At 33.9% G+C, this 51,070-nt stretch overlaps 4 protein-coding genes across 5 annotated transcripts; all 4 read left to right on the top strand.

Annotated features, from left to right (window-relative positions):
• The first annotated feature begins 7,753 nt into the window (after positions 1–7,753).
• On the top strand, positions 7,754–13,642 carry LOC135156641 (E3 ubiquitin-protein ligase TRIM45-like). Its single transcript, XM_064109493.1, has 2 exons — positions 7,754–8,482; positions 12,161–13,642. The coding sequence occupies exons 1-2, from the start codon at positions 7,847–7,849 to the stop codon at positions 13,421–13,423; spliced, it is 1,899 nt and encodes a 632-aa protein (XP_063965563.1). The 5' UTR covers positions 7,754–7,846; the 3' UTR covers positions 13,424–13,642.
• A 2,974-nt stretch (positions 13,643–16,616) lies between these two features.
• On the top strand, positions 16,617–16,964 carry LOC135156593 (prostatic spermine-binding protein-like). Its single transcript, XM_064109158.1, has one exon. The coding sequence runs from the start codon at positions 16,617–16,619 to the stop codon at positions 16,962–16,964; it is 348 nt and encodes a 115-aa protein (XP_063965228.1).
• Positions 16,965–21,605: 4,641 nt separating this feature from the next.
• LOC129276130 (tripartite motif-containing protein 2-like) lies at positions 21,606–29,151 on the top strand. Of its 2 annotated transcripts, none has more exons than XM_064109522.1 (2): positions 21,606–22,376; positions 26,672–29,151. In XM_064109522.1, exons 1-2 carry the CDS (start codon positions 21,750–21,752, stop codon positions 27,935–27,937), a joined length of 1,893 nt encoding a protein of 630 aa, XP_063965592.1. In that variant the 5' UTR covers positions 21,606–21,749; the 3' UTR covers positions 27,938–29,151. The 2 variants fall into 2 exon arrangements, with proteins under 2 accessions (XP_063965592.1, XP_063965593.1); XM_064109523.1 differs by having other exon boundaries at positions 21,606–22,208.
• A 5,889-nt stretch (positions 29,152–35,040) lies between these two features.
• LOC135156688 (RING finger protein 207-like) lies at positions 35,041–42,598 on the top strand. The gene is made up of 2 exons (XM_064109665.1): positions 35,041–35,772; positions 38,659–42,598. Exons 1-2 carry the CDS (start codon positions 35,137–35,139, stop codon positions 39,916–39,918), a joined length of 1,896 nt encoding a protein of 631 aa, XP_063965735.1. The 5' UTR covers positions 35,041–35,136; the 3' UTR covers positions 39,919–42,598.
• The last annotated feature ends 8,472 nt before the right edge of the window (positions 42,599–51,070 follow it).

Raw genomic sequence — 51,070 nt, forward strand, 5'->3', positions numbered from 1 at the left:
TAACATACACTGTAAAACGCTGTTTAAAATCTTAAGCACGTTATGTAAGCCCATCACTGTAACAACTATTGTTTAAACTTTTTAAAGAAATTGTTTAAAAAGTTTAAACAATTACAAAAAACGTTTAAACAACTTGTTGTTAGAGTGACAGACTTAAACAATGTGTTTTTTTTACTGCTAAGTGACTGTGTAAAATTTGTACATTTTGATTATGTTCACTCTCTGTTGTTTCATGTTGTGGTTGGGTTGTTAGGTGGTTTTACTTGACTCGAACATCAGAGAGTAGTTAGATATTTTTTACAGGTAGGAAGGGTACTTTATTACTCAGCATGAGTGCGCCCTCTAACTGAATATACATTATAGGTTATCAGTTGAACAAATCACATAAACGGGATACTGTTACATGTGTCACATGGGCTGTTATTCTGATAGCGATGGTCAGGCAAAATGAATTTTAATGATTTAATCGATACATAGTATACATATATATATATTCCATATTCTAATAGTTATCGTAGAATGTACATATCCATTACCATATTTTTAAAAAATGTTATTTATCAGTTAATGACTATTCAAGAGATGAGTCATAAATGTTTGGCTCAGCGAATTTTTCTATTAGTTTTGGAATTTGATCATAAGCCTATATGAGATATGATAAGCTGTATATATGTGCCGTAATTGTTGGCATAGCGAACTTTTCTATTAGTTTCTGAATTTGATCATAAGCCTATATGAGATATGATAAGCTGTATATATATGATCAATTGTTGGCATAACGAACTTTTCTATTAGTTTCTGAATTTGATCATAAGCATATATGAGATATGATAAGCTGTATATATATGAGCAATTGTTGGCATATCGAACTTTTCTATTAGTTTCTGAATTTGATCATAAGTCTATATGAGATATGATAAGCTATAAATCTATGTAGAGTATATTCTGTTGTCTCCTATGAGGAAGATCAAAATAAAAAATCACTTTGCTTAACATAAAATTTGTACATTTTTATTTCATGTTCACACTATGTCACATTATGTGTTTTTTTTTCTTCAATATGATCATGATGATATCAAAATATCAGTCACGCTGTATTATTCACTTTAAATTGAAACTTTATTTACCAAAATCTTCATTAAAAAAACATACAAATCAAGAAATATGGATATTTCAAATAAAATACATTTTAACATAAAAAAGAATATTTGAGAAAAGTCGATGGATCACAGAAAGTGACATAGAACTTAAAATTAATGATCATGAAATTAACACAAAACAACACAATAAAAATAAATGCAGACTGGAAATACAGAACAAACAAACATAATATGAATATTATAATTGATTCTATATCAGTATACCATTAGTATTATAATGTCTGCATTAAGTGGATTTTAAAATAAATGTCTTTTAAGGCTTTGTACATTTTTGCACTGTTTGATATTTTGAGGAGCTTATTCCAAATAATGGGACCCCTACATGTATATAAAAATATATTGTTTGAGAAAGAATAATGACCACATATTGCACGAGTATCAGCTAAATTTCTAGTATTATGTTTATCTATGTTGGTTTGAAAAAAATATCAAAATTATTAGGCAAAAGGTTGTTACAATAGGAATGCATAAAAACAGATAATTGAACATTATGAAGTAAGGAAATTGGGAGAATATGTAATCTTGAGATAAATATTTTAAAACTTAATATATGCTCAACTCTATGATGCCCTCCTCTCCTGTAATGTCTGAAGATTTGCTTAATTTGTGTATATATATGCCAAAAAGTCACATTTCAGAAAAGGTGTCAAATTTATATTTCTAAGTATAAATAAGGTTTTTTTTTTGTCTCGGCTGCATAGCAGAGCGAGACTTATATTGGCGCCGCTTTTCCGACGGCGACGGCGGCGTCGTCAACATTGAAATCTTAACCAAGGTTAAGTTTTGTAAATGCCATCATTACTTAAAAAGTATATGGACCTAGTTCATGAAACTTGGACATATAGGGGTAATTAAGTGTTACTGAATATCCTGCCCGAGTTTCAAGTCACATGATTAAGGTCAAATGTCATATAGAGTCAATAAACTAGACCATGTTGGGGGAATCAATATCGAAGTCTTAACCAAGGTTAATTTTCTGAAATGTTGTCAAACTTCAAAAGTATATGGACCTAGTTCTTAGACGTAAGGGTAATGATGTATCACTGAATATCCTTCGGAGTTTTTTTTTAAATTATTTGTTTTGAATTGAATCTATGTGTTTCATTAAATTCTGAATGTCATAAATTTGAATCAAGTCTGTTCAAACTTTGATTTCGAACTAGAAAGTATGTAAAAAGATGAGGGGGAGAGGGGGGGGGGGGGTGGGTATAAACAGAGGTGAGAAGGAGATGGAAAGTAAGTATATACACAGCTGTATGTAAGTATTTATGACTAATTTTCGTTGTGAGTCTGGCATGTCTATGGAATCATTAAACACAATAATGCTAAAAATAGATACAACATTAAGTATAGTACGCCTCTAGCAGTGTCTCGCCTACATTATGCCATTCAATATAGCACAGTGGTGACTTTGAAAACGACTATCGAATAATTATTCACAAAAACACATTTCATATGACAATAAAATGATATGTTCAGTTGTACTTTATTTACCATTACCCTTAATTAACTTGGTTTACCTTTTAATATATGATGACATTTCAAAATAAAATTTTAAATATTGATAATCCCGCTCTGCTATGCAGGCGAGGCACCCCCCCCCCAACAATATAAAAAAATGTTTGTCCCTTAGTTGACTAACCACTCATTAATTTTACGAGAGACATAATTGGACCTTTTTTATCTATACCTAAATAAAGCTAAATCGTTCAGCTGTCCTGGTCAGATTATGACAATAAATTCAACAAGAATTTCGTGCAAACTTATATATATCTAAAATAATAATAATAATAAATAATAATAATAACAACAATAATAATAATAATATTATTATTATTATTAATAGTTATAATAATAATAGTAATAAATAATAATAATGATATGTGTTTTACGTCCTAAATCTCCTTAACTGAAACCATGCCTCTAAGCAATTAAGAACTGAAGTAACTCTTAAAAGGAAAAGTTTTACGGCTTCAATTTTTCAGAATTGAGCGCATGTCAATCTCCGTGGTTTAATAAATCAATTCGATCTAAATCCAAACCTTTTTTTCTTTTATGATGTATGGTACACAGCAAAAACTGTGGTGTTAATTAGTGTACATAGAGGACCACACCAGTTATTTTACACCGTTGTTAAATTGGTGGTGTTAGTTTTACACCTATAGGTGTTATTACAACACCTATGGTTGTTACATTTACACTCTTTGGTGTTATGTTCAATCTCTAGGGTGTTATTTTAAAACCTCAGGGTGTGGTCCTCTATTAACACCAATTGGTGTCAGTTTTAACACCAGAGTTTTTACAGTGTATGATAAAGGTATTTGTACCATTGCCGATTTGTTTAATCCACCCCTCCCTGGTCACAAACTTTTTGAAGAATTTGTATTAGATTTTGACATCCCCTCTTCAGATAGAAGGAAATTTAATTTTTTAATGAAAAATATTCCAGAAGAATGGATGGTGAATTTTGATGTTGATATTGTTGGCGTTCACGACACCATTGTTGTAAACCTATTAAATTACAAAAAAATTCCTAAGAATGTGTACAAAGTACTTCTTGGCTCTTATACTCCAGCCAAGAGATATGCTTTTTGGAGCAACAATTTATTGCTCCCTGTTAACATCAACTGGCAAAAGGTTCATTTGAATAATTTCTTCTGTTCTCTTGATACTAAATTAAGATCCTTTTACTTTAAAATTGTTCACAAAGCCATTGCTTTAAATAAATTTCTTTTCCAGATCAAACGAAAAGACTCTCCCTATTGCTCCATGTGTGGAAAAGAAGAGGAAACACTAATTAATTTGTTCTACGAATGTGAAAAAGTAACATCTCTTTGGCACGCTCTTGAGATTGTTTTCACACAGAAAACAGGTTCCCGTATTTCTATAACTAATTATGACAAAATGTTTGGTATATGTAGTGATAAATTTGTTTCATATTTGTTTTTACTATTGAAGTATCATATTTAGTCTTGCAAATTTAGAAACGAGCTCCCAAACTTTGTCATGTATAAATCTTTTGTTAAGAAACAAAAAGAGTTAGAATATTTGGCAGCAAAAAAAAACAATAAGTTACCTACTCACTTTAAGGAATAGCGTTTTGATATCTAGGTGTTTTATAATTCAGAGCATTGAGTGCCATTTTATATGTGTAACTCTGAAACTCTTTTTTATTTTATGTATACATGTTATTTGCTCTCCATGTTTGTACTTTTCTTGCCAATTTTTTTTTGGTTAATTTCTGTCCTCTTGATACTTGTGCTGTATTATGGCTGACCTCTGTAACCTAATACAACCATTTTAACTGACACTTTGTTTACTATTCTACCGCCACTGTTAACATGTGCGATGTGCCCGGAATGAAAATCGGTCCAATTCTTCTTGGCTTTTCTCACGCTCAGCTTTTATTTTGACCACGTGCAATTCTCCGGCTGGAATTGGGGGGGGGGGGGGGGGGACGACGATGGTCTTTGAGTGTGGAGTTTCTTACAGTACGTGATGGAAGGGGGGGGGGGGGTGCGAGTGTCAGTGTGAGGATGTTGTCTTAGATTCTAGGCGAGGCGAGCCGAGGGGGAACGTGTGAGAGAGTTAGAGGGCGGCTGGTCGTCTCCTCCCTTACTTCTGCCCTTTCTAGCCTGAGTAGGTTTCTGTTTTAATGCTTTGCATCATGGACTTTCTTAATTATTTTTTTTAATAACTTTGCCAAAGTTTGTTTCTGATTGGTTTCCATTCTAGCACTGGCGTAAATCCCGGGGGATGGGGGGATATACCCCCCCCCCACTTGTCGAGGAGGGGGGATGGCCTGTACAAACATCCCCCCACTTTTTACGAAAGAAATGAAAAAAAATCACAAGAGATAATAATAATAATAATGAACAGCGCTTATTACATTAGTTTCTAAGCGCTTAACATTTATATCATTAACGTAATACATGTATAAGGATTATGAAGAGCATGATAAATTATATTACATTACAATTGCATAATATTACATTAAATTACATTATATTAGATTACATTGCATTATCAGTAATTAAAGAGATAATTGTTTTATTGGTGAAAATTCTTCCTAAAATACCGCTTAACAAATATAACAATATTATTGAATCATAAAATGGAAATAAAGAGCCAGTTCACCATTTCCAAACGAAATACTTATGTCCTTATTATAACATTGAAGAGAAACCCCCGTTTCTTCCAATTCATCAATGTTTGGGTCTTTGGGAAGGGATTAAGATGGAATGTTAAAAATCTTTGAATGTAATCTCTAGTAAAACCATTAAACCATCATGGGGTAAAAAAGATAATAATATTGGAGGGGTATTTGCCATATGGACATACAGTGGCGTAACTACGGGGGGCATGGGGGGCACATCCCCCCCCCCCATCGGCTGACCAAAAAAAAAACGGGGAAAGGGAAAAAGGAGAAAAGAGGGAGAAAGGAAGAGAAACGTAGTGGGGAAGAAGAAAATATTATTCATTATAATGTTATATTATATTATAATTATGTTATGTTACATTACATAAGAAACATATTTATCATAACTTTATGAAACATAATTTGCCCAGGGCCTACGTCTTCATTGTTCCTGGTGCTCGCATTGTCTGTTTAACGTGATATATAATCCTGTTGTACTAAAACATCCCGTTTTCAAGTCAATATAAACCAAATATATTTCCTAGCACTTGAGTTATCATTGTTTTATGTAGTGACATATGCTTCTTTTTCACGACTCAAAAAGTGATTGCCCCATGTTAAGGTCTTCGTATATATGAAACATTTCCTGTCCGTGATTACGTTCGCATTGGTGGATTGGTGGATTGGTGAGATATGTCTGCTTTCATAAATTCCTAAAATCAGTCCTTAAAATGTCCCTTCTGATCTGAATGTCAAAAATTTTCAGCTCGCGCTTCGCGCTCGCATCATTTGGTTAATGAAATACGTATGGTCTTACTTAATTCTTACAAAAAAACCTTAGAATGCCCCACTTCAGGTCTGAATTATCTAAATTTTCAGCTCGCGCTTCGCGCTCACATTGTTTAGCGAGACAGGTACCTATCATGATTACACAAATTTGATTATAATGTCCCTTTTTAGGTGTGAATATAAAAAATTGCTCGCATTATTCGCGCTCGCATTATTTGATCAGTGTGATACATATCAGTTTAATGACATTATCCTTAAAATGTCTCTATTAGGTCAGTATAACTGGCAACTGAGCGCGCTCACTAGCGCACTCACTCAGTGATTCAAAATTTTTTGCTGGTGCCCCCCCCCCCCCCCCCAGTGCCGTGACCCACGGTACGCCACTGTGGACATATCAATGGCAATTCCTTGCATATCTAAAAACATGATTGCAAAAAAAAATGCCAAAATATTTCAGTCATCCCCCCACCCATCAACACGGATTTACGCCAGTGCATTCTAGGGGTTCTTGCTCATGTAAAAATATGATATTGTTTTAATGAAATGATATACATGTACTCCGCTTTCTCCTTGTTGTTTTGTTTTCCCCGATCACTCCAATCTTTTGTATATATTGTGATTTATCTTTGATTTTTTTAATGTAACTTTTATAGTGGAATTTGATGTAAATGATTTGTATGTTGATGATTTATCAATAAAAACATAAATAAAAAAAAGAAAAAGAAAAGAAAAAAAAGAGTTGAGAACTAGATTACCCTCTTTAAATGGGGGTGCTATAGGGAACTGGAATTTAACAATTAACTGACGCATGAAAGGAGGATGTAAGGAACGAGGAGGAGGTGACTGGTTGGTGAATGAAAAAGAGTGAAAATGATATAAACATTTCAAAAGATCTTCTTTTCCAGGTATTATCGCGTGACAAATTTTCCAAATCATACCCTTCATTGAAATATTGTTTGATTTTAACTAAATATTAAAGCGCCCAGAGTCCATATTTATGATCCAACCATGTCCTTCACAGTCAGTAAAAAAAATAAGTTTTTTTAATACAACGCTGTTTACTATAAGAACCCTTAATTACTTGCTAAACGTTTTAAGGAAACATGCTTGATTTAGCAATATCGTTTAAGACTTTAATCACCGTCCAAACAACTACTGTATATACAAGTTGATATAGCAAAACAGCGTGGTATATATAAAGGTTTTTAACAGCTTTTTGACTGTGTTGCTTCAGTCAAACAATTCCAAGGCCAGCACAGATCGATAAATCTCGAATATTTGGATAACCAATTGAAAATAGGAATATCTACATTCTGACTAATCAAACTTTGTAATTGATAAAACTGACAGGAGTTTGTAGTGGAAGAACTGCCATCAGGTAGTCACATGGAACCAGCATTAGACTATCAGTATAATTATTATACCCTGTTCTATTTATAGGAAGTTTCTACTGCACAATGGTGTGTTTTTACCATTGTTTGTAACCAAAAAGTGATACGAGGCTTTTAGATCATTGTTGTATATAAGCCGAATGAAAACATCTCCCTCTTTCGATGGAATTATGCATACATAACGCTGTCAAGTTCAAAGGTAGGTGGGAATACCCAGTTCTTTTAATAGAAAGTTCCTACTTCAATTCACAATAATGTGCTTTTACCATTGTAGCACTACGAGTAATTTGTATCGAAATGCACAGTTGGCTTCGATGTAATGTGATAGTTCTTGTGGTTGGATTTCAATTAGATCTCTTTATTTAGCGATGGCTGAGAAGTGTGGATCAGAGAAAGCATCAAGCTCTTCACCGAACCTGATATGTCCATTATGTCTTGATATATTTGTCGAGGCGACAATCTTAACATCATGTGGACACACATTTTGTAGGCGATGCCTCAAGAAATACGATCTAACCCACCAGGACCTTGATCACATGGTCTGTCCTCTCTGCAGGGAGATCACCAAGTTGTCCGCCAACCGTGTCGATGATCTCCGCCTCAATGTCTCCATCAACGGATGCGTAGACGATTACCACGCCAAGTGTGGAGGGATGAATGCTGTCCTTGAGATGTGCCAGAAATGCACCGCTTGCAAGTCTCTGAAAGACGCTGTATCATTCTGCAGAACATGTAATTGTTTTATGTGTGATGAGTGCTTACATTGCCATCAACATCTTACCACGTTGTTTGACGGTCATGAGATCGTATCAATGGATGATGTCATCGAAGAAAAGGTCAGCATTGGTCATTTATTCGAGAAGTGTTCCATCCACAAACAAGAAAACAAAGATATGTTTTGTGAGGATTGTAAGGTCCATGTCTGTCAAAAGTGCGCACTCGTTGATCATCAAAATCACAAAATCAAGAACCAGGTTGACTTTGAGCAGGAGTTGCGACGGAAGGTAAATTTATTCATAATCATCACAGCAAAAACTGTTTAAAAATCCGTATCGCTGTTTACTATTTGATTTTGAACCTTACAGTAGTTGTTTAGAAGTTTAAACAACCTTGCTTATTTTTTTTTTGAGAATCAAATATAAATAAATCCATAATTTATTGTTCGAAATAGACATGAAATGAAGTACTCCGAAAATTTGCTTTGCCCAATTGATCGTGGGCCCGGCGGCCGCTGTGCAGCGCCAGATCGACGAGGCTCTATCCCTTTAATTGTTGAACGCTAAACAGGGTAGCAGCAAATCCCATCTTTTTACGTCTTTTGGTCTGACGCGGCCGGGGTTTGAACCCCCGACCTCCCGGTTGTGAGACGGACGCTCTACCAACTGAGCCAACACATCAAATTCAAATATCAAATTTAAACTTTGCTTATTAATATTTTTTAAACACTTGCGTATTCTATTTAAACAACTACTTGTAGGGTTGAACACCATTGTATAGAACAATAAACAGCATTTTATACACACATTTTATACAGGGCTATTTTCTATTGAAAGTTAGATTGAGAATTAAATGTTCAAACTCAAACTTTGCGGTTTTAGAGATTAAATTATTTAAATTAGTACTGTAAGGTTCAACAGCGTTGCATATAAATTTCAAACAGCATTTTTACTGCGTATAAAAGGTAGATTTAGTATGGTTATACACTGATATCAAATATTGAGGGTGATCTTTGATATCGAAAATAATAAAGAGCAATTATAGTTTTTGATAATGATTATGATTGTGAGGACGATGATAATGAAAATAATTGGACTACTACTACTACTACTACTACTACTACTACAACTACTACTACTACTACTCCTAGTACTACTACTAGTAGTAGTAGTACTACTACTACTACAACTACTACTACTACTTCTACTACTACTACTACTACTACTTCTACTACTACTACTACTACTACTACTACTACTGCTACTGCTACTACTACTACTACTACTACTACTACTACTACTACTACTACTACCAGTACTACTACTACTACTAGTAGTAGTAGTACTACTACTACTACTACTACTACTACTACTACTACTACTACTACTACTACTATTACTACTGATACTACTACTACTACTACTACTACTACTACTACTACTTCTACTACTACTACTACTACTACTACTACTACTACTACTACTACTACTACTACTACTACTTCTACTACTACTACTACTACTACTACTACTACTACTACTACTACTACTATTATTACTACTACTACTACTACTTCTACTACTACTACTACTACTACTACTACTACTTTTACTACTACTACTACTACTATTACTACTACTACTACTATTGCTGCTGCTACTACTACTACTACTACTACTACTTCTACTTCTACCACTACTACTACTACTACTACTACTTCTACTACTACTACCACCAGGGGCGGATCCAGCCTCTGCCAATAGGGGGGGGGGGCCCGAATTTTTTTTCACCCATATTTTCCCCGATAGGTCGCTCTAAGTTGATTGTTTCTTTGAAGGGGTTGTCCTAGTGGCTTAATGAGCCAAAAAAATTGAGGGGGCTTGAAATGGCGTATCTCGTAAAATTGATATAAGAAGTTACGAGCGAGCAAAATTTTTTGGCATTTTCATTACAAAAATTCAAGTTCTTGATAGATTTGAACATAATATTTGGAAAATAATGATGTTTCACCCTTTTCCCTTTCCTTTTCTCTTTTTTTCGTGATCGTGATCGTGATCGTGATTGTGATTTTTTTTTTTTTTTTTTTTTTTTTTGGGGGGGGCAAAACGCCCATGTCCCATAACAGTAATTTCTTAGCTTTATTCTTATGTAATAATTTCATAAGCCCTATTAAAATAATGTGAGCGCGAAGTGCGAGTTAACAATTTTGAAATTTCATGTATTTTGTCCTGAAAATTCAATTGAACATTCTGAGCAGTGTTTGTAAACTTGAAGAAGATGCGTATGTAACTAGATAAATATTGCGAGCCATTTTTAGCCATATCCATATTTCAATGATTACATTATGCGAGCGCGAGCTGAAATTTGTTGACGTTCCGGCATAAAAAATTAAGGTTCTATGTATTTTTTGTAATCATGAATGGTATAAGTATTATAACCAAACAATCGATGCGAGCGCGAAGAACGAGAGGAAAGAAAAATTAGATTTTAAACTTAAAAACGTGACACTCTCTTCATGTTTTGTAAATCATGAAAAAATGGGTATAACATGATATCTTCCTACATTAATAATGCGAGTGCAAAGGGTGAGCAGAAAATTTTTGATATTCTGATCTGACACTGGATATATAGGCTCATAATGATTGAAATAGAGAACAAGCTGCGTATCTGAATAAACATGCTTGCGCGTGTTTCAGATTTCGACCGAGAATCTGGGCATTCTAAATACCCTTTTTCATCATGAAAATCAATAAAGCGAGTGCGAACCTCGAGCTTAAAGTATTTGATATTCCAATCTGAAAAAAGGTCAATTTAAGCTCTGTATTTCAAGCACTTTGTAGGAAAAATATGAGGTGGATATGAATCACAGTTAAAAAAAGCTCTGATATGTTTCATTATTATTACTTTGAGTTTTGACATAGGACAGGGACATTCTAAGAACATTATGTCATCATATTTTTGATAAACTGTCATGGGGATTTTTAGTAGTTTGTTATAGAATTAATATTGAGATATACAAATCAAATCACCAATCAACATGCGAGCGTGCAGCGCTAGCTATTACGTTTTGACAATTTGACCTGAATAGGGATATTTGAAAACTTTATGGAATGCAGGAAAATAATAGGTACCTGACAAATCAAATTTTGCGAGCGCGCAGCGCGAGCAGAAAATGTTAATATTCAGAAGATAAAACAAATTCTTACAGAGCACTTTTAAAAAAATCAATTTGTAAATGTTACAAAATAATGAAAGTTTGAATATCCGAGCTGAAATATGTTTTGTATATTGACTACAAAATTTGATATTTAAGCTCCATATTGAGCAAGATATATAAATCACCTAAAAGGCAATGCGAGCGCGAAGCACGAGCGAAAAATTTATACTGTACAGTGGCATGAAATATTTTTTCCCCTCATCTTATTTTATTCACTCGCCTTCCTCCTTTTATGTTCTCCCTTCTTTTTTCTTTATTCTTTTCCCTTCTTTTTCCTTTTTTTCTTTCTTTCCCCCTTATTTCTTTTTTTTTTGCTCCGCCAATAGGGGGGGGGGGGCGGGCCCCCCGGCCCCCCTAGATCCGTCTATACCACCACTAATTACTACTAATAATACTATTTTTAATAAAAACTATAATAATGATAATCATTAATATGATAATAATGGATGCTGTTGATTACACAATGATAATGATTATCATTTGTAATACCATCATCAATATTATAACTGTTGCATCTAATCCAGTTGTTCTTTAGTCTTTATGTGAATTACAGTGATGCTTACTATCGTTATTGTTTCAATGTGAAATGCAATTTATGGATATATGTGGTCTCCTTTCAAGCTTATTCAGAATATTGTCTGTTATTCTGTGTGATTTACTTTCGTTTCGTATATAATTTGTTGTTTTATCCTTTAATGATCCAAATCTAACTCGCTGTGTTTACTTATCACACTTTCAATTCATATAGGTGACAGGACTTGCCCAACGCTGCGCTGACAAGAAAGCAGAGCTAGAGAAGAACATTCAGAACATAGAAATACAACGTCATGAGGTACACACTGCAGTGCAAACACTACTAGATGATGTCAGACAAGCCTACAGCATCAAGGCCAAGGAGCTGGAAGAAAATCTTCGAAGTCTTACCGACCAAATAAATGCCTTAGAACGTAGTTTTGATGACGACCTCGACGTCTTGAAGTCAAAAGATCGACAGAGGATCAAGAGTATTTGTAGCTCAATTACTTTGGTAGATAATGACAGACTGGGTCATCTTGAGACAGACACTCTATCTGCTCATATCTTGCTCTGTGAGGAGCTGGATGCCATGCTGAAGGAGGTTTCCCGTCACACTTCTGCGGAAGCTATTAAGAAGAAAGCACAGGAGAAGAGGTTCAAACCAGCGGACTGTACTCGTCTTGACCTCGGGAGTATCTCAGGATCAGATCCCAAGATGGAAGTCATTCAGTGTGTTGATCTACGGGAAGGGGTGCAAGGTATGGCCCGGTACTCGCAAAGCACTGTCGCTATCGGGTATGGGGGGAGTGCACAAGGTATTGATATCATTGATTCAAATGGTGGTAAGCAGCAGTATAGTAACACACCCTTAAGTGACATGAAATGTTGTGATCTGGTCTTGCAACGGGACGGGAGGTTATGCGTGTCTACTGGTAAAACAGAAGCCCACATCTATTCTCCCCTTGGCTCCAGGAAAGCTACAATCCACGTGAGAGGCAATGGATATTATCTCGGAGTTAACAGGAGTCCAACAGATGAAATCATCATTACTAACTATGGAAAACAAGTCTATATGTATGACCCGACGGGATCCACTCTTAAACACACTGTTCAAACAAAGCACAGTGCGTATCAGGCATCTACCACCAGGACGGGTTTGATTGTCACCAGTTCATGTTTTGACGATCCAAGCGTGGTGACGGTCTATGACAGGGATGGGAATGCTGGTGAGTCTCTACAAGCTCCAGAGGATGTCCACCTGTATGCTGCCGTGGATGAGCAGGACAGGGTGTATGTAGCGAGTGTTGATAAGAAGAATAGTAGCGTAGTGATCAGACTCTATGATCTTGATGGTCTGAACATGAGGGAAAGAGTTGAGTTCAATGCACTAGATATGACATTGGATAGTTATTGGTGTTACTTGGTTTCCCTCTCCCCAGACATGCTCGCCTTTGCTTGTAACAAGAAGTTATATTTCATCAAAGTATCACTGTAATCCACGTTATATCACACCATGTAGTATGGAAACTGACGTGCTTTCACCCTGCTACAAATCTACTTTAACAGGTTTCGATATTCAATACTTCATGTATATTACTTACGATATGAAACCTTTTCCTAATGACAAAGTCAGTTAATGTGATACAGATACAATAAAAATTTAATTCGTAGAAAAAAAAAGTATGTTTCGCAGCCAGAAGCTGGATAAAATATGAAAATTTTAGTATTTAATACGACAATATACAAGTGATACAAGTGATAAATAAAATGAATCAATTAATGAAGTGTAAAAATTATACGTTACTTTGCACCAATTTTACGAGTTTTGAATATACCATTTAGTCTGCAACAAACAGGCCTACCGTGCTTATTATTGTAATTATCATTTACTAACTTAAAGATAAAAATATAACTAAGTGTTTATTGAAAATATAATAAAGCAATTAGCAAATGTAATTTCAAATAAATCAAGATAATTACTATCATACTTACTAATGAAAATATTTACAGCGCATTAGGGGAATAAACGGAAAATAAGCAGAAAGACTACACTCTACACAGTATTAGACCATTTTGCTTTCACATCATGCGAAAGTTTCGTATACCACCATACTCATGCCTATTCACTATTTGTATATTATTCAGTTGAATTAACTTTGGTGATGGAATGATAAGATGACTTCTTTCGGACCTTCTAGACGTTTCTTGCATTTTGTTTTTGATAATTATGTGATCTTCTCCAAGAGGGAAAGATATGCCAACCGCTGATAACCAGTTATTAAAAAAACCCAAATATTTCCTGGTAAAAATGTCTCTTTTTGTTTAAGAGTAGTCTTGAAAATATACGGTTTTGATTTTCTTTGTTTTAGAATGTTTACGAGACATGTGAAAAAATATTTCTTATTCTTCTTTTGTCATAAATCCCTTTGAAAGGGAATGGAAGCATTGTAATGGTAATTCGTATAAATTAGTGAACAGGTGGAGATGTGAATATATAATCTATATTCATTTTCCAATATATGCGTGTATAAATATCTCAATTATTATATACTTAATATTGCATATATGAATGTATTGTATGCGGTGTAAAGTATAATTACAAATCTTGAATTATCGTTATATTAAGGTGTAGAGGCTTTCTAAGAATTATTTAGAGAAAATTCATACAGATAGATTTCTCTCTCTACATTCAAGCATGTAACAACGATCACTTCAGATCCCAGAATTTGACACCCATCAAAACTGCTAAATTTGAGCAGTTTTAAAAGAATATTTATGCAATCCTTATCCCGCATTTTCACCTAACAAATTGGTGTAAAAAATAACAAAACAAAACCTTATTTCGAAATTCAAAATAGAAGTTTAATCAAGTAAAAATAGATAATTGTATATATGGAAAATAAAAATAACAACTAGCTTTTTTAGTACAAGCCCCAAACGACGAAATTCTGCGATTGCGATTTTAGGATCATGAAAACAGCCTTAAATAAACGTTCTGAATAGAACCTTTTTACGCAATAATTCTAGAGACCAAGGTATCACCTTTAACGTATTAAGGGGGCCAACTCCAGGTCGATCTGTGGTTATTTTTTTTAAATAACATTTCACTGTACTTAGAATTTAATGTATAAATGATTTTTTTTCTTGTGTAAATATCACGATTTATATTTTAGAAATGCATGCCATTGAATTACTGCCCTCTCAGAGGTTAGTCTATGAGATTCTTTTGTTTATAAAATGTTATAGTTATGACTTATGTTTTAAACGACTCTGTTTATCCTTGGGGAAAGAGTATTTTGATTTGAATTGATTACAACATTTATAGTTTTATAATGTCGGTATAAGGTTTTTTATCATTTTATAATATATGTTTCCTGATGCCATGAATGCATCAATATTAGTGACTATGCGTAGCTATGAGATGACTTTATTTTGAATGCATAACCAGTGACATCAGGGCCCCGTAACACAAATTTGAAAGAACAATTCTGATTGGTTCCTATTCAGTCTAGTGAGCAAAATACGCATGCAACGATGATCTTGATAGGCTATTTCATTTAGCGATTAATCGCTAACCATTATCTCACCTAGTTAGTTCAACATGAAAATAGAGCAAATGTGCTTCATGTTTTGAAATGCACTTCTGGGGCCTGGCCTGTTACACGAACCGTAACAACCATCTTAGATGAATATCTCTACGATTGATTGAATTGACTACAATGTACGATTAATCATGAATACCAAGCCTGCGATCAATCGCTAACCTTTGTGTTACGGGACCCTGTTAGACTTATGGAAATCGTATAGGTATAGATTAGTACGAACTTTATAATATAAAAATATCTTATCTCTTAATATGCTGACTGTAGAATAAATATATTGTTTATTTAAATCAACTGAGAATCACCATTACAGAAAAAAGGGGCCTAAAGCTGCAAATCATTTTACTACATTACATTATTCATAGGCTACATTTTGATATTCGATTGTTTTATTCTCTTATGCCTATATGTATTAGAAAGCATTTAGCAAACCCAAAATAGAAAAAATATAAACAAATGGATATCCGATTATTTTATGAGATATTTAAATGGTGAAGATAGAAAACGAGGGAATATTATTCCGAGAGGACAATCTAGAGTTTGCTATCTAAAAACGACCAATGTATATTTGATTAGAATTGAAGTATATCGAGCAAGTCAAGCATATAGCTATTATTCCCTTTGAATTGAATCTATGGATTTCTTTTTTCATTAAATCTTAAATATAATAAAATTGAATCAAGTCTTTTCAAACTTTGAACTTGTTGAATACTAACTACATAGAGTGCTTGCCAAAGAGTGAAGGAGGGGGGGGGGGTATTCGGTGTGTGAGAGAGAGGGGGGGGGCGAGAAGAGAGTGGAATATGAAGATGATTTACTTAAAAACCAAGAACTGCTTATCACTAATTTCGGTTGAAAAAAAATACATGTATAGTCGACACTATCATATTCTGGTAGAATAGTTTTAATAGATAATCACTGAGACATCAACACGAATTCTGAGAGTTTCTAGTAATAAGAAAAAGGGTTGAGGTAGGGGGGGGGGGTGTCATCTCGAATACATTTGTGTTAAATTTGCTAGTGACGGCTTACGGTACATGGGTATGTGATATAAGCGTCATAGCGACGAATGTGATGGTAATTATTATGATAGATGATGATGATGATGATGATTGTGATGAAGATTATTCAAATGATGGTAGCCGTGGCGGTAGTGATGGTGACGATGATGAATATTATGATGATGATGATGAAGGTAATGTTGGTCCTTGTGGTATTAATGGTGATAATTTTAATAATGATGGTGGTGAAGATGATAGCGATGATGATGTAACGATGATGATAGTATTAATGATGATGATGGTGGTGATGACGACGACGACGATGATAGTGGCACGTGGTGATGAAGATGGTGGTAAAGATGATGATGACGACGATGACGATGATGATGATAGTGGAAATGATGAGGTGATGATGATAGTTATAACGGAATAACCATCGTTAATACACATGGTGATGATAAGCAGATATAGATTTGAAGGAGGATAATTGAGATAAAAATTGTTTTTTGACGCACGCGATAATCAGAATGGAAATAAAATAAGATTATAATGTTTTCCTTGATCTATACATATATTCAAAAGAGCACATTTATCTCGAATGACCTGACATGTACGGGAAATTAAAATGGAAGAGATAAATATTCAAGATAAGGAAGAACTTTAGGTGGACATTTTGATTTAGAAATTATTATTAAAATGGGCCATGTACAAACACCCAGAGGGAGAAAGGAAATAAGTAGAATGGGAGAGAGAGAGAGGGGGGGGGGGGGTGAAAGAAAGGGATAAAAGGGAGAAAGAATTAAAGAAAAAAAGATAAGAAATCAGAAAAATAAAGGAGCAAAGATTAAAAGAAGTGTAGGAAAGAAACAACAAAACGATAATATCGGTTTTTCGAAATAATTATCAAGAAAGAAAGACTGGTTTCAAAACTGTGTATGATGGCGCTATTCAAACTTCTTGAACGGCGACATTACTTCGGGTACACTTAATACAAGGTCGTTTATGGTTGAGAGTGCGATATCTGTTCTTGATGATAATTTTTTTTTCATTATCGAATTGTAATAAGATAATTGAAAATAAATCATAATTACTCGGATACTGATAGGGCCTACTATAGCAAAAAATTTAGTAAAAATTATATTCATCTCTTGACCATGTTAATGAGAATCTTTGTCATCTATTCACTGACAGACCAGCGCTTCTCAACCGATGGGCCGCGAGAAACTTAAGATGGAGGGGGAAAAATAGGGGAAAACTATAGTAGGGCCTATATTTCACAGACGAGTCCGAACATATGCCCGATCATGGAGGTAGAAAACTACTTCCATGGTCCGATCGGTCTACGTGGGTCAAACAAAACTAAAACACGCTTAGGTATCATGTATGTTCCAAAGCCTACACATGCACACTATGATGGTTTCGATCTAACTTTGATGTGAACCTCGTGTACATGCATTTTGTGAATGTAGTTAATTGTCGCCCATTTACCGGACATTTGCGATACAGATTAGTTCTCAAACTGTTTGTTTCGAATGTGCTTTAGAGATTTGTGTTCAAATTTCACGAAACATTTTTTTTCATCAAAATTGACGTTTTCTACAAATTTTGGTTGGTGGGCCTCGAAAAAATTCTGAGAATCACAGTGGTCCTCAAGTAAAAAAAAGTTGAGAAGCGCTGTAGCCAGTGTTACAGTGGAACTCCAAAGTTAGTGAACCCCTCCAAAAAGAACATAATATGTATTTAGATTGTAGTGCTGATGTGTATATTCAACACTCAGCATGAAAAAAATGCATTTATTTTTTGGTGGGGTTCACTAACTTTTGAGAAGGAATAGTGGACAAGGGACGGGAGTCACTATTACTAAGGTATATATATACATATATATATATATATATATATATATATATATATATATATATATATATATATATATATATATATATATATATGTTTATATGTATATATATATATATATATATTTAAACAAAGCTAGAAAAACATTGTGTTAAATTTGCTAATGACGGCTTACGGTACATGGGTATGTGATATAAGCGTCATAGCGACGAATGTGATGGTGATTATGATAGACGATGTGATGATGGTGATGATGATGATAATGATGATGATGATGATGGTAATGATGATGATGGCATTGATTATGACGATATATGATGATGGTGATAGTGATGAAGATAATGATGGTAATGATGATGATGATGATGATGGTAATGATGATGATGATGATGATGATGGTAACGATGATGATGATGATGATGATGATAATAATGATGGCAATGATTATGACGATACATGATGATGATGATGATGAAGATGATGATGATGGTAATGATGATGATGGTGATGATGATGATAATAATGATAATGATGACAATGATTATGGCGATACATGTTGATGATGGTGATGATAGTGATGATAATGATGATCGTAATGATTACTATGATAGATGATGATGATGGTGGTGATGAAGATTATTCAAATGATGGTAGCCGTGGTGGTGATAGGGGTGGTGGGGATGGTAACGACGGTGACTATGAGGATGATGGTGGTGATGATGATGGTGGTGGTGGTGGTGATGATAGGGGTGGTGGTTGCAATGACGATGATTATTATTACTATCATTATGAAGGTAGTGTTGTCGTGGTGGTATTTATGTTGATAATGATAATAATAGTGGTGGTGAAGATGATAGCGATGGTGACGATGTAATGATGATGATGGTGGTGTTGATAGAGTTTAGGATAGTGATGATGCTGCTGATGATGATGATGATGACGACGAAGATGATGATGGTGATGATGACGAATACGATGATGATGTCGAAGGTGGCATATGGTGGTGGTCAAGATGGTGATGACGACGACGATGTTGGTGATGATGGTAATGATGATGATGATGATGACGGTGATGATAATAGTTGTTAAGGCATAACCATCGTTAATAAGTATGGTGATGATAAGCAGAGAAAGATTTGAAGGATAATTGAAATATAAATTGCTTTTGAACGCACGCGATGATCACAATGAAAATGAAATAAGATTATAATGTTTTCCTTGATCTATATACATATATTCAAAACAGCACATTTATCTCGACTGACATACGCATGAAATAACCTTTATTAAAAATATCATCAAAATTAACTGTACATTTAAGATAAGGAAGAACTCTTGGTGGACACTGATTTATAAATAACTATTAAAAATGGGTCATGTACGAACACCCAGAGGGAGAAAGGAAAGAAATAGAATGGGAGAGAGAGAGAGGGGGGGGGGTGAAAGAAAGGGAGAAAGAATTAAAGAAAAAAGGTAAGAAATTAGAAAAAATAATGGAGCAAAAATTAAAAGAAGGTAGTAGTAGGAAAGAAACATCACAACAATAATATCGGTTTTTCGAAATAATTTTCAAGAAAGTAAGACTGGTTTCAAAACTGTGTATGATGGCGCTATTCCAACTTATTAAACGGCGGCATTACTTCGGGTACACTATGTGCGTAATATGTTCTTGGTGATTTAAGTTTTTTTTTCATCATGGAATCGTATCAAAATAATTGACAATAAATCACAATTACTCGGATACTGATAGGGCCTACTATAGAAACAGTTAAGTAGTGATTCTATTCATCTCTTGACCATGTTAATGAGAATCTTTGTCATTTATCTTAACAATGTTACAGTGGAGCTCCAAAGTCAGTGAATCCTACCAAAATAAACATGAAATGTATTTAGAATGTTCAAGTCCTGCCATTTTTTTTAGATATCTAATAATGAATTGATTTGATAAACTTTCAAATTCAATAAAGTTTGTTTCTCTGGGCTCGCTGCGTATTGTAGTGTTGTTGTCTATATTCAACACTCGGCATGAAGCGTTTTGTGGTGGGGTTCACTAACCTTTGAGAAGGAATAGTGGACAAGGAACGGGAGCCACTATTACTAAGGTATTAAGAAATAAAGCTAGAAAAATATACAAAGAAAGTACTACCCCCCCCCCCCCGAACAGACAAAGAAAAACTTTAAAAGGAAAGAAAGAACAACAATGACAGACAACAATAAACATTGAGAAAAATATCTTTCCTATAATAAAACAGAATGAAAAAAAGAAAAATAAACACAGAAAAAAATAAAGAGATGGAGAGAGTGGGGGGGGGGGGGGGGGAGTTGGGAGAGAATATGAGAAGAGTGGATCAGGAGTACATGAGATGAAACCTGAGCGAGAATCAGAGATGAGAGAAAGATACAAACATTTTTTAAATTATCCCAACACAAACATTACTGAATGATTTCCTTTTATTCAAACAATTAAAAAAAGAGCATAAAACCACAATGTCACAAAACAATATCGACAAACAGAATCAGAACTTTCCTTTAAAGATTTTTGTTCTTGTTACCGAATAAAGATCTCTCAAAATATGGAACATTTAGTCAGGTACCCCAACATAATCTCTTCTTGATCGAGAAATAGAGATGCATTACAATATTGAAAATATCAAATCATCCATGATGAGATTTTTACACATGTAGACAAAAATTGTGGAAAAATTACCTACTTTTTTACATAATCAGATATCTAAATGATGAAAACAGATTCTGTCTGTAAAGGAAAATTGGAACATTGAAGTCGGGTAACCTAATGAAATATTTTCTTGATAGAGAAAAAGAGATGCATAAAACATTGGAAATATCAAATCATCCATTCTGGGACTTATGCATATGAAGGGAAAAACACGGAAAATTGACTCTTTGGTTTTTTGCATAATAATATCTGTAAATGAGTTACACTGAAAAGGCATACTCTCTTTTAATAAAGGAAAATTCGAAAATTCAAGAAAGGTAGCCGAATGAAATATCTTCTTATTGATAGAGAAATAGAGATGCACATCCAATATTGGAAATATCAAATAATCCATTTTGGGATTTTGCATATGAAGACAAAAATGCCTAATTTGATAATGACACCCCCTCTATCGATGAATAAATACATAACACGCAGTCAAGTTCAAAGGTAGCTGGGAATACCCAGTTCTATTGTTATAGGATGTTCAAAGTGGGTGTGTTTGACTTGTAGTTGAATTTGTATTGAAGTACAACAACAGTATGAAGCTGGACCATTGCGTTGTATCACGAACTTGACGTTTCAATATACATAAGTCCTGACAGACATTTAGGAATTTAGATCTCGTGTTTGTAAATCAATTTAGCGATGGCTGAGAAGTGTGGATCATCAAGCTCTTCACCGAACCTGATATGTCCATTATGTCTTGATATATTTGTCGAGGCGACAATCTTAACTTCATGTGGACACACATTTTGTAGGCGATGCCTCAAGAAATACGATCTAACCCACCAGGACCTTGATCACATGGTCTGTCCTCTCTGCAGGGAGATCACCGAGTTGTCCGCCAACCGTGTCGATGATCTCCGCCTCAATGTCGCCATCAACGGATGCGTAGACGATTTTCACGCCAAGTGCGGAGGGATGAATGCTGTCCTTGAGATGTGCCAGAAATGTACCGCTTGCAAGTCTCTGGAAGACGCTGTGTCATTCTGCAGAACATGTAATTATTACATGTGTGATGAGTGCTTACATTGTCATCGACATCTTACAGTTGTCTTCGAAGGTCATGAGATTGTATCCATGGATGATGTCGTCGAAGGAAAGGTCAGCATTGGTCATTTATTCGAGAAGTGTTCCATCCACAAACAAGAAAACAAAGATATGTTTTGTGAGGATTGTAAGGTCCATGTCTGTCACAAGTGCATACTCGTTGATCATCAAAATCACAAAATCAAGAACCAGGTTAACTTTGAGCAGGAGTTGCGACAGAAGGTAATTGTATTCATAATTATCACAGTAAAAACGCTGTTTAAAATCTATATAACACTGTGCACTATTTGAACCTTACAGTAGTTGTTTAGAAGTTTAAACAACCAGACTTTTTTGATAATCAAATATTAATAATCAAACTTAGCTGTTTAAACGCTTAAAAAATATTTAAACAAGTAATGTGAGGTAAAAAAGTGTATAAAAAATGTAGGCAATATTTTGAAAGCGTACACTCATAAAAAGTTTAGGCAAAAAAGGCCAAATTTTTAACCATCACTGCGAAACATACTATCCATACTACTATTGGTTAAAATCTGTCCAAATTGGGTAACAAAAACTAATAATTCGGTAATAAATTTGCTCAATTAGATAATAATTGCCCAGAATATATAGGCATGTATATATTTCTTTACAAACAAACTTTACCCAACATAGTGGACAGTATGTTGCCCAACATAATAGGTAGATTAAACATGGTTATAAATACTGAGGGTGATCATTGATGTCGATGATGAAAATTAATTAATAAGAATAAACACCAAAGATCATACCAGGTTTAATAATGATTATGATGGTGACAACAATAATACTTATAATCACAATATTAAGGTATATAAGATATTAAGAACAGTAACTGGACTTTAAAGATTGAAAAAAAATAATATTAATGACAATGAAATATTAATGATAATAATAATTATAATAACAAAAATAATAATACTTATAATCATAGACATGAATATTGATAAATAGAATGACAACAATAATAGATGGTGTTAAATACAGATTGACAAGGATGAATAATACTTTGCAATACCATAATCAGTATGTAAAATGTTTTTTTTTTAACCCTTCCACATGGGTCCTTTATTGAAATCACTATAATACATATTTTTTGACAATACATGATTGAATAATTAACACAGTATATGACACACAAGTTGAACATTTACAATACAATATTCCATAAAATTATCGTAACATTTGTATAAAAAAAGCAAAATCAAAGATCAAAGTGCAAAGGAAAGAGAAAATCCATACAAGATATATATATATATATATGTATTTTAGAATGATATCTGAGAGACTTAATGTAATAAAGTAAAAGATGACCACCTTTTTATGAATTTCTTCTCTTTCAGATTTGTTTTATATATATACTTTTCCATACCATAATAAGGCTTTATTTCAGACAAAATATGGTCGAAAACTGGAAGACAGTGTTTGCATTTTGCTGCAAAAATTTCTTTTCTAACGATTATAAAAATATAATTAAGAGCACCATTGTTTCCGTAAAAACCGAATAGTTTATTCTGGTTTGAAATTTTGATATGCAAATTTTTACGAGAAAAACAAATTTCGAGTTGAGACCATATTTCGTTTGTGTGGGCACAAGAACAAAAAATATGCATAACAGTTTCTTTATCATTATAACAAAAAGTACATAAGTTATCTGTAACCAATTTAAATCGTAACAAATCATTTTTCATATAAATAATTCTATTCACTATTTTGAACTGAAACCATCTCATGTTGACATCTGCAGTTGAATAAAAATTGACATGTGCATTGTATTTGCGTTGAAAATCAAAATATGAGAGAAATTTTCCATCTGTTCCCAAAATATCATTAACAAAACGCACCCCATTAGCACACCAAGACCTATAAAATATTCCATTATTATTCATTTTAATTTTTGGATTATTCCAAAGGGCTTGACATGCAACGTCATCAACAATAAGGCGGAAAAGATCTGAAAAGGCCAACAATACCTGTGCCCAAAATGGGTTATTCATTGATATAGCAAGTGATTTATAATGCTCAGCCCCCATGAATAATTGAAAAGATGTATATGGTGCAGGCAAAAATAATTGAAACATGTGAAAAGTAAAATTTTCAGAACAAGAAATAAACCTTCTTATCCATGACATTTTTAATGATTTGGAATGGATAAAAATATCAGTCATCCTAACACCACCCTCACTATACGATTGACACATTTGTTTCCTACTTATTTTATCAGGTTTGCCTTCCCATATAAAGTCGTAAAAACATCGGTGAATATCATTCATAATTTCTAATTTTGGTTCTGGAAAAGATAAAAACAAGTAATTCAATTTCGGTATAAATATAGATTTAACAATGGTTACCCTCCCTAAGGGAGTCAAAGATCTTTTTCGCCATACCGCCATATGACGTTTTATTTCTTTAAACTTTTCTTGATAATTGTAATCAACCATTCCTGATAATTCAACTGAAAAGTTTATACCTAGGTACCTAAAATATCCTTCCGAAATCCAGTTCAGTTTGTACTCGTGTAAAATCTCTTTTTTGAAAGTTCTATTCTTCCCAATCCATATCACCTGGGTTTTAGTTATGTTAATTTTGAGGTTGGATATTTTTTTTCAAATTCATCAAGTGTATCAAGGGCACATTTTAAATCTTGTTCTGAACCATTGAGTGTCAAAAGGGTATCATCTGCATATTGTAACACTTTAAGTGTTTTCCATTAATATGCATTCCCTCTAGTTTGTCTGAGTGTCGAATCAAAATACCAAGAATCTCACTTACTAACAAAAAAAGATAGGGAGATAAAGGATCTCCTTGACGACACCCTCTTCCTATATTAAACCTATTTGTACAATGTCCGTTAACTAACACACAAGAGGTTGCGTCTGCATAGAACAATTTTATCCGCCTTTTAATGGATGGACCGAAGCGAAAAAAATCCAGGACATTGAAAAGAAAATTATGTGATACAGAATCGAAAGCTTTTTCAAAATCAACAACCAGAAGCATGCCAGCTATATCATGTAATTCACTGTAAAGTAATGTGTCATACAATAAACGAATGTTTTCACCTATGAAGCGACCATAAAAAAAAACAGTTTGGTTTTGATGAATTAAAAAAGACAGAGCACATTTGAGTCTGTTTGCTATACAACTGGACGCTATTTTATAGACAACATTTAATAGGGAGATAGGTCGCCAATTTCTTAACAAGTGTCTGGGTTTTTTTCCTTTCGGAATTAAAGTAATTATTCCCATTTTTTGTGAATTAGACATATGTCCTGAAAAAATACGCATAATTTAATGATCTAACCAAAAAAAGTTTGATATCTTCCCAAAAATAACGATACAATTCTACGGTAAAACTATCCTGTCCGGGCGATTTACTATTTTTCATGAGCTTTAAAACGGAAAGGACCTCATCAACATTCAAAGGACCCTCCAATAAGGACGACATTTTAGGGGACACCTTAGGAATACCAGGAAAATTTAATAATAATTCCAAGTTGCTTACGTTGGTTTCCTTTTCCGCATAAAGATTAGAGTAAAAATTAAATATTTCATTGATTATGTCACTTTGCATTTCTAAATTATCACCATTTTCAGTGGATAACTGACGTATTTCTTTATTAATGCAATTTGTTTTTCTAAATTTCAAAAGAATTTAGAAGGCTTTTCACCAAACTCCATCCACTTAATCCGAGATCGAATCGCAATTCCTTCATCATGTTTATTAGATTTTAAACAAAATGTTTCCAGTTCTGATTTTGCTTTATCAATTTGATCCAAATATTTTTTATATCCAGATATTTTATCGTCGGTGTCGGTAATCACCAGTTTTCTTTCACGCTCTTCAATTTTTTTTTCTAAGTCTTTTTCTCTGTTTATATTTTGTTTTTTTTACAAAGGAGGCATGTGATATTGCTTCTCCTCGTATTATCATCATTAAAGTTTCGAAAAATAACTGATCGTTTATATTGAATTCACAATCACCTACTATTCGATCATTTTCATCAAATTTTACTTCGTCTCTCGCATAAAATATAGTCGTATCGTTTATTACTTTTTTGATATTAGAAACAAATTCATCACTTTTCAATAGAGAATTGTTGAATTTCCAAAAACCAGGACCTCTTTTTATCTTATTCAAGTTGAGACTTAGACAAACTAAAGAATGATCTGTGCGATAACCTGAAAATATGCGAACTTTCTGAACAAGTGAAAGGAGCTCCGAAGAAATTAAAAAGAAGTCTAATCTACTCTGTTTTAAGTATGTAAAACGTTGTTGCATTTAATCCAGTTCTTTATTCTTTATGTTGAATTACATTGATGATTATTACCGTTATTGTTTAAATATGACGTACAATTTTGTAATTATCTGTTGTCTCTCTTCAAGCTTATTCAGAAAATCGTATGTCATTCTGTTTTAGTATTTCTTATAATACGCCTTTATGGAATATTTCCAGATCTAACTCGCTGTTTTTACATATCACACTTTCATTCTGTAGGTGACAGACCTTGCTCAGCGATGTGCCGACAAGAAAGCAGAGCTGGAGAAGAACATTCAGAACATAGAAATACAACGTAATGAGGTACACACTGCAGTGCAGACACTACTAGATGATGCCAGACAAGCCTACAGCATCAAGGCCAAACAGCTGGATGAAAATCTTCGAAATCTCACCGAGCAAATAAATGCCTTAGAACGTAGTTTTGATGACGACCTCGACGTCTTGAAGTCAAAATGTCGACAGAGGATCAAGAGTATTTGTAGTTCAATTACTTTGGTAGATAATGACAGACTGGGTCATCTTGAGACAGACACTCTATCTGCTCATATCTTGCTCTGTGAGGAGCTGGATACCATGCTGAAGGAGGTTACTGATCGCACTTCTGCGGAAGCTATTAAGAAGAAAGCACAGGAGAAGAGGTTCAAACCAGCAGACGATACTCGTCTTGACCTCGGGAGCATCTCGGGATCAGATCACAAGATGGATGTCATTCAGTGTGTTGATCTACGGGAAGCGATGCAAGGTATGGCACGGCACTCCAATAGCACTGTCGCTATCGGGTATGGGTGGAATGCACAAGTTATTGATATCATTGATTCAAATGGTGGAAACCAGCGGTATAGAAACACACCCTTTAGTGACATGGAATGTTATGATCTGGTTTTGCAACGGGACGGGTCGTTATGCGTGTCCACTTGTTCTTATACGGAAGCCTACATCTACTCTCCCCTTGGCTCCAGGAAAGCAACAATCCACGTGAGAGACAGTGGATATCTTCTCAAAGTTAACAGAAGTCCATCAGATGAAATCATCATTACTAACTATGGAAAACAAGTCTATATCTATGACCCGTCAGGATCCACTCTTAAACACACTGTTCAAACAAAGCACGATACGTGGCAGGCATCTACCACCAGGACGGGTTTGATCGTCACGAGTCCATGTTTGGACGATCCAAGCGTTGTGACGGTCTATGACAGGGATGGGAATGCTGGTGAGTCTCTACACGCTCCAGAGGATGTCTACCTGTATGCTGCCGTGGATGAGAAGGACAGGGTGTATGTAGCGAGTGTTGATAAGAAGAATAATAGCGTCGTGATCAGGCTCTATGATCTTGATGGTCTGAACCTGAAGGAAAGAGTTGAGTTCAATGCACTTGATATGACATTGAAATATGGGTGGTGTTACTTGGTTTCCCTCTCCCCAGACATGCTCGCCTTTGCTTGTCACAAGAAGTTATATTTCATCAAGGTATCACTGTAATCCAGATTGTCTCACACCATATGGTATCACAGCCCAATATTGTGTAATATGTATTCACCCAGCTATCCTGTTTTACCTCCATGGTTCCATATTCTATTGTTTATTCTAATTTCACGATATCTTATTCCAATGGTAGGATCCATCATGTGACATTCGTAGGAATACACAGACTAGTCACGCATGCTATAGAACTATCAGTAAAATTCCTTTAAAAATGGGTTCTCCTGTCTGAAAATAGTAAAATCAGAATATATATTATGATGTACTCCATAGTATAAAATGGCAAAACGCTGAAAATTTCATCAAAATCTGATAAAACAAACTAATCAATACGTAAGTTTATCGATGTTCTGTGAAAACAGCTCTATTCATGCAATGACCAGTGATAGGTGGGCTGATGTCGTGTGGTCCTAACTTTCCCTTTTCTTATTTCATTAACGGACATCACAATGTATGTGTGTAAAATATGTTTCAACAATGATGATATTACCGTCAAAGCAGTAACCAATCTTATAACAGTGTCACCAAAGTAACGCAATGCTGATAAAATTTTCAGTTTTTTGTTTGTCACTCTCAGCCTGAGTACCCCTTCATTACTGTATTGATCTATATTTTGTAAATAATTTTGGGTGTATATATACAAAACATGTTGGTGAGGATTTTTATACTGGACTGTGGAGAAAGTGCGATTGGTTGGTTGTTAGTAATCAACCAGTGAACCGACGGCTTAAGGTCCTCTCCGAGGGACCTGATAATAATATCGTATAAAAGGGCACTAGCGCTCTGACTTGTCATCTAACCCACTCCACCGGATTGAGAGACCAACATAGGCCAACGATTTCATGTATGTGTGTTTGTAAGCAACCATATCCTTGAGTCATAGCCATGTATCTGATTCAAATTTGTTTTGTTAATATTCTCGTAGTTATCGTGTACAGTAATGTACAGTATATGGACATCAACATATTTCCTTAAAGCGTCGGATATTTAGTTCTCATGTCTATTTCATCAAATAATATGACTTCATAATTTAATAGGTTGTTAGGCGCAACGAACTTTTCTATTGAATTTGATCATTATAATGCATATGATGATGACCCCTTGTTATCTCCTACTAATAATGAATAATGCAATGTGAAGGTGTAATCACTTTGTAAATACAATGTGAACGTGTAATCACTTTGTAAAAAAGCTCCAAAATGACATACTGCTGTAAAAAAAAAAAAAACGCTGTTTCAAATTGTAAGCACGTTGTTTAAGCCCATCACTCAAATAACTATCGTTTAAATTTTTTAAAAGAAGTTGTTTATAAAGTTTAAACAATTACATACAAATTTAAACAGCTTGTTGTTAGAGTGACAGACTTAAACAATGTACTTTTTTACTGCTTAGTGACTGTGTAAAATTTGTACATTTTGATTATGTTCACTCTCTGTTGTTTCATGTTGTGGTTGGGTTGTTAAGTGGTTTTACTTGACTCGAACAACAGAGAGGAGTTAGAGATTTTTTACAGGTAGGAAGGGTATTTTATTACTCAGCATGAGTGCGCCCTCTAACTGAATATACATTATAGGTTATCAGTTGAACAAATCACATAAACGGGATACTGTTACATGTGTCACATTGGCTGTTATTCTGATAGCGATGGTCAGGCTAAATGAATTTTAATGATTTAATTGATACATTGTATACATATATATATTTCATATTCTAATAGTTATCGTAGAATGTTCATATCCATTACCATATTTTTTAAAATGTTATTTGTCAGTTAATGACTATTCAGGTGGGCTGGTATTCTGATAGCGATGGTCAGGAAAAATGAATTTTAATGAATTAATCGATACATTGTATACATATATATATTTCATATTCTAATAGTTATCGTAGAATGTTCATATCCATTACCATATTTTTTAAAATGTTATTTATCAGTTAATGACTATTCAAGCGATGAGTCATAAATGTTTGGCTCAGCGAATTTTAGTTTTGGAATTTGATCATAAGCCTATATGACATATGATAAGCTGTATATATGTGCCGTAATTGTTGGCATAGCGAACTTTTCTATTAGTTTCTGAATTTGATCATAAGCCTATATGAGATATGATAAGCTGTATATAAATATATAATCAATTGTTGGCATAGCGAACTTTTCTATTAGTTTCTGAATTTGATCATAAGCCTATATGAGAATGATAAGCTATAAATCTATGTAGAGTATATTCTGTTGTCTCCTATGAAGAAGATCAAAATATAAAATCACTTTGCTTAACATAAAATTTGTACATTTTCATGTTCACACTATGTCACATTATGTTTTTTTTTTCCAATATGAACATGATGATATCAAAATATCAGTCACGCGTTATTATTCACTTTAAATTGAAATCGAAACTTTATTTACCAAAATCTTCATAAAAACATACAAATCAAGAAATATGGATATTTCAAATAAAATACATTTTAACATAAAAAAGAATATTTGAGAATAGTCGAAGGATCACAGAAAGTAACGAAGAACTTTTAAATTAATTATCATGAAAATAACACAAAACAACACAGTAAAAACAAATGAAGTCTGGAAATACAGAACAAACAAACATAACATGAATATAATTGATTCTATATCAGTATACTATTAGTAATATAATTTCTGCATTAAGTGGATTTTCAAATGTCTTTTAAGGCTTTGTACAGTTTTGCACTGTTTGATATTTTGAGGGAGCTTATTCCAAATAATAATGGGACCCCTACATGTATATAAATACAAATATTGTTTGAGAAAGAATAATGACCATATATTGCACGAGTATCAGCTAAATTTCTAGTATTATGTTTATCTATGTTGGTTTGAAAGAATATCAAAATTATTAGGCAAAAGGTTGTTACAATAGGAATGCATAAAAACAGATAATTGAACATTATGAAGTAAGGAAATTGGGAGAATATTTGATCTTGAGATAAATGATTTAAAACTTAATATATGCTCAATTCTATGATGCCCTCCTCTCCCGTAATGTCTGAAGATTTGCTTAATTTGTGTATATATATATGCCAAAAAGTCACATTTCAGAAAAGGTGTCAAATTTATATTTCTAAGTATAAATAAGCTTTTTTTTGTCTCGGCTGCACAGCAGAGCGAGACTATAGGCGCCGCTTTTCCGACGGCGACGGCGGCGTCGTCAACATTGAAATCTTAACCAAGGTTAAGTTTTGTAAATGCCATCATTACTTAGAAAGTATATGGACCTAGTTCATGAAACTTGGACATATAGGGGTAATTAAGTGTTACTGAATATCCTGCCCGAGTTTCAAGTCACATGATTAAGGTCAAATGTCATATAGAGTCAATGAACTAGACCATGTTGGGGGAATCAATATCGAAGTCTTAACCAAGGTTAATTTTCTGAAATGTTGTCATAACTTCAAAAGTATATGGACCTAGTTCTTAGACGTAAGGGTAATGGTGTATCACTGAATATCCTTCGGAGTTTTTTTTTTTATTATTTGTTTTGAATTGAATCTATGTGTTTCATTAAATTCTGAATGTCATAAATTTGAATCAAGTCTGTTCAAACTTTGATTTCGAACTAGAAAGTATGTAAAAAGATGAGGGGGAGAGGGGGGGGGGGGGGTGGGTATAAACAGAGGTGAGAAGGAGATGGAAAGTAAGTATATACACAGCTGTATGTAAGTATTTATGAATAATTATCGTTGTGAATCTGGCATGTCTATGGAATCATTAAACACAATAATGCTAAAAATAGATCCAACTACAAGTAGTACGCCTCTGGCAGTGTCTCGCCTACATTATGCCATTCAATATAGCACAGTGGTGACTTTGAAAACGACTATCGAATAATTATTCACAAAAACACATTTCATATGACAATAAAATGCTATGTTCAGTTGTACTTATTTACCCTTACCCTTAATTAACTTGGTTTGTTTACCTCTTAATATATGATGACATTTCAAAATTTAACCTTAGGTTAAAATTTTAAATATTGATAATCCCGCTCTGCTATGCAGGCGAGACACCCCCCCCCCCCCCCCCAACAATATAAACATGTTTGTCCCTTAGTTGACTAACCACTCATTAATTTTACGAGAGACATAATTGGACCTTTTTTATCTATACCTAAATAGAGCTAAATCGTTCAGCTGTCCTGGTCAGATTATGACAATAAATTCAACAAGAATTTCGTGCAAACTTATATATCTAAAATAATAATAATAATAATAATAATAACAACAATAATAATATTATTATTATTATTATTATTAATAGTTATAATGATAATAGTAATAAATAGTAATAATAATAAATGTTTTACGTCCTAAATCTCCTTAACTGAAACCATGCCTCTAAGCAATTAAGAACTGAAGTAACTATTAAAAGGAAAAGTTTTACGGCTTCAAATTTTCAGAATTGAGCGCATGTCAATCTCCGTGGTTTAGTAAATCAATTCGATCTAAATCCAATCCTTTTTTTTCTTTTATGATGTATGGTATGATAAAGGTATTTGTACCATTGCCGATTTGTTTAATCCACCCCTCCCTGGTCACAAACTTTTTGAAGAATTGGTATTAGATTTTGACATCCCCTCTTCAGATAGAAGGAAATTTAATTTTTTAATGAAAAATATTCCAGAAGAATGGATGGTGAATTTTGATGTTGATATTGTTGGCGTTCACGACACCATTGTTGTAAACCCATTAAATTACAAACAAATCCTAAGAATGTGTACAATGTACTTCTTGGCTCTTATACTCCAGCCAAGAGATATGCTTTTTAGAGCAACAATTTATTGCTCCCTGTTAACATCAACTGGCAAAAAGGTTCATTTGAATAATTTCTTTTGTTCTCTTGATACTAAATTAAGATCCTTTTACTTTAAAATTTTTCACAAAGCCATTGCTTTCAATAAATTTCTTTTCCAGATCAAACGAAAAGACTCTCCTAATTGCTCTATGTGTGGAAAAGAAGAAGAAACACTAATCAATTTGTTCTGCGAATGTGAAAAAGTAACATCTCTTTGGCACGCTCTTAAGATTGTAATCACACAGAAAACAGGTTCCCGTATTTCTATAACTAATTATCAAAAAGTGTTTGGTATATGTAGTGATAAATTTGTTTCATATTTGTTTTTTACTATTGAAATATCATATTTATTCTTGCAAATTTAGAAACGAGCTCCCAAACTTTGTCATGTATAAATCTTTTGTTAAGAAAAAAAAAGAGTTAGAATATTTGGCAGCAAAAAAAAGCAATAAGTTACCTAGTCACTTTAAGAAATGACGTTTTGATATCTAGGTGTTTTATAATTCAGAGCATTGGGTGCCATTTTATATGTGTAACTCTGAAACTCTTTTTTATTTTATGTATACATGTTATTTGCACTCCATGTTTGTACTTTTCTTGCCATTTTTTTTGGTTAATTTCTGTCCTCTTGATACTTGTGCTGTATTATGGCTGACCTCTGTAACCTAATGCAACCATTCTAACTCGACACTTTGTGACTATTCTACCGCCACTGTTAACATGTGCGATGTCCCCGGAATGAAAATCGGCCCAATTCTTCTTGGCTTTTCTCACGCTCAGCTTTTATTTTGACCACGTGCAATTCTCCGGCTAGAATGAGAGGGGGGGGGGGGACGACGATGATCTTTGGGTGTGGAGTTTCTTACAGTATGTGATGGAAGGGGGGGGGTGCGAGTGTCAGTGTGAGGATATTGTCTTTGATTCTAGGCGAGGCGAGCCGAGGGGGAACGTGTGAGAGAGTTAGAGGGCGGCTGGTCGTCTCCTCCCTCACTTCTGCCCTTTTTAGCCTGAGTAGGTTTTTGTTTTAATGCTTTGCATCATGGACTTTCTTAATCATTTTTTAAAAATAACTTTGCCAAAGATTGTTTCTGATTGGTTTCCATTCTAGGGGTTCTTGCTCATGTAAAAATATGATATTGTTTTAATGAAATGATATACATGTACTCCGCTTTCTCCTTGTTGTTTTGTTATTCCCCGATCACTCCAGTCTTTTGTATATATTGTGATTTATCTTTGATTTTTTTAATGTAACTTTCATAGTGGAATTTGATGTAAATGATTTGTATGTTGATGATTTATCAATAAAAACATAAATAAAAAAAAGAAAAAAAAAAGAGTTGAGAACTAGATTGCCCTCTTTAAATGGGGGTGCTATAGGGAACTGGAATTTAACAATTAACTGACGCCTGAAATGAGGATTTAAGGAATGAGGAGGAGGGGGGGGGGATGACTGGTTGGTGAATGGAAAAGAGTGAACATGATATAATCATTTCAAAAGATCTTCTTTTCCAGGTATTATCGCGTGACAAATTTTCCAGATCATTCCCTTCATTGAAATATTGTTTGATTTTAACTAAATATTAAAGCGCCCAGAGTCCATATTTATGATCCAACCATGTCCTTCACAGTCAGTAAAAAATTAAGTTTTTGTTTTAACGCTGTTTACTATAAGAACACTTAAGTACTTGCTAAACGTTTTAAGGAAACATGCTTGGTTTAGCAATATCGTTTAAGACTTTAATCACCGTCCAAACAACTACTGTATATACAAGTTGATATAGCAAAACAGCGTGGTATATATATATAAAGGTTTTTAACAGCTTTTTGACTGTGTTGCTTCAGTCAAACAATTCCAAGGCCAGCACAGATCGATAAATCTCGAATATTTGGATAACCAATTAAAAATAGGAATATCTACATTCTGACTAATCAAACTTTGTAATTGATAAAACTGAATGGTGTTTGTAGTGGAAGAACTGTCATCAGGTAGTCACATGGAACCAGCATCACACAGACTATCAGTATAATTATTATACCCTGTTCTATGTATAGGAAGTTTCTACTGCACGATGGTGTCTTTTTACCATTGTTTGTAACCAAAAAGTGATACGAGGCTTTTAGATCATTGTTGTATATAAGCCGAATGAAAACATCTCCCTCTTTCGATGGAATTATGCATACATAACGCTGTCAAGTTCAAAGGTAGGTGGGAATACCCAGTTCTATTAATAGAAAGTTCCTACTTCAATTCACAATAGTGTGCTTTTACCACTGTAGCACTACGAGTAATTTGTATCGAAATGCACAGTTGGCTTCGATGTAATGTGATAGTTCTTGTGGTTGGAATTCAATTAGATCTCTTTATTTAGCAATGGCTGAGAAGTGTGGATCAGAGAAAGCATCAAGCTCTTCACCGAACCTGATATGTCCATTATGTCTTGATATATTTGTCGAGGCAACAATCCTGACTTCATGTGGACACACATTTTGTAGGCGATGCCTCAGGAAATACGATCTAACTCACCAGGACCTTGATCACATGGTCTGTCCTCTCTGCAGGGAGATCACCAAGTTGTCCGCCAACCGTGTTGATGATCTCCGCCTCAATGTCGCCATCAACGGATGCGTAGACGATTACCACGCCAAGTGTGGAGGGATGAATGCTGTCCTTGAGATGTGCCAGAAATGCACCGCTTGCAAGTCTCTGAAAGACGCTGTATCATTCTGCAGAACATGTAATTGTTATATGTGTGATAAGTGTTTGTTTTCTCATCAACAGCTTACCATGTTCTTTGACGGTCATGAGATTTTCTCCATGGATGAAGTCATCGAAGGAAAGGTCAGCATTGGTCATTTATTCGAGAAGTGTTCCATCCACAAACAAGAAAACAAGGATATGTTTTGTGAGGATTGTAAGGTCCATGTCTGTCACAAGTGCATACTCGTTGATCATCAAAATCACAAAATCAAGAACCAGGTTAACTTTGAGCAGGAGTTGCGACAGAAGGTGAATTTATTCATAATTATCACATAAAAACGCTGTATAAAAATCTATATAACGCTGTTTACTATTTGAACCTTACAGTAGTTGTTTAGAAGTTTAAACAACCAGTATTAATTTTTATTGAGAATCAAATATCAAATTCAAACTGTGCTTATTAATATTTTTTAAACACTTGCATATTCTATTTAAACAACTACCTGTAGGGTTGAACACCATTGTATAGAAAAATAAACAGCATTTTATAAACACAGTTTATACAGGGCTATTTTCTATTGAAAGTTAGATTGAGAATTAAATGTTCAAACTCAAACTTTGCGGTTTAAGAGATTGAATTATTTGAATTAGTACTGTAAGGTTTAACAGCGTTGCATATAAATTTCAAACAGCATTTTCACTTCGTATAAAAGGTAGATTTAGTATGGTTATACACTGATATCAAATATTGAGGGTAAACTTTGATATCGAAAAGAATAAAGAGCAATTATAGTTTTTGATAATGATTATGATTGTGAGGACGATAATAATGAAAATAATTGGACTATTACTACTACTACTACTACTACTACTACTACTACTACTACTACTACTACCACCAGGGGCGGATCCAGCCTCTGCCAATAGGGGGGGGGGGCCGAATTTTTTTCACCCATATTTTCCCCGATCGGTCGCTCAAAGTTGATTGTTTCTTTGAAGCGGTTGTCCCAGTGGCGTAATGAGCCAAAAACTTTGAGGGAGCTCGAAATGGCGTATCGCGTAAAATTGATAAGAAGTTACGAGCGAGCAAAAATGTTGGCATTTTTATTACAAAAATTCAAGTTCTTGATAGATTTGAACATAATATTTGGAAAATAATATTATATTTCACCCTTTTCCCTTTCCTTTTCTCTTTTTTTTTCGTGATCGTGATCGTGATGTATTTTTTTTTTTTTTTTTTTTTTTTTTTTTGGGGGGGGGCAAGACGCCCATGTCCTAACAGTAATTTCTTAGCTTTATTCTTATGTAATACTTTCATAAGCCCTATTAAAATAGTGTGAGCGCGAAGTGCGAGTTAACAATTTAAAAATTTCATGTATTTTGTCCTGAAAATTCAGTTGAACATTCTGGGCAATGTTTGTAAACTTAAAGAAGATGCGTATGTAACTAGATAATTACTGCGAGCGCGAAACGCGAGCAGAAATTTTCATAATGCGTGCTGGCCTTGTCAAAGAGGGACCTGTTAAGGACGATTTGCAGTTAGCCATGTACATATTTCAATGATTATATAATGCGAGCGTGAGCTGAAATTTTTTGACGTTCCGGCCTAAAAAATTAAGGTTCTTTGCATTTCTTGTAATCATGAATGGTATAAGTATTATAACCAAACAATCGATGCGAGCGCGAAGAACGAGCGGAAAGAAAAACATAGATTTCAAACTTAAAAACGTGACACTCGCTTCATGTTTTGTAAATCATGAAAAAATGGGTATAACTTGATATCTTCTTACATTAATAATGTGAGCGCAAAGGGTGAACATAAATTTTTTGATATTCTGATCTGACACTGGATATATAGGCTCATAATGATTGAAATAGAGAACAAGTTGCGTATCTGAATAAACATGCTTGCGCGTGTTACAGATTTCGACCTAGAATCTGTGCATTCTAAATACCTTTTTTCATCATGAAAATCAATAAAGCGAGCGCGAACTTTGAGCTTAAAGTATTTGATATTCCAATCTGAAAATCAATTTAAGCTCTGTATTTCAAGCACTTTGTAGGAAAAATATGAGGTGGATATGAATCACAGTTAAAAAAAGATATGATATGTTTCATTATTATTACTTTGAGTTTTGACATAGGACAGGGACATTCTAAGAACATCATGTCATCATATTTTTGATAAACTGTCATGAAATGGGGATTTTTAGTAGTTTGTTATAGAATTAATATTGAGATATACAAATCAAATCACCAATCAACATGCGAGCGTTCAGCGCTAGCTATTACGTTTTGACAATTTGACCTGAATAGGGATATTTGGAAACTTTATGGAATGCAGGAAAATAATAGGTACCTGACAAATCAAATTATGCGAGCACGCAGCGCGAGCAGAAAATGTTAATATTCAGAATATAAAACAAATTCTTACAGAGCACTTAAAAAAAAATCAATCTGTAAATGTAACAAAATAATGAAAGTTTGAATATCCGAGCTGAAATATGTTTTGTATATTGACTACAAAATTTGATATTTAAGCTCCATATTGAGCAAGATATATAAATCACCTAAAAGGCAATGCGAGCGCGAAGCACGAGCGAAAAAATTATACTGTACAGTGGCATGAAATATTTTTTCCCCTCATCTTATTTTATTCACTCGCCTTCCTCCTTTTATGTTCTCCCTTCTTTTTTCTTTATTCTTTTCCCTTCTTTTTCCTTTTTTTCTTTCTTTCCCCCTTATTTCTTTTTTTTTGCTCCGCCAATAGGGGGGGGGGCGGGCCCCCCGGCCCCCCCTAGATCCGTCTATACCACCACTAATTACTACTACTAATAATAATATTTTTTATCAAAAACTATAATAATGATAATCATTATTATGATAATAATGGATGCTGTTGATTACACAATGATAATGATTATAATTTGTAATACCATCATCAATATTATAACTGTTGCATCTAATCCAGTTATTCTTTATTCTTTATGTGAATTACAGTGATGCTTACTATCGTTATTGTTTCAATGTGACATGCAATTTATGGATATATGTGGTCTCCTTTCAAGCTTATTCAGAATATTGTCTGTTATTTTGTGTGATTTACTTTCGTTTCGTATATAATTTGTTGTTTTATCCTTTAATGATCCAAATCTAACTCGCTGTGTTTACTTATCACACTTTCAATTCATATAGGTGACAGGACTTGCCCAACGCTGCGCTGACAAGAAAGCAGAGCTAGAGAAGAACATTCAGAACATAGAAATACAACGTCATGAGGTACACACTGCAGTGCAAACACTACTAGATGATGTCAGACAAGCCTACAGCATCAAGGCCAAGGAGCTGGAAGAAAATCTTCGAAGTCTTACCGACCAAATAAATGCCTTGGAACGTAGTTTTGATGACGACCTCGACGTCTTGAAGTCAAAAGATCGACAGAGGATTAAGAGTATTTGTAGTTCAATTACTTTGGTAGATAATGACAGACTGGGTCATCTTGAGACAGACACTCTATCTGCTCATATCTTGCTCTGTGAGGAGCTGGATGCCATGCTGAAGGAGGTTTCCCGTCACACTTCTGTGGAAGCTATTAGGAAGAAAGCACAGGAGAAGAGGTTCAAACCAGCGGACGATACTCGTCTTGACCTCGGGAGTATCTCAGGATCAGATCCCAAGATGGAAGTCATTCAGTGTGTTGATCTACGGGAAGAGGTGGAAGGTATGGCACAGCACTCCAATAGCACTGTCGCTATCGTGTATGGGTGGAGTGCACAAGGTATTGATATCATTGATTCAAATGGTGGGAAGCAGCAGTATAGAAACACACCCTTAAGTGGCATGAGATGTAGTGATCTGGTGTTGCAACGGGACGGGACATTATGCGTGTCCCCATGTGATGCATCAGAAGCCTACATCTACTCTCCCCTTGGCTCCAGGAAAGCAACAATCCACGTGAGAGACAGTGGATTTCTTCTCAAAGTTAACAGAAGTCCATCAGATGAAATCATCATTACTAACTATGAAAACCAAGTCTATATCTATGACCCGACAGGATCCACTCTTAAACACACTGTTCAAACAAAGCACGATACGAAGCAGGCATCTATCACCAGGACGGGTTTGATCGTCACGAGTTCATGTAATGCCATTCCAAGCGTGGTGACGGTCTATGACAGGGATGGGAATGCTGGTGAGTCTCTACAAGCTCCACGTGGTGTCTACATGTATGCTGCCGTGGATGAGCAGGACAGGGTGTATGTAGCGAGTGTTGATAAGAAGAATAGTAGCGTAGTGATCAGACACTATGATCTTGATGGTCTGAACCTGAAGGAAAGAGTTGAGTTCAATGCACTTGATATGACATTGAAATATGAGTGGTGTTACTTGGTTTCCCTCTCCCCAGACATGCTCGCCTTTGCTTGTGACAAAAAGTTATATTTCATCAAGGTATAACTGTAATCCAGATTGTCTCACACCATATGGCATCAAAGCCCAATATTGTGTAACATATATTCACCTAACCAACCACCTGTTTTACCTCCATGCTTCAATATTCTATTGTTTATCCTAATTTCATGATATCTTATTCCAATGGTAGGATCCATCATGTGACATTCTTAGGAATACACAGACTAGTCACGCATGCTATAGAACTATCAGTAAAATTCCTTTAAAAATGGGTTCTCCTGGCTGAAAATAGTAAAATCAGAATATATATTATGATATACTCCATAGTATAAAATGGCAAAACGCTGAAAATTTCATCAAAATGTGATAAAACAACTAACCAATATGTAAGTTTATCGATGTTCTGTGAAAACAGCTCTATGCATGCACTGACCAGTGATAGGTGAGCTGATGTTGTGTGGTCCTAACTTTCCCATTTCTTATTTCATTAAAGGACATCACAATGTATGTGTGTAAAATATGTTTCAACAATGATGATATTACCGTCAAAGCAGTAACCAATCTTATAACAGTGTCACCAAAGTAACGCAATGCTAATGAAATTCCTTGTCAAATTTTGATCAGGTTTTCAGTGTTATGTTTGTCCCTCTCAGCCTGAGTACCCCTTCATTATCATGTATTGATCTATATTATGTAAATTGTTTTGGGTGTATATAAAACATGTTGGTGAGGATATTATACTGGACTGCGGAGAAAGTGCGATTGGTCGGTTGTTAGTAATCAACCAGTGAACCGACGGCTTAAGGTCCTCTCCGAGGGACCTGATAATAATATCGTATAAAAGGGCACTAGCGCTCTGACTTGTCATCTAACCCACTCCACCGGATTGAGAGACCAACATAGGCCAACGATTCATGTATGTGTGTTTTATAAGCAACCATATCCTCGAACCATAGCCATGTATCTTTTTATGATTCAAATGTGTTTTGTTCATATTCTCGTAGTTATCGTGTACAGTAAGGTACAGTATATGTCCATCAACATTTCCTTAAAGCGTCGGACATATTTGTTCTCTATATGTTTATTTCATCCTGTAATGACTTCATAATTTAATCAGTTGACGAGTCACAATTTCCATATCCATTTCTTCTCAAATTCCAGGTTGTTAGGCGCAACGAACTTTTCTATTGACTTTGATAATTATAATGCATAAATTATGACGATGACCCCCTGTTATCTCCTACTGATAATGAAAGAATACAATGTTAACGTGTAAATCACTTTGAAAAAAAGCTCCAAAATAACATACTGCTGTAAAAAAAAAAACGCTGTTTCAAATTTTAAGCACGTTGTTTAAGCCCATCACTCAAATAACTATCGTTTAAATTTTTTTTAAAGAAGTTGTTTATAAAGTTTTAACAATTACATACAAATTTAAACAGCTTGTTGTTAGAGTGACAGACTTAAACAATGTACATTTTTACTGCTAAGTGACTGTGTAAAATTTGTACATTTTGATTATGTTCACTCTCTGTTGTTTCATGTTGTGGTTGGGTTGTTAGGTGGTTTTACTTGACTCGAACATCAGAGAGAAGTTATATATTTTTTACAGGTAGGAAGGGTACTTTATTACTCAGCGTGAGTGCGCCCTCTAACTGAATATACATTATAGGTTATCAGTTGAACAAATCACATAAACGGGATACTGTTACATGTGTCACATGGGCTGGTATTCTGATAGCGATGGTCAGGCAAAATGAATTTTAATGAATTAATTGATACATTGCATACATATGTATATTTCATATTCTAATAGTTATCGTAGAATGTACATATCTATTACCATATTTTAAAAAATGTTATTTATCAGTTAATGACTATTCAAGCGATGAGTCATAAATGTTTGGCTCAGCGAATTTTTCTATTAGTTTTGGAATTTGATCATAAGCCTATATGAGATATGATAAGCTGTATATATATGATCAATTGTTGGCATAGCGAACTTTTCTATTAGTTTCTGAATTTGATCATAAGCCTATATGAGATATGATAAGCTGTATATATATGAGCAATTGTTGGCATAGCGAACTTTTCTATTAGTTTCTGAATTTGATCATAAGCCTATATGAGATATGATAAGCTGTAGATATATGATCAATTGTTGGCATAGCGAACTTTTCTATTAGTTTCTGAATTTGATCATAAGCCTATATGAGATATGATAAGCTGTATATATATGATCAATTGTTGGCATAGCGAACTTTTCTATTAGTTTCTGAATTTGATCATAAGCCTATATGAGATATGATAAGCTGTATATATATGATCAATTGTTGGCATAACGAACTTTTCTATTAGTTTCTGAATTTGATCATAAGCCTATATGAGATATGATAAGCTGTATATATATGATCAATTGTTGGCATAACGAACTTTTCTATTAGTTTCTGAATTTGATCATAAGCCTATATGAGATATGATAAGCTGTATATATATGATCAATTGTTGGCATAACGAACTTTTCTATTAGTTTCTGAATTTGATCATAAGCCTATATGAGATATGATAAGCTGTATATATATGATCAATTGTTGGCATAACGAACTTTTCTATTAGTTTCTGAATTTGATCATAAGCCTATATGAGATATGATAAGCTGTAAATCTATGTAGAGTATATTCTGCTGTCTCCTATGAGGAAGATATAAAATCACTTTGCTTAACATAACATGTGTACATTTTCATTTTCATGTTCACACTATGTCACATTATGTGTTTTTTTCTTCAATATGAACATGATGATATCAAAATATCAGTCACGCTTTATTATTCACTTTAAATGGAAACTTTATTTACCAAAATCTTCATAAAAACATACAAATTAAGAAATATGGATATTTCAAATAAAATACATTTAAACATAAATAAGAATATTTGAGAATAGTCGATGGATCACAGAAAGTGACAACAAACTTTTAAATTAATGATCATGAAATTAACACAAAACAACACAATAAAAACAAATGCAGTCTGGAAATACAGAACAAACAAACAAAACATGAATATAATTGATTCTATATCAGTATACTATTAGTAATATAATTTCTGCATTAAGTGGATTTTAAAATGTCTTTTAAGGCTTTGTACAGTTTTGCACTGTTTGATATTTTGAGGGAGCTTATTCCAAATAATGGGACCCCAACATGTATATAAAAATATATTGTTTGAGAAAGAATAATGACCACATATTGCACGAGTATCAGCTAAATTTATAGTATTATGTTTATCTATGTTAGTTTGAAAAATATCAAAATTATTAGGCAAAAGGTTGTTACAAGAGGAATGCATAAAAACAGATAATTGAACATTATGTAGTAAGGAAATTGGGAGAATATTTAATCTTGAGATAAATGATTTAAACCTTAATATATGTTCAATTCTATGATGCCCTCCTCTCCCGTAATGTCTGAAGATTTGCTTAATTTGTGTATATATATGCCAAAAAGTCACATTTCAGAAAAGGTGTCAAATTTATATTTCTAGGTATAAATAAGTTTTTTTTTGTCTCGGCTGCATAGCAGAGCGAGACTATAAGCGCCGCTTTTCCGACGGCGACGGCGCACAGTGGGCCAGAATGAGTTGAAAGTGCGCCAAAATTATATTCCGTGTTAGATTTTTACTTTAACATGTTGATTATGGGTTATTTTGGGCGTAGAATCGACTGAACATAATCTAAAGCCGATATGACGTCACCTTGATACCAAATTTTGATTGGCTGCTTAAAACCTATTTGTGAAAAGACACATTACGCTAAACAATGTGTAGTATATACATTTTGTGTTATGTGCTACTTTAAGATTGACCAGAGTGAATGTTGGTTTATGCTTCTCATATGCCTAAAAGGTGTGTATGAAATGCCGAAAATAATTGTATGGCATCAAAATGATCATTAATTAGATTTATATAAAAAAAAACTTTAAAATCTGAAAAATATTAACCGTGCTTTATCAAGCTGTGTTGACTTGTGTAAAACGCAGAGTATATAACACCACGAATGTATCACTATGAAGAGGGTTTTTGGCTGAAATTATTCTACAAGTAAGTTTAACTCTGGAAGAGTTGTGGGTATAGCCCTTATTTGCGTTAGCAACCTTTATTTTGTTTACATTATGCCCGGAATTCATGTCATTTTCATGGAATGGAAGGGGAATCGTCCTCGCCGTGCAAAAGCGAACGGCAATGTACACCCATACGGTGCGCTACGATGACTGCGCGGTATAAAAATGACCGTTTTTGAACAGGTTTTTGGGGTGTTGTGTCAAGTAAAATCGGCTCTAACATGACAACGGGCAAAAACGGGCAGCTAAATTTGGTATCGACTTAAAGCTTAGACATAAAAAAAAATGATGCTTATAGAATTTAGACGGAAATCCACGGAAATCTAAACGTTTCTAATGTAAATGCAAAAAAATATGGATTTTCAGCCTATTTCGAGGAATAATCATCCTATAAACCTCCTGAAAGGTGCCTTTTATCTACTTTGAACCCTTTCACACGAAAAAAAGAATATACCAGGATTATGTTGGAGCCATTTTAGATTCCTACATGGAAAACCTCCTGTGAAATGGCCTGTTTTTCAACTAGGTTATCATATACGCGAAATTTCGCAAAATGTCACATTTTACGATTTGAGGTAGGAAATTAACAACCTTTATGCAAATTCCGGAATGAAATATTTTGCTGAAGTATTCTTCAAAGTGTTGTCTTTCAGCTGGGCATAACAAAAATTAAAAATCTGAAATTGCCCAAAATGACTTTTGGCGCACTTTTGTTTCGCCCCGGCCCACTGTGCGGCGGCGTCGTCAACATTGAAATCTTAACCAAAGTTAAGTTTTGTGAATGCCATCATTACTTAGAAAGTATATTGACCTAGTTCATGAAACTTGGACATATAGGGGTAATCAAGTGTTACTGAATATCCTGCCCGAGTTTCAAGTAACAAGGTCATTTAGCGTCAACAAACTTTGGTAATGTTGGGGTTATTTGTGGAATTGTCATCATAACTTTAAAAGTCTATGGATTTAGTTCTTGAAACTTGGACATAAGAGCACCAATGTATCCCTGAATACCCTGTGTGTGTTTCAGGAACATGGCCAAGGTCAAAGGTCATTTAAAGGTCAATGAACTCTGGCCGTGTTGGGAGTATGTGTTGAATCGGCATCATAACTTAGGAAGTTTATGGTACTTGCTCATGAAACATCGACATAAGGGTATCAAGTATGAATGATAGTTTTGCACAATCATTTGGTCACATGATCATGGTCAAAGGTCATTTTGGGTCAATGGACATACTATTTTATTATTTTATTAGTGTTTTCTTCTGTGAAAAATTATTCATTAGCTGTTTTTCAAATGAAGCAATGTTGCTATGAATCGCGTAATGCAGGCGAGATTGCCAGAGGAGTTCCACTTGTTTAAAAAATAATGGTTGGCATTCTAAAGTTCTCCCTATCACATGTATCAGGTGACACTAGTTATTTATTTACTTTTTTATTTTTTTTTGCTCATGCCGGAGCAAACACAGATGATTTTTATCCATGGTATAAACAATCGTTTGTATGAAAGGCATTTGCTAACATTGTATTGACTTAAAAAAAAATCTGAGCCGCGAGGTCCCACTTATCACCTGTGTCTGTGATATAATAATAATATAGGGTATTTATATTGCGCACATATCCACCTTGTTAGGTGCTCAAGGCGCTCCTACAGTACTACTCCTACTGTATATTACCCGGCTAAGCTAGGCGTTCATAGCGCACACAGCTTTTTAAGGAATTACTTCCTACCGGTACCCATTTACCTCACCTGGGTTGAGTGCAGCACATTGTGGATCAGTTTCTTGCTGAAGGAAATTACGCCATGGCTGGGATTCGAACCCACGACCCTCTGTTTCAAAGTCCGGAGACTGATCCACTGGGCCACAACGCTCCACATGATATGTTAAAAATGAAGCCCCCGCCCCCCAAAAAAATAATAATAAAAATAAATAAATAAATAAAGATAAATAGCGTCCGAAAATCTTTATTTGTGCTTCAAACAAGTGAAATATAAAGTGAACTGAAACACCATCTCAATTTCATCACATACATTTATGTGTTCTATTATTATCGGCATGATAGAAATTACACAAAATCTTCGATGTTAATGTATCAAAAGCATTTCTTTCGATTTTTTTGTTGGCTTCAGAGTTTCTAAGTTGATAGAAATGCATCCATGTATATATTTCATTTTTCCTTTTTTAATAACATGTTTATAATGTTAACTTATGCCTTTAAAATTAAGGAATTGGGCACAATGAGAGCAGCAGTCTAAATTGAGAAACCCCAAATAAAGTGACACGCTCATTGCATTTCTTAGTAACAATTGTTATGAATTATGTTTCCATTTATTATTATGACTGTATAATACTTGTTTTCGCTTAGCTGAATAGCATTGATTGTATTGATTGGAGAAGGGATTCGAGTATGAATCTGAAAACGGATCAAGAAAATAAAGAAATATTTATTTTGCAAGAGGAAATTATAAAGCGTGCTTTGATAAAAAGATCCCTTTTAAGCGAAATTCATAACAATCATGCATGGTCGCATGCACCATTAAAAGTTGAATATGCATATATTTCCTCGGAATTATTTTACACCTCATCTACAGATAACTTTGCAAAGTAGGTGACATTTTAATAGAACTTTCATTTTGGTTCCATACTGTATTTCCTGCATGAAATTAAAGGATCACTCTTGTACGTATCTGTCCTAAATTAGCTTTTCTTCTGTTGAAATATTTTGGAGGGGAACTGCATGCAGTGGAGTTATTCTTTGAATTGGCAATTTAGTCTTTTAAGGTTATTATGTATATATGTCACATAAGTATGTGTCATGTACATATATTTCATTTTTAGAATGATTTTATTTATTAATGGGTAAAGAGGGGCTTACGGTAAGTTATTCACATGCTTTCTTTATCATGCGTTCAATGTGTTATGCTTATTTTGCTTTTAAATGTATACACAAATACGTTTTATTCATTTATTCATGTATATTGTCACATTATTGCTCTCATTACTGTTATTATACCTCTATAGGAAGAACAGCATTATTATGAATGACTCTGAATAACATTCACATTTGTAATTCTTCATGTACACTTTATATTATTATCTTGGTGTTATTCTGATAATAAACCCAACCCAACCAAACCAAACAATAATGTAGAAATAATGATCAATCCGATATTACCACTACAATAGCTATAGAGCTGCATAATTGATATCATAAAGTCAAGTGATTTTATCATTAGTTTAGGAGAAGAGAGACAATGAGAGAGCTTGCTAACAAAATGATTGATCAGTATTCATGTAAATCGCATACTTACGAAGTTTGAATTTATCATGTTGAATTGATTCTATTGATATCAAGATTTCATTAAATTCTGAATGTAATCATATTCAATTGAGTTTGTTCCATCTTTAAATACGAACTCGTAAGTTTACGAAATGAAGAGAGAAAGGGACAGAGAGAGAGTCCGAGAGGCAATCAGAGAGAGGGGGAGGGAGGGAGGTGAGAGGGAAAAATGATCACTTTTAGCATTGTCTAACGTGTATGAAAAGTTACACGTATACGATAGTCAAAAATAAATCAACCGGAATAGAATTCCAAATATTTGGAGGGCATGTCCTATTGTGCCCCCACCCTTATTATTTATCCATTTATTTGTTTATTCATTCATTCATTTATTTATTCATTTATTTCTTTATTTCATTTTATCTTATTTTATTTTCCCTTTTTTTTATTATTTATTTATTTATTTATTTATTTATTTATTTATTTATTTATTTATTTATTTATTTATTTATTCATTTTTTTTTTTGGGGGGGTGGGTGGGGGACTTGTCCCCTCCCCCTATTTTGACCACCGTGCTAATTGAGGCGCAGCTCTATATGTAAATGGGTGTTTTGAGGCCCCACCCGAACCTTAAAAAAACGACAATAATGAATAACGACAATATATATGCATGTACACATATATTGAGTAATGCAGTATCCCATTTTTGTCTTCAAGTTCTCTAAGAATATGAAATTTTAGAACACAGTCTAAATTCAGAATACATTCATGCACTATCACAATGCTGGTAAAGTAAGCAAATGAATTTCCCCACGTTCAGTATAATTCCTTGATCTCCCAACCCCGTTTCCGATAAATTACAATACCTCTGTAAAATTTTTTTTTTTAAATAGGAAAAACAAGACACATGTAAAAGGCATTACCTCCTTCCTCTTAAAAATGTTTTTTTCCGGTTTTAACCTATTTTTGCGAACACGAATATACTTCAAAACGGCAACATTAATTAAAGGGATTCTACCTTCTGGTATTGAAAGAAAATTCCTTTTTTGCGTCGCCCCCTCGCTATAAGCTAGCTTGCCAAAATGAAATTATTGTTATCAACCTAGTATTACCCAATTTAAACTCGGCATTAAACATATAAAAAAGGGGGATGTTATTTAGTAAACAACCATTAAGCATCCTCAGCTGGCTAAAAGAGCTAGCTCACAACCTTTATAGAATAAATTGACAAAAAACATCAACCATGAAGGGCTCTATGATCTTGATGGTCTGAACCTGAAGGAAAGAGTTGAGTTCAATTCACTTAATATGACATTGGAAGATTATAGGTGTTACTTGGTTTCCCTCTCCCCAGACATGCTCGCCTTTGCTTGTTGGAAGACGTTATATTTCATCAAGGTATCACTGTAATCCACGTTATATCACACCATGTAGTATGGAAACTAACTTGCTTCCATCCCTCTACAAATCTACACCGTAACACGTGTCGATATTCACTACAACATGTATATTACTTACCATGTGATAACTTCATCTAATGACAAAATCAGTTAATGTGATATAGATACAATAAAATTTAATTCGAAGAAGATATGTTAATTGAAAAAAGAACGTATGTGTCGCAGCAAGACGCGGGATAAAACCTGTAAATTTTAATATCTAATTCGACAATATTCGAGTTATACCAATGATAAATAAAATGAATCAATTCATGAAGTATAAAAATTATACGTTTTTTTTCCACCAATTTTCCGAGTATTAAATCTACCATTTCGTCTGCAACACACACATGCCTATCGTTCTTATTATTGTAATTATCAAGTAATAGGAAAATTACTTACTTAAAAACAACAATATAACTAAGTATTTATTGAAAATATTATAAAGTAATCAGCAAATGTGATTAAAAATAAATCAAGAGAATTACTATGATACATATTAATGAAAATATTTACAGTGCATATGGGGCATTAACGAAAGATAAGCAGAAAGACTACAATTTAAAGTATTATACCATTTTTCTTTCACATCATCCGAAATTTTCGTACCATGTCCATCGTAATTGCCTGTTCGCTATTTGCATATCATTCAGTTAAATTATCGTGGTGGATGATTGAAAGATAAGTTGCTTCCTTTGGACCGTCTAGAAGTTCCTTGCTTTTTATTTTCGAAAAAGGGAAGACACCAACCTCTGATAACAATTTATTTTGGGGGAGAAAACAATATTTGCCGATAAAAACTTATCTTTTTGAAAGGTATTATTTTAGAGTAGTCTTGAAAATATTGCATTTTAATTTCCTTTCTTCTAAGAATGTTTACAAGATATCTAAAGAATAAGTATTTTTTTCCTCCTTGAATTTGTCATAAATCCCTCTGAAAAGGAATAGAAGCAATGCAATTGAAAATTCATATATTAGTGAACAGGTGGAGATATGAATATAGAATTTATTCGTATATTAGTGAACAGGTGGAGATATGAATATAGAATTTATTCGTATGTTAGTGAACAGGTGGAGATATGAATATAGAATTCATTCGTATATTAGTGAACAGGTGGGGATATGAATATATAATTTATTCGTATATTAGTGAACAGGTGGAGATATGAATATAGAATTCATTCGTATATTAGTGAACAGGTGGGGATATGAATATATAATTTATTCGTATATTAGTGAACAGGTGGAAATATGAATATATAATTTATTGGTATATTAGTGAACAGGTGAAGATATGAATATATAATTTATTCGTATATTAGTGAACAGGTGGAAATATGAATATATGATTTATTCGTATATTAGTGAACAGGTGGAGATATGAATATATAATTTATTAGTATATTAGTGAACAAGTGGAGATATGAATATTTAATCTATATTCATTTGTCAATATACCATCCGCCGATAACCATTTATTTAAAAATAAAATATTTGCTTGTAAATATGTTTTTTTTTTTTATACGTATTGTTTCACAGCAGTCTTGAAAATACACTGTTTTTTTTTTCTCTTTGTTTTAAGAATGTTTACAAGACATCTGAAGAACCAGTTATTTGTCTTCCTTGATTTTTGTCATAAGTCCCTCTGAAAAGGAATGATGGCAATGAAATGGTAATTCGTATATTAGTGAACAGGTGGAGATATGAATACATAATTCATTCGTATATTAGAGAACAGGTGGAGATATGAATATATAATTTATTCGTATAAAAGTGAACAGGTGGAGATATGAATATAGAATTCATTCGTATGTTAGAGAACAGGCGGAGATATGAATATATAATTTATTCATATATTAGTGAACAAGTGGAGATATGAATATTTAATCTATATTCATTTGTCAATATACCATCCGCCGATAACCATGTATTCAAAAATAAAATATTTGCTTGTAAAAATGTTTTTTTTTGCATACGTATTGTTTCACAGTAGTCTTGAAATTATACTGTTTTGCTTTTCTTTGTTTTAAGAATGTTTACAAGACATCAGAAGAATATTTTTTTCTTCCTTGAATTTTTTATAAGTCCCTCTGAAAAGAAAATAGCAATGTAATAGTGTTTTGTATATTAGTGAACAGGTGGAGAATATGAATATATATAATCTACATGCATTTGTCAATATATGCGTGTATAAATATAAACTTGATCTCAATTATTATATACATAATATTGCATATAGAAATGTATGGTATACGGTGTAAAGTATAATTACAAATCTTGCATTGCCTTTATATTAGGTAGTAGAGGCTTTCTAATAATCATTGAGAGAAAATTCATACAGATAGATTTCACTATCTTTTAT

Source organism: Lytechinus pictus, chromosome 14 (genome assembly GCF_037042905.1).
Source record: "Lytechinus pictus isolate F3 Inbred chromosome 14, Lp3.0, whole genome shotgun sequence".
Taxonomy (NCBI): domain Eukaryota; kingdom Metazoa; phylum Echinodermata; class Echinoidea; order Temnopleuroida; family Toxopneustidae; genus Lytechinus; species Lytechinus pictus.

Excerpts from the sequence above, each read along its gene's own strand:
- LOC135156688 (XM_064109665.1), top strand. The coding sequence starts at position 35,137 with ATGGCTGAGAAGTGTGGATCAGAGAAAGCATCAAGCTCTTCACCGAAC. Across the intron at positions 35,773-38,658 it reads AGCAGGAGTTGCGACAGAAG|GTGACAGGACTTGCCCAACG; the intron begins GTGAATTTATTC and ends CAATTCATATAG.
- LOC129276130 (XM_064109522.1), top strand. The coding sequence starts at position 21,750 with ATGGCTGAGAAGTGTGGATCATCAAGCTCTTCACCGAACCTGATATGT. Across the intron at positions 22,377-26,671 it reads AGCAGGAGTTGCGACAGAAG|GTGACAGACCTTGCTCAGCG; the intron begins GTAATTGTATTC and ends TTCATTCTGTAG.
- LOC135156641 (XM_064109493.1), top strand. The coding sequence starts at position 7,847 with ATGGCTGAGAAGTGTGGATCAGAGAAAGCATCAAGCTCTTCACCGAAC. Across the intron at positions 8,483-12,160 it reads AGCAGGAGTTGCGACGGAAG|GTGACAGGACTTGCCCAACG; the intron begins GTAAATTTATTC and ends CAATTCATATAG.
- LOC135156593 (XM_064109158.1), top strand. The coding sequence starts at position 16,617 with ATGATAGATGATGATGATGATGATGATTGTGATGAAGATTATTCAAAT.